Source organism: Micrasema longulum, unplaced genomic scaffold (genome assembly GCF_059751315.1).
Source record: "Micrasema longulum isolate JH-2025_06_02 unplaced genomic scaffold, ASM5975131v1 h1tg001291l, whole genome shotgun sequence".
NCBI lineage: Eukaryota > Metazoa > Arthropoda > Insecta > Trichoptera > Brachycentridae > Micrasema > Micrasema longulum.
This window is the reverse complement of record NW_028278478.1, coordinates 258,041-330,129: the sequence shown is the minus strand read 5'-3', so window position 1 is coordinate 330,129 and position 72,089 is coordinate 258,041. Positions and strand designations below refer to the sequence as shown.

The following is a 72,089-nucleotide window of genomic DNA, read 5'->3' as shown; positions in this document are numbered from 1 at the left end:
TGCTGCTCATTTTACTAATAACACTAAACCAAGAGGAAGATTTCGTAAAGCCAACTATGATGTAATCAATGAGCAGTTAACAAATATAAACAGGGCTTAATTTCTTGCTGGTTTAACTATAGAATATACAGTTACTAGATTTTATGATTTGCTTAGTAAAGTAATAAAGACGCATATTCCTCTTGATACAAGAATCCAAAAGCAATTCTATCCCATTTGGTTCAGTGATGATCTTTTGAAATTAATCAAGGAAAAGAATAAGGCTCACTCGAAATGGAAAAAATATGCTAATCCGCTTGATTATGATGAATTTGGATTGTTGCGTAAATGACAAAAATTATTACAAGAAGATTGCTTCCAAAAGTACATTAGATCGTTACAAGACAATGTAAAAAAGAATCCAAAACAGCTGTGGTCCTTTATAAAAGCTCGTCCTGGTATTTCTACTTGCCCCAAATATTTTGAATATGAAGATATAAATGTGAGGAAAGTCAGTCAGTTTGTTTTGGATTTAATGACTTTTTCAGTTCTGTTTTTAGCAAACCTGCTGACATATATCCCGTAACCAATCTCGACCCACCATACTGCAACGATGATGGAGTAATGAACAATATCCAAACTACGGAAAGTGAGGTCTGTAAACTTTTGTCCATGTTAGATGCTAACGGGGGTGCTAGTAGTGATGGAGTGCCTCCATATTTTATTGTAAAATGCGCGAAATCACTATGTTCCCCTCTAAATCTGATATTTGATATTTCTCTCAAGCAGGGATATTTCCCTCTCAAATGGAAAGAGGCTCATATTTTACCTATTCATAAAAAAGGTTCTAAAATTAAAATTATTAACTACAGGGGTATTTCCATTTTTAATACGTTTAGTAAGGTATTCGAAAAAAATGTTTATAAAAGCATTTATCCCATTATAGTTAAAGGCATTCCTCCACATCAGCACGGTTTTCTCGAAGGCAAATCAACCGCGTCTAACTTAATTGAGTTTACGAACTTTGTACTTCGTTGTATGGATAAATGTGAACAGGTGGATGTGATCTACACTGATTTTGAAAAAGCATTCGATCGTGTGGATCATATCATCTTTCTGAGAAAAGTTTTAAACCTTAGAATACGAGGTGACGTATATCGATGGATATCATCCTACGTAAGCAACAGGAGCCAAGCTGTCGTATTCGGAGGTTTTCGATCCAATTTTATAGATATTACACCGGGAGCTCCTCAAGGGTCACACTTAGGCCCTTTGCTCTATAATGCGTACCTTTATGATATATATTCAGTCACCCATAATTCAAATTTCTTGATATATGCTGACGATAATTTTTTTTAATGATATTGGTAGTATCAAATTAATTTATTTCGCTTACGTTCGCAGTCTCCTTGAATATGCCTTCTCTGTTTGGTCTTCTCAGTATTCTATACACAAGATAAGGCTTGAAAATATTCAGAAAACATTTTTGAGACATCTCAATTGGAGATCCAGATTTACGGACCTTAACTATAAAACTTCTCGTCATAAACATAATATACTTAGTCTTGAGGATCAACGTTTGGAATTAGATATGGGGATTTTACATGATATTCTTAATGGACGTCTTGATAGTCCTGTTCTGGTTTCTGAGTTGGTCCTTAATGTACCTGGCTACCGTACCCGTCACACGAATCTATCTCTTTTCCATGTACCTGCAGTTCGCACCAACTATGCACAGAACACTCCTCTGATTCGCTTGACGCGTAATTATAATGTATTTTTCAATAACATAGACATATTTAACTGCAGTAAACTAACTTTTAAAACCAAAATTAAACAACTATTAAATGAAAAAAATTATGTTTCCATATAAAAAAATTAAATATTTTTACATTATAAATTTTAGTTGTTTCTATTCACTTATATCAAACACACACTCACCCTGTCCATAAACCTACCCTCACACCCATATACAATCACGCATATTCACATACCTACCAAAACCACACTCCACTTTTTTACACACGCATCCTCACACAAAAAAAACTCGCACACATGCACTTCTATGAATTATATCTAACTGAACTGGATTTTTATAATTGTATTTATGTGGAAAACTGATTTGGCTTTATTTTATGTTTTTTTTATAATGTTGTGTATATTTTTTTGTATTGCTGTTGTTTTTCTGAATAAACAAAATTAAAAATTAAAATTAAAAAAATATATAAATACTCGTCTAAACATTTATCAATGGCATATTTCATTTTATTTTATTTTATTGCAATTAAACTTTTTTATGACTATTGTCAATTTGTGCGTGGTGTTAAATATATTTATTTTTTTATTCATTCAAAATTACATTTGTTTAAATATAAATGAACGTATAAAAGCTTTTCAGGCTGTGCCCGTGTCAAGTCATAATAATTAACAATAAAAAATACACACTAAAATTAATTACATTAAATTATAATGACATGTGATTCAAAAGAGTAACAATCCAGAAATACAAGGTATATATTATTTTTTTATATTTTTAATTTTTTAATAGTATAATTATACATTTTTACAATTGAAAAAATAAAATAAATTCACTTGTTATATTTTTACTAAAACTAAAACCCCACCAACCCACTTTTTGTATCTTGTTATTTACAATTTTCTTTTTAATTCAATCACTTTTCTTATGTCCATATTTTTTTTCCTTATTACCATTTAAAGTTTCACTTTTTATTTTGAATATCAGTATGATTTTATTGTTTCTACTTGTATACAAAAAAGCGTGTTTTTTTAAAGAAAATATTACTTACTATGTTTTTACTTACCTGTATATTTTTTGTAAATGCCCCTTGGGAGAATTGTAAAATTAAATAAATTAATATTTACTCTAATAACTCAATTTTATCATATTAAGAGTTACCGTACGCCTCGAAAACAGACTTTTAAACCTGTATAAAAAACATTTAATCATAAAATACTTTATAAAATCTTATTTAAATTAATTCAAGCACGAAATTATTATATAAATACGTGTATTTGCTAGGGAAATATTGCAAGCATAATTAATTTATGTGCGGGAAAGATTTATCGAATTGATACAGGAATAATGTATGTATTGTAATTTCATTGCCTAATTAGGACGGTGTTATACTAATGGATAGTGGAGTTATATTATTTGTGCTGTAGATACATAGTAATATACTGTTAAATATATTGAATTTGGTTACATGCTTTATGTAAATTGGTCCATTTAAAATGTGTTGTACTAAAGTGTAGACATCAAAATCAATGCATATATTGTATAATGGGATGGGTGATTGTTTTCAAGCGATCTATAAACCGCCCATGATAACCCAAAGAACAACACTGAAAATAATATAAATAACATTCCAATATTTGAGTTTGTCCAAATGTTCATATACAAAAGACTGGATTTCCCCCCCTCGGGGGTCATTAAGACAAACTCAAATATTGTAATGAAACCAACTGGTCCAAGAAGAAGTTTAAAAATTTAAAAATTGTTTTCAGGCGTTGCCTAGTAAGTGAAATAATTCAGTCGTTTTTGTCATATGAACTTGTTTTACGGAGGGGAAACACATGTTTAGAATTTTGCCAGTTATCGGCAATAAATACGTTTGTTGTTCTTTCGAATTGTTTGAAGAGACTTAAGTAGAAATATTTTTGAAACGCAATATTTGTTCTTGACCAGAGTCAGAGCGCCGCTCCGCTCAGATAGAAAGTGCCGGAGCGCCGCTCCGGTGCTTTCCGGCCCGACAATTTCTACACCACTGCTCACTTCCCCTTTCAAATACCATCACTTTCGACATACTTTCTTTTATCATCAATTCGCTCTTTAAAAAAAAAAGTGTTTATTTACCAATAATTTGTAGCGTGTTGCAGTCGCTAGTAGGCATATTCCGTATTGTTTTTGTAATGTGTAGTGCCGGGCCTGGTTAACGCGTGCTGAAATTAAACTTAAAATTGCTGATGATAAAATATATTTAAGACTATATTTATTTTATTTTATTCACATAAACGCCCGGAGCGCGTTGTATAAAATATATAAAGTAAGTAATAAAATATAGCATTTGGTACACTGAAAAACATATTCCTATATTAATAATATTTTATTCCGATACTAACAGGTGCATATATTAATAAGAAAAAAAAATGGATTTTTAAAGTTTTTATGTATCGTATTATTAGCGCTATAATTTTTACATTTGTATTTTTGAAATTACTCCGCGTGTGCAGTCTCGAATTCTCTTCCTCTTCTTCTCGATAAGTTCTGCTCTATATTTTACATTGAAAAGAAAGCCCCTCCAAATTTCAACAGCAGTAAGTATTTTAGTAAAAAAAAAAAATTCAAGTACATTTAAAGACACCTGTCATAAGTTCCAACATGAAACGATTTTATTTCTAGCATGTGGTAAATTTATTGTAAAAATCTGTGCTGAATATAAAATTTTTTAAATCAGCTCGTATGCCTAAAATCAGTCAAATTAATTGAATATTTAAAAACTGTATTAGGAAAACATGATAACGTGTACACAGGTATTTACATACTTGAAAGCCTTTCTCTATCTTTGTAGTATTTCGAAATAGGTAAACTAGCGATACGTTCGAATATTTGGTTACGCCATCGAGGATAAGGTTTACTTAGTAGCTAAAGGGTGTTTGATCTCCTCAGGAATTCTGCTCTCCGGGTAAATATATTAATTAATTAATTACGGCTAGAGCAATATGTTGTATATGTTAACCATTATTATTATTACTGTAATAGTTGGTTGGTTGTAACATGATACGTTTCATCTAATTTTGATATCGTGAAATCCTATCAAATGATAGAATTTTAAATAAACAGACATCTGAACAAACTGAAAACATTCGAATATCAGTGTATGTATTTTACCGGTTGTTTACAAAACATACCACTTTGAAACATAAACAACATTCACTTGTAACACATTTGAATATAATATATTAGTTACCTATACTTTTAATGCAAAAGACTTTTTTGTAAATATAAATCATCAAACCCTAATCCACACCTGTTGATGCATAGGGCGCTGCATTAGAAAAGTGTTTGCAGTATAACTCGATCATGTGATTGTGCTTCCGGTGGCAATCCAGGTACAATGAAATACGTAAAAGCACTTTTTAAAATAATGTTTTATGTTGACCCTCCGAATCAAACCCAGAATCTCAGGCATGGTAGGCGAACACGCTTACCACTACCTTACGAGGCGGATTTTTACCTGCGAGTAACCACCGAGTCAAACGCACTCGTCCAGGATTCTGGTTATATTTCTCACACATAACTGTATTCTTCGTCCTCCCGGATACAGATATTGTAAGTAGGGGCTAGATTTCCAACCATCTATGCACTCTGTAGCTGCAAGACGTGTTGTAATCTAGCTCATTTTTATGATTAAAATTTAATATGTTTGCAAACGGGAAACAAGAACTCCCACCGCCTTTGCGCTGAGAGGCTGCAAAACGCGTTGGGATATTTATTATATTGCGCCCATGAGGTAATAATGAAAAAATGGCTGTTTATTAATTGAACAGAGTTAATAATGACATATATTTAAAATTTCACCCCCTTACTGGCAAAACGAAAAAATTAAAAAAAAAACCCCTTATGAAATATTTCGCATTATTTAAAATATTATTGAATAAAATAAATGTAAAACAATTTTGTTTCCAACCATTTTTTTTCTGACTGGTTTTAAGACTACACAAGCTTCTATATAAAAGGAAACATAACAAATCAGTTAAGTCTACCTTGATAAAAAAGCTTGCGTAGCTTTGAAACCGGTAGGTAGAAAAAAAAAAAAATAAGTGTTATAAAACACAATTGATTTATTTTATTTTAATGAATAACCCCAAAGTTAGTGCTATTAATCAAAATTGTTTTAGGAAATATTTAATATTTTGAAGCACTACCATAAAAGATTCAAAAAACGCAGATCTTTCAGTAGTTATAAACGATCTGTGCTTTCCGAAACTCATTCGAGTTTAATTCAAGTGGTCTTATTTCATTTTTTACAATTTAATATGTTTATTCATCTTATTCCACAAGTTTTTCACCACATAGACCATGTCAACTCCAATAAATATTTAGGCACTGAAATTACTAATGATACCAATTATAGTACCGAAATTTGAGCTTGGCTATCGGCAGTAAACATGTGGCTTTTTTTAAACATCTGGGATCCAAATTGCTCTCTAGAAAAACTATGACCATTATTTTCAAAACTCTCCTCAGACCGGTAATTGCATACGGTGCGAAATGCTGGGTTAAGACAAAAAGATAAGAAAAAATGGTCTTGGTTTTTGAATAAAACATGTAAAGGAAGATATTTGGTGATGTCAACCAAATTGGAGTGTGGAGGAGACGGTTTAATCATGAATTAGATGCAGGAAAGCAGAGGCAGACCAAAATTAAGATGGCTAGATACTGTGGAAAGTGACGTTAGAACAAATGACTTGACGAACTGCAGAAGAACCGCAGGGTGCAGGGAGGAAAGAAGACATATTCTGGAGGAGGTCATGGCCTACATGTATTTTGAAGTCGTTCAAGTTGTAGTTTAAAGCAAATCTGGAAATATAAAACTAGTAGTAATAATGCTTATTTCAACATTTTGAATAGTGGTTTATTCAAGAAAAGTTAAATTTTAAAATAAATTTAAAAATCACCAACAGGTTTTGTTTGAAAAGCGTACGTGTTTGATTGTTAATTAAATATAGGTGAATTTAATAGAAATAATAAAACGCTTTTCGTTTTATAATCGTTTCGGGGAAAGAATTAATGAAACGTCAAAAACAAAACTGTGTTGACAATATTTAATACATTAGAATCCTAAGCGTTGCTAAATTTTCATGAAATGGTTTGATAATCTGTCATTTAATTTCGATTATACAAATTTTCATCCCACGAATTTTTACACAACAAAAACAGTATTTTTTCATCAAATCAATTGTGAACTCGATAAAATATTTACATTTATAATTCTTCTGGACGTGTGATGTCACTGAACTCTCAAATGGCATAACCGATTTACGTGCGGTTTTCAGTGAATTGTAGATCTTTGCGCTGCGCGTGTTTGTATATATTAAAATTTTCAATCGAATCTGTAAAAAAAGTTAGGAGTATAAATCTTTTACATGAACCTACCGGGATTGCATTTGACGAGAATGCATTAACAAAAAAAATAGAAGGATTTTTTTTTTTTGTTTTTAAAATAGTTTGTTTTTGAATGTTTACAAACAACATTCGCATTTTATAGATTCCAATCAGATTCTTTCCTTACATTACTTACAATTTCCTCCCATTTATATCTTTTTACTAGATTTTTTGTTATACTAGAATAGTATTAACTGATATTAAAGACATTTCGGAAAATTGTATTAATGAATAAAGTGGACCCCTGTTGGTGAGAAGATCCGAGTTTGACATTCTTATTTTGAAAATGATTTATTTTTTGTTTTGGAATTCAACCATAAACAAGTAGCTAGGTACCTACTTAAATTTAATATTTTATTAATTTTTAGTTCCGGAATTCAATCATAAACAAGTACCTAGGTACCTACCTATATTTTTTTTTTAAATCCAATCTAATAGCAGGCAAGCTAACGTTTCGGCAGAACAACGTCTGTCGGGTCCGCTAGTATTATATAAATATTCGAATAGTGGTCTTATGGGCAGCACATTATTTTTTTTTCTTGTTTCCGTTATTTATTGCTTTGCTTATGCATACAAAGCTTTTTTTCCTGGTATGTATATTTTGTACAATAGTTATTTTTCACGGATCTATTCCTTTATTATTTTTTTAAATTATGGCCTCTAAAAAGTCTATGTTGCTTTCGGCTGTGGATTCATTTTTTATTACTTCCTTTGGGTTTTCAAAAATTTGACCATATTGTGCGCACATTTCTATGCAGTTTAACCTCTCGGCGAACTAATTTAATTCTCTCCAAACATAGGACATAGGCAGCACATTTTCCTACTATGCGACATGTTTGACTTGGAATATTTATTTGAAAATGTGTTTTTCTCCGCAATATTTCATAGTTCCTAGACTGGTAAGTACCTGAAGCGTAAATTTTAATCATCTTCCCTTCACGTTAAAAAAAAAGATCTTGACGCTGCCATTGATACTTTTACTAATGCGGTGTACTATTTACCATTAGGTACTGAAAGGGGAATGATTATGATATCGTTTTACAAAATGGTTTAGAAATTACCTATGATCAAACCACAGATTAAAACGATTGAATGATATACCCAAAGAACGAAATCTGAGTAAAACGATTATTTTTTTTAATTTCATTTTCTTTTATTCAGAAAACTACAGTACAATTACATAGTTCTATAGTTCACAAAAATAAACGTAATTCTGATGGACCAGTGAAGTTGTTCGGTATTACATTACATACTGAGGTTATACATTTGCTGTTATGAATTTTTCGAGTGCAATAATAATATAAGTGAAAAAAAGCCAACTGAAAGTATTTTAAACATTAATATCAAACTGCAAAAGTTATTTGAAAAAGTATCTCGTCAGTATTAACATCAGTGGAAATAATATTAAAAGTGATTTTTATTTTACTAAAAGTAAGAATTTGAATAAATCAGAGTAAAAAACATGCTCAAATGCAAAGACGAAACCACTTTAAATAAGGAAAATAACATATTCATTTTAGGGAATTTAAAAGAGAACAGACGAGAAGTAACAATAAAAAAAAATTAAGACAGTAAATTAAAGTGTAAAAAATGGCTCAAAAAATAATGGCATATGACCGTAAAAAAAAAATATTGTTTTTAAAAACAATTTTCGAAGTTAAAAGGAGTTAAAAAATATAAAACATGCTCAGAGTAATTAAAAGAAAAAAAAATATTTCAATATTTTTTAAAGATTTGAAATATATGTATATCTATGGATATGAAACACATTGTATTATTTAAATTACATTGTATTTTATAAACAAAGATGGAGTCCATTTAATCCAATCCTTAATGGGGTTAATTTGCAGTAGGGTGGTGCTTGTAAAATAGTTAAATTTACTCAATTTTCTCACTCGTTTGTGCGTTATAATTATAGCTAAGCGACCGTTGGGGAATTAACATAATTAGCGGTAAACGTATCCTATGGGATGTTCTTCTAGTGGCAACAATTATATTCAACTCTGTGTTTGTTGTTTTTAAACAGAGTTTTTTCCGAAATTCACTTGTGAAAATATTTTTTGTTATTTTTTCCGTTGATAGGATTATTTAGAACAGAGTGTTTCAACCTTTTCAATACGCGGATCCATTGTGCATTATTTTTTTTTTTTGAAAAAACTTAATTACATAATAGTACTCGTGTATACGTGATTATAAAGACGACGAATTTAACAGGACGAGTTTCCACGCTTAAATTTTTACCTCAATGCTTGCGTGGCATACTAGAGTAAACCAAAACAGTGGATGATTTTTGATTGCTTCGGGTATTTATTTTTCAAAAAAAGGTACTTATCACAAAATGAATTTTTCTTTTTGAGGAGAGCATTTCAGAGAATGGAATATAGAATATAGGCGAAATAGTGAATGATACACAGTGTGTAAAGTGGCCGCTCAAACCAACCAAATACAGGTCAAAAGCTCTGTAAATGCCTAGACTTCCACGTTCCATTCTCTCAAATGGTCTCCATCCCTGTTGTAATTTGTTAATCTTAATGACTCCCTGGGGTGAAATCCAGTATATTTTGTCCACAAACATTTGGACAAACTCAAAATATTGAAACAACACAAAGTTTTGATACAAATAAAAATCTAACATTACCTCCAATTCTAGGAACATGGTTAAATACAATACTCTTGTATTTAAAGACCGAAAAAAGAAAAAAAAAAACCCAGAAATAATTTGTTTCATAAAAATGAGTAGATGCTACAGCCTAATGATCCAGACATACCCATTTTCCACATGTTTTACATATTTCCTATTTTGATTACCAAATTTTTTTTTTGTTTATTTTTTTTTATTTCAAATTAAAAATTAATGCCTAGTTGAAGATCCGTGCTAAGGTTGACTAACGTATATGTTAATTTATATATGTCCATACATAATACATACTCATACACGTGTGCACACATATGAATATACATATAAACATGTATGTACATACACATACACACATACATACACATATATACATGCATACCCATACAAATATGTAAGGGTGTGTACGTGGGCTTAAAAAAAACTGTAAAATAAAAATTACTACGTGTGAAAATGACTCGAATTAGAAAATAATTCTTGTATATGCGTTTGAAAAATACAACCGCGATGTGTCGAATTCTTAAAAAAATAACAAGCGCAGCCTTTTCATTGAATTTTTCGTGTATTTGTAGTAGTGAGAACCTAAAATTCTTAATTGCAAGGTAAGAGTAAAAACTCTTACCTTGCTTTTGGCCGCGACTCTCCAAGCATGGTTTTGCGACTTCTCTGGGGGTCACGACCCGCAGGTTGAAAAACACTGTTTTAAAACAACAAAAAAATATACTATAAAAATAATAATCAATAATCAACAACAACAAATACACCTAGACATAGACGGCCCGAGAAAACTAGAAACACAGCAAAGCTAATCCATATAATAACACAAAGACACGTCAAAGACGATAACATCTCGCTCACAAGAGTACCTGGCATACACAATCACAACACAAGAAGATCACTATACTACCACATACAAAGAGCCAAACCAAGAATGGTACAATTACGACCTATGAACAATACTCAATTACAGATTAAAAAACTACTTTTACTCAAACGAAAGACATAACCCCTACAATACATCACAAACAAATAATATAATAACTAGATCCTCAACACAAAGACAAATAAACAAATACAAACTAATACCACGTTCGGACAAAGGGATTTTGAGTATTATTCGATTGAAATCTATAACCTACTTTCACTATCTATTAAAACAATTAGTAACGAGAAAATGTTTAAAAAGGCTATAAAAAATGGATAGTGGAGCTAGGTAGAAGTAAAATGGATTGTCTCATTCGCCCAAACCATATTGAATCAACTTCTCCACAAGTGTATAGCTTATGTTAGGTTTTAGTTATTTTCATTGTGCGTTTTGTAATATAAACAATATAGATGTAAATATTGAAATAGTTTTAAAACTGTGAATATTTTGTTAATTATCTCTGTTTATTAAGTTAGTCATCATTGTTTATTCTCAAAAGTAAAAACATTTCATAAAAGTATATTGTTAAGTATCCTCGGCACGGGTAACCCAAGTGAGGTCACATTATTTTTATTATTTATTATAGTTTGTAAGAAAAAAATATGAATAAATAAAAAAAATAAATGAACTAAAAATGTATAAAGACTTGCCTCACAATTTGAAAACACCGACTACACAGATATTTAAAATGAACTATAAAATATCATAAAACCCATTAAACTTACCTGATGATCTATAATTATAAATCGTACGGTTTCTTATGAAATAATAATTAAAAATAAATGATATTAAAATGTTTTTAAAAATATCGAAGTTAAAATTCACGTAAAAGTTAACACTTACGGTGAATTTATTTATTAAAAAAAAAACAACAGCCACCGTAACAAAAAAATACAATATTTACAAATAAACTAATATTATAGGTCAGTTATTGTTTTTTATACGAGTCTTTTACTAAATGCAATGCCAAAAAAAGAAAAAAAAGCGTATCTGTGTAAAGTCACTCCGGATCATTCCACAAAAATAAAATATTACAACAATAATGATATAGAACATAAGAAAAGAAAAAAAAATCGGTCTTTAAAATTTTTTTCGCCAGCGGATACGTAACCTCAGATAAGCCTTTACTCCTTTCTTTTTTTAATGAGATAAAATGAGCATAATATGAAAGTAAAAATAAAATTAGTAAAATTTGTCAAATCGGTTCTGTTAGATTAAATTATAATTATTATTTGCAATTAAGGCTTTAGCATTTTCTTCACAGTTGTTAAGAGTGTGGAAATATAGAGCGAGAGTACATCAATTTAGAAAATAAAACGTTATAATAAATGAGAATTCGGGGAAAAAAATGAATAATTATTATTATTTTTGCTTGATATAGTAACATAATATAATTGTTGCAGCTGAGTTGTACGTTGAGGGATACGAATTTAAACTTTCTCAAGCAGTAGCGGGCAATCTAAGTTGTTATTTACTATTTATTAATGTAACGCAGTGTGTAAAGTGGCCTATTAAACCAGCCGATGACAGGTTAGAAGCCTTGTAAATGCCTAGATTCCTATATTCCCTTCTTAAAAATGTTATCTTTATCTGTTGTACTACTCGTATATAAATGAGGATAACGTTATTGAATTCATTAAGTAGTAGAATTAAGAAGCACGATAAACCTGAAATAAATAAATTTGCCGCAAACGAATGAATGAATGAATTTAAATTAATTTGATCAAATTTAAGTTAATTAAGAATTCTGCATGCTTGCCTTCTTTCTAAAGGCGTGAGAAATAAGCCATCTGAGAATGGGCTACCAGGAGCTAAGGAAGAGATAGTAAAAGAAAAAATCCGAATGCAGAAAGCTAAGTGGAGATAATAAAACACGAAATTGGATTAAAGTTTAGTGCCGAAAGATAAAAGCGAGCACTTCTCCAAATGGTAGGTATAATATGAAAGGTTCCTTTATACGTATTCACTAGTTGAACTTTCTAGATAGGGGGACTTGACGTAGGTATGTTATATAAGAAGGACATTTAAGGAATAAAATATTATATTTACGCGTTTATAGCGAATAATACTTAGGTTCGAGGACGAACGAGTGATAAAATACTGGGTAGGTATTTTATTTATGTTGAATTCGATCTACGCTTTTTATTGCAATGACTACGATGTACAATAGAAGGGAGATAAATCAGTTATTTCATCTCTTAAAGATTCCTGAATATTTTTTGAGATAAGCTATCAAAGAAAAAACTAATACGGGGGGGATTCAATACAGTTAAGTATTTTTTTTGCAGTTCACAAAATAATTACTTAGCATTTTGAAAACGTTTTTCAAACATCCTCAAGACATAATTATTTTCCAAAATTGACTGTTTCTAAAACATGGAAAATGGGGTTTTATATTACAAATATATATAGTTTTGAAGACACAAAATATGATGATAGATTTAAATTTTGCCAAAACGCACTAATTTTGACTCACTAATGATATATCCAGAAAACTAACTGTTTCCCGGAAAAGTCAATTTTGTTAAAAATTTAAAAGATTTTTTTTTTCAAATAATTTTTGTTGTGTTTGGTGAAATGGCCTATTTTTTTCAGGAAATAAAAATACCTGTCTTACCTCCGTAACTGTATCCACATTTTGTCATTTTTTACTTCAAACAGTCTGTAGTAAAAAAATGACGATTCTCGAAAAAGTTCAAAGTTGGAAATAGTTTTGGATAAGAATCCTATGCCAACAGCGGCAATAATTTTTTTGAGAAGGAGATATGGATGTATAAACATTGAAGAGGTTGTGTACTTGACTGGATTATGCGATTAATTAATATCTCTCAATTATTTAAAACAAAAAATTAAAAAATAGCAAAATTCGCTACCTCAAAAACGGCCGTTTTGTAAGTTGGTATTAAATTTAGCCACATTAGTCTGCGGGTGGTGCATTAATTTTAATGTTTCTAATACTGTACGAGTACATAGAAATAAAAATATGCGTGTGCGATATAATATTGTTGCCTATACTCCTTTTATCCCCGATTTACTTTCCGCGTTCCAGAAATTGAGAGATCATAATAAAAACAGATAATATTCGGAGGTTATCTTTATTATTTTTTATATTTTTTAACATCTTCTAAATTTTTATTTTTATTTATAATGACGGAATTCACAGTAAGTAGTAAAAAAGCTTCTGGCTGCATATTTTTTGTTACTTTTAATCGCCCGACACCTCGTGCTCGTAATAACGTTCGATAAGTGACAGGACTTGAACGCCATAAATGTTTACAAACGACCGATGGAAGTAGGTAGTTTAAGCTCTATAAAAACCATAGACATTTTAGGAAACGACGCCACACAGTATCCGATGACGCTATACTTGACGACGTCACTAACGTTTTTCGCATTATTCAAATGACTAGAATTCCATTCATTAGTTCTAAACAGGTTTCAATAAGGATGACACCGATTGTATTGTGTTTTGCTTACTAATTTATTAACTAACAATAAAATCCCACCTAAATCGCCTTTTGCGCTTGAAATTTAAAATAAATATATTTAATCATATATTTTTATAAAGTTATGATCGTTTTACTTAATACGTAAAAAATGCCATCGGTAAAAACAATAAATTTCAATTTAAATTGTTTGAAATGACAATTTGCAATTGAATAAAAAACTTATATTAAGTATTTTATTTCGTTCAGAAAATGATTTCTGTAAATAGAACACAGATGGTGCCAGAACCAAGTGAAACTCTGAGATTTTATTTTAACAAACGCCCCTATAACGAACGTGCAACGTTGCACCGAACGAAAGACTCAACTTTGTCCAATTGTCGTCAGCCTTTATACCCCTACGGCCACTAAAGTGAGATATTTATTGACAAATAAAGGAATTTTGAACCGCCAAATACCTAGTTCTCAGAATGTGAGCTTTGTATGTGGGACCCTTGCATCCCTTCAACCTCAGTCACATTCTAATACCCCAGCTCCCGAGATCCCGGGAATGTGAAATTTCGTTTATCATAATAGAAAAATATGAAGAAAACACTCATTCTAGGAACATTCTAACATTATCCAGTGATAAGGTTTCAAAATAAAACGAAAATAAAAGCCTCAATATCGTTGCACCATGAAATGTTTCAGAATAGTTTCTGAGGTTTATAAAACAAATATAAAAGAATGAGAAACATTCGAGTTAGATTTTATTTTCCGGTTAATAAACTTGGGTATATAGAGTTAAAAAAATCTGCGAAGTACTGACAGAATAAGTATTTTTACAATAATATAAATAAAAACAACTGTGTTTTTAACAAGGTTTTTTTTCTACCTACCGACCGGTTTCAAATCTATATAAGCTTCTTTATCAAGATTTATATACTTAACTAATGAATTATATCTTATTTTATTTTTCAATGTTTACTAAATATTACATACGGAGCTAATAAACTAAGTATTTTTGTCTTGTAAGGATGGGAAACGTAATGTGAGATGGATACGATCTTTAAAACTAGACATGAATGAACTTACTTCATGAGTTAAGTATACCTTGATAGAAAAAACCTATAGCTTTGAAACCGGTTGGTAGGTAGAAAAAAAAATGGTTAAAACAAAGTTGTTTTTATTTATTTTAATATATTGAATAACCACAAAGTTAGTGCTTCAAATATAAAAAAAAAGTATTTTTAGAATCATGAATTTATTATTCAATAAAGCCGGTACCTACATTAAATATCAATAAACCGAATATTTTTTAAAAAGCAAGTAAGTCAACGATTGTTTATTTCATATTGTAAAATAAGATTGTACATTTTTCCTATAGGTAATGTTGTTTTTCAATTACGTTATGAAAACAAATTTAAATCAAACTAATATTAAAAAAGCAAAACGTTTTTTGTAACTTAATAGGCACGAGAGTCTGATATAGGGTCCCAGGAGCACATAACCTAAAGGAGACTGAAACCAGAATTCGGTTCTCAAAAACGAAAGATGAGACGGCGAGATTTGAAACGTTCGGCTTTCTTGCTATCCTAATCTTCAAACGAATCTTTCGTTCAGTGATCTGTTTTAATTGATTTTTTTTTCGTATAATTTAAATAAGTTGATATAATTTTTATTCCTTGATTGCATCGCGGTGGGAAGTATTAAAATTTAAAAATAGAATTTAGAATCGGGTCGTGGTCCCGTGGCTAGTGTCTCGGACTCACGGCTTAAAGGTCTGTGGTTCGAATCCCACTCTACCCCAACTTGATTCCCATTTTCTAATAGTCAGTTACATATTTACAACTCGTATGGCCCTCAAAATGAAATATTTGGGTTAATCATAAGAACGCAAGTATTTAGTTATTTTGGTAAATTTTCAGCCAAATCAGCAAACTGTCAATATTGTTCTCATAACTTATTCAAATAATCAAGGCATTTTACATAAAAAATAATTTTATTTACCAAATGATTTGATAAAATATATTGACTTTATTTTTACCTGAAATTTATATATTATTGCATTTGTTGTTGATATTTATTTTAATATCCGCGTTAATGTAATAAGTGTCCTGACGAAGAATCGGGTACGTTTCGAAGCCGGTAAACATAAAAAAAGTTGGCAAGTGTTTACATACCATTATTTACTAACATTTGATTTTATCTAAAGAAATATTTAGAAATAAATCGTTTTAAGGAGCGTTAAAAAATACATAATTCTTTTTAGTGAGATCTTGTTATTTTTTAATAAAATTTATTGAGTATTATTTTTTTAGAGAAGAAATAAAACGTTTCATATGGGTTTTAAGGAAAATCTTACCCTAATTTTTATTGGCGTTGCTTCTCCACAGTGAGTAAACAACTCAGAATTTTGATTCTTTTTCACAACAACTTCAAAGATCATTATTCCGATAATTCAGGGAATTTAACCTTGTATTATTTCATATTTTTTGTTGATACTCCTGTTTTGTAAAAACGTGTAAACATCGAACCTTTTTTTGTACGTGTTGAAATTCACACATACAAAAAAACCATACACTGAGTAATGTATCACATGTGTTACATTTTACAATATTAATTTATTTTCTTTATTTATGCTTTATTAAGTAAGTTCATAACATCTTAAGAACTTATATAAACTTTTAATAACATTACTATTATTTTATCAAAATTTCTCAATAACATTTTTTTTAAATGAATTTATATGCCCTTAACGAGTACACCGAAGTAATTTATTCCCGCTTAATATAACATTAATTTGTAACATTCAATTTGTACAATTATTTTTTTTAAATCTCATAAGTGGCTATATGTATCAGTGGCAATGTATCAAAGTTTGCAAGACTGCCTTTTTATAAGAAGAATTGTGATCTGAAAGTTTAGCCTGTATTTTGTTGAAATATAATATCCTTTTGATTTTTTTAAAAATTAAAATAAAAATTTGTATTGAGCAGAACCTAATTCTTTTGATACTATTTAAAAAAAAACCAACTTAATTTCAACTCATGCTGCGCTTTGTAACAGTTATTATACGTCAACAGTTTTTTTTCAAAAGTTCTTTTATTTAAAAAAAAACTTTTTTTTATAATTTTACTGTGTTTATAAGTTTTTTTTTTGCTTCATAAACTTTTACAGTAAAAAAATCCAAGGAGAATTATTGATACCTACTCCCCGTTGGATCTCTGCATTTCGTGATTAAAAAATTACATACATTAATCTCTTTATTGGGATATTCTTCGCGCATCGCTGATAGACCGATGTTACAGTCTGTACGAGTCTCAGTATTTTCATCCAGCATATCAATTTAATTGTCGTTGCTTTTTACGTCTATTTGGTTACTCAAATCCATTCGACACGATGACAAAGTTGCTCCAAACGTTGTACGCACTCGCTACTCGTACTGGGCGCTACACTTCCACCATCCAAATTTGAATTCTAGCATCTTCTTTCCAATTTCTTTCATTGCAACTGACGTAGCTGACAATTCTTTTCTGTAGATCGTTTACCCCTTTTTGTTCGGAGTTCCAGATATTACACCATTCTTTCCTTTATATCTTAATATTTTCTGCTTTCCAATGTTAATTTTTTATTTATTGAATTATTCACATAAATTTTACGTTTTCAGATTTATGTAAACGCTTTGATCACTAAAATTGGCTAGCTCGTTCCCGAGATACAACTGAATTGAGCGCGCGCTGTGCCCACACAAGCCCAAATTTAGACTTCCACGCAAAGCGCTATGACGTCGCCTCGCGACCCCACTCCATGTCTAGTAGTCGATAAAACGGGATATCAAGTCATAGTTAAAGATATTCTGTTATCTTTACAGATTTTGCACACGAGACCTTAAAAGTACACAAATATTGGTCGCGGCAAAACCTTATCATAAGATGTTCAATGTTCATTTGCATTTGCATCCACACCACAAAAATTCGCGCAGCATAGTGTTAACAATTGACTATCATCTACTGTTACATGCTAAGAAATTTGGAATCTGGAACATCTAGAAAATTCGCATTAACAATGTATTTATTGTTATTCGGAGCAAAAGCAGTAAAATGAAAAACATTCATCATCCTCATATTGTACCTTTTAGAACCCAGTCCTGCAAATTGCAGCGTATTTTGATCATTTGCTACATGAAAGAAAGATGATCAGTCCAAGAAAAATAAAATATTTTCTGAAAAACTATTGTGGGCATTTTTCGTCAATAATACCATGGAACCACAACCCGTTTCTCAAATTATGTGTATGGTGGACCAAACTACTGTAACTAGAACATAAAATAAAAATAACATAAATGAATGCCTTGGCACGGGTTATACCCAGTGGGGGGTGTTCACAGAGAAAAGAAAAAAACATTTTTTAAATGTGAAATAAATAAATTTATTTAACTAGCATTGCTTTTAAAACATGTACTCGTATCTCTCATAAGCAATTCTGCGTAGGTGCAATATTCAATACAAGTCTGCTTATGTCGATATATCGAGTTTAATAATCGATACTAATAATATTTTTTAATGTCAAACGTTTTTTGCAAATAAATAAATCAATGAAATATAAGAAGAATCTTGCAGCGGTTTGCATATAAATCCAATCGAATTTATGTGTTTTCTTATTTCCGATTTAAAATATTTTGATCAGGAGAACACGAGAGGGAGGGTAGCCAGTAACCAGTAACTCCGCCCAGGGCCGGCTTAGTGTGCGGGTCACGACTGCCCCGTACCGTGGCACCAGCTCCAGAAATAAAATAAAGCGGTCAGAAGAAAAGGGATCAGGGTACATGATTAGAAGTGTGCCCTGGAGAAAAGTGGACAAGGGGTGAAGAATGTTTTAACGGAGGGTGTATAGATGTCGGGGTGAATCCGACCATGTCTTGAAAAATCGTCAATTTTAAAATATAACATTTTTTAAAATAAATTTAGACGCACGGAATGCTGTGAGTGAAATAAAGCCAGACTCCTAGACGAGTATTTCGACTAGATTGTTACTCTTAGCCAAAAAGTTAGAGCGTTTGCTTACCATGCCTTAGGTTCCGAGTTCGATTCTCAGAGCGAGATGAAATATTCATTCAAAAGGCTGATTTTTTCTGTAATATTTAATATAAATAAATTAATAAAAAATGTATAAAGCCGTTGTTATTAGTGAATCCCCTTTTTTTAGTATCCTTTTAAAATTAATTTAATGTGTTATTAAACAAATATCTTTTTACAAAAATGGTACATATTTAAACAGAGTTCAAATTTTTAACAACATTTAAAAAATCGAAACAAAATACCACAACAAAAAAGCAAGATATTGTGGTTGGTGTGCAGTTGCTGTATAAACTAAAATACAATCAAATTGTAAGAAATGAATATAGAAAACAAAATTTATACAACATGGTGTCGAGTAAAGGATGATTATTTTTATTTCTGAATTGCTAACCAAAAGAATATTATAAAATTTTCTTTAAAATTATTTTTTTATTATTAATATTTAAAAAAAATACAAATAAAATAAATACTGCCAGGGATTTCGAAAATACCCGCGTACCGAGAAATCTTTACAACTCCTTGGTGCGATGTAGACTCGAGAGTGGCTCGATGATTTGGGAACCACATGAAGTACTCTCTTATGATAGAGAAAATCCAAAAAAAGTTTCTGAGTTATTTCTACATGAGAGAGTGCGGATATTATACTTGGCTCTACCCGACTGAGTTTCTCCAGGATATGCTAGGCTACAACAGTTTAGAGACTAAAAAATCGTGTATTTGACTAGGAGAATCCTACTTTGGAAAATTCCTTCGGATACATGGAACAGATCAACATCCAGAGTGATGTTGTTCAGCATAGCGGTAGCCCTTCCAACAGGCATAACCATCGGCATGTTGGGTTCGTATATCAAAATATGAAACAATCTATGCTGCCGCTATCTTAGGTAATTATCTGAAACATATACAACAAATGCTCATCATGATCTCAGGACTATCGACCATAACGCGCCGCAATCAATAAAAATGTGTGGTCAAATACACATTTCTTCTAGTCTTCTTTTTAAGCGTACCCTAGAATAAAAACGGGTCAGTTTAAGCTAAGGATAGTACTCGAACTCATGAAGAGATATCTCAGAATTTATTTTTGGATTTTCTCTATCAAAGAGATTACTTCAGTTGATGTGGCTATTAAATAATCGAGCCACTCTTGAGTCGCATCAAGGAGTTGTAAAGAGTTCTTGTTTTTTTCATTGAATAAAATGCAAAAAAATTAATGAATAAAAATAAAATCGTAGTAGGTACTGAGGTCAGCAGTTCCTTATGCATTCTCAAATCATAGGAGTATCATTTTCATCACATCACAATGCACAACCCTGTTAGAGCTTAGTTCAGCCCTGTTTTAATCCCTGTAGAGATGGGTTTTTGATAATTAAATTAAACGGAATTATCAATTTTCTGTCCGGTTTAACAAACCTTTTCCGTTTGTGCGAATATATAAAGGATTACGTTTTAAAGCGAGGATTACATGCCGCAATTTGAAAAAGCTGAAAAATCTAGAATCAAAAGGCAAAAAGACGGTAGTGACGCAACACACTGTAAAAAATTTTGAATAATTTATTTTCCATTTGATCACACTGCACATAAGAAGCCTTTAGACTGTTTCTGGATATAAATTATTTTGGGCATTGCATGTAATAGTTGATTTTGAATCTCATTTTGTCAGATTTTCAACAAAAAAAAAATATCAGTAGCGTTCGTATTGTACGAAAGATTTTAATGCGTAATTGAATATCACAAACTGTCTTTTATTCAGAGAAAATAAAAGAAACTTTATATTTTTCATATAAATATCATTATAAAGGACATTTTGTGTTCGATATGACCACAGTTATGTTGAACATATTTTTAATAATGGATTAAATAATATTTTTTATATCTACAACTTTACTGCATATTGCTACATAATTATCTATATGGTAACACTATTATTTTTTTTTTTTTATTTAATATAATCATACAATGCATATACATTATACTCCCAGGAGTTATTAGAACCATTATGGTTTTTAACAGGACAATATTAGTAAAAAATTAATGAAAATAAAGTAAATTTACATTATAAACGTTTATACCTGCCTCGGAAACCGAAAAAAATCAGCCATGATAATAAATTGCTTTTCATAGTTGTTGGCAAAGAATTAAGAATAGTGCAGAAACCGCATACGCACATCAAACAGAAGGCGACTAAACTACTCATAAATGAGTAGGTTTACGTTTTGACCCATTAGTTTCTTTGTAGACGTCGCTCAGTACGCAACTCCTGATTTGAATTCAACTATGCCGTGTTTTGTCCCTTTAAAGTGAACAAATACTGCTAGGATCTTAAAGAAACAGGATGCAATCACATTTCATGAGTAATTAGCTTATGAATGTGTGTATAACAAATGCATTACTTAAAAATTAAATTATTTTTTCATCTGTCAGATTGTCGAAAAAACAAAATAGGAATTTCGTTAGTGTTGCCAGGGTAGTAATTTTTTTTACCCTACTTTGCTCATCTATTGAGAGAACTAATGAAAATTGAAGCTCGAATTAAATAACTCTGTGGTGGACGTTTGACCGATATTATCTTTAGAACATCAAATATTTTTTGACATTATATAAAAATATCCATTTCATGTCAAATAAAATTTGTTTTATATTTCCAGTTCAAAGTTCATAAATTCAATTACTCTTATTAAATGACCTTTTACTTATCTACTCTGGTGTGTCAAGCTTAAAACCCAATTGTTCTCTAAATCATTTAAATAAATTCTTAGCATGTGGTGACAAAGTTAATTATTTCTCTTAAATTAAAAAGTTAAAATTAAATTTATATCTTTATATAATCACTTTGGAAAGCGCCCTTGAGGTATTATATTACGAAAATGGCGTTATATAAGTTATCCATAAAAATAATAATTATTTTCATTATAATCAATATTTCCGCGTGCACAATAAAATTTTAGAGAAATTTACAGATTGCTTTTTTTTTTTTACCTTACATTTGTGCTATAATTATATTTTTTCACATCGTGCAACATAACGCGGGGGCATCACGAATGCGCGCGGCAAAAGTGAGGCATAGTAAGGGAATTATTGGACACAGTCCGATGTATTCAAATTCTCTCAAATATTCTAAATTCTATGGTTGTTGGTATATAAACATTATTGATGTAAGTTTATTGTAATATATTATAGAATTAAAAGACGAGTCATACTAGGAGTAGTCTCGGGGATGTCGCAAAAGCGATAAAATCGATCACCGATTATTCGAAATTTGTGGATTTAAGTATCACTCTTCTTGGTTGTTTTACGTAAGTATCCAATGCTCCATCGCCATTCGACCATGGTTTGAAATCAAAAAGCAATCAAAATTGCACATCTCTTTAGTATCAGGATTGAGAATAAGACATTGTCTTGTTGCTTCGCACTTAATAAATGTCTTTACTTCGGCAATGTGTCTTTGTGAACATTATGATGAGACATGAGATCATCTGTTCTTTGACTGCCCCCTCTACTACAGAAGCGAAGTCCTTCAAAATATGTTTGAACACAATACGTTCCCTCTTACGTAAATTTTTTCTCGCCCAGAATGATTTGGATACTTATTTACTTTTTACTAAATTTTCAAGGAAAACCTAAAAACATTTGAATTTGTTTAATATTATTTGCCAAATCAAAATATTAAGACTAACTGAAAGTCTCTCTTTAAGCCCACAATTTTATGCGATGTTTACGTTTAATTTAGACAGCAAAAATATTTTATTATCACCTTATTCTTCAATACTGATTCTAAACCTCTTACATTAAATATTTTTTCCGGAGTAGGTCTTTTTTGCCGTTTCTTTTAAGCGTATATTCTTTAACTTTCTTATTTTTATTTTTTAGAGCCAAAATAAAGGCGTATAAAAAAATCACTCTTTTATTTATATATTTTTATAATAAAAATAATGATTGCATGGCATCAATCAATCGAATTTATAAATTCAATTTATAGCGGGAAGAATTCATCAACGTTGTTTTATTTCTCACGATTCAATATCCACATTACCAGGGCGTCATACAGCGCTTGAGGTATCGACGTCGAGTAATAAATTCAAATGATTGGTTGTCAGCTGCACTACGAAGGCTGCTCGGCTAGTTTATGATTGATTATGTGTGATTTCACCACTTGAACCGGAGCGTTAAGATTTTGTAGTCTAGTAACCAGGAGAACATAGCCAGAAACAAGATCGTACTATACTCGTAACATACACATCTCATATTCGAAGGCGTAATGAGATTCTGCGGTTTGATGTGGCTTTTCTAAACTGTTCAATTTTCGATCAAAGCTGTTTAGAAATGATATATTACATGTTCACCTTATAACAAATAGAGTTCAGGCTTGGATTATTGATCGATAGAAAGATCATATAAGCTAATGCGATAAAATGTACGTTGATACAGGGTGAGTGTGATTCCGTTCTCTAAAAACAATGATTTGAAATGTATATTTACATTTGAAATAATAAAAAGCGCACATAAGCTCTGAATGTATAAAAACAAAAAACATTTTACCACTTGAAACATGAACTTTTGATAAAATATTTCAACAAATGTAGAATTTCCACTTATTTTCTCTTATAGTGCCCTGTTAGGTATCCCCAACGTTGGCAATCACTCTGATAAAAGTATCTCTGTCCTGTGCTGCCCGAAAATCTGCTCCACAGTCCTGAAGCCAGTCCAGTCTCGTATATTACGCAGCCAGGACATTTGTCATCTTCCAGCCCCTCGGTGACCCTCAATCCTGCCCTTCAAAATTAAATGAAGCTAACGGTACTTTTCTCCACGCATAATATGCCCCAAATACGAAATTTAACGATTTTTAATGGTGGTTATGAGTTCTCTGTTCGTTCTAGCTAACCACATCTGAAAAGTTTCAAGCATGTTCATGATGTTCACCTTCAGAGTCCAAGTTTCACAACCATACAACAATACAGACCACACATAACACTTCACCAATCTTCGCCTTATTTTCATGTTTAGATTAGCATTGCAAAAGAGGGATTTTATTTTATTAAAAACAGCTCTTGCTGTCTCAATTCTGCATTAAATTTTTATATCTGTGTCGAAAGTCTCTATGAAAATGTTGTTTAGGTACTTTAACTTGTCCATCTTTTCAATGTCACGACCCTTTATTTGAAAGAAAATGCGGAGTAATCAAGTCGGCCAAATGTCATACATTTTGTTTTACCAACATTAATTGTTAAACCCAGTTGTTTGCCAAATGCATCCACACTATTTAACAGCTCCTGAAGATCGGTAATGATATCTGGCAGCAAAACAGTGTCATCGGCATACCTGGTATTGTTGATTACAACTCCATTGGTCTTCAGGCCTCTTTCATCGTTGTTCAACGTTTTCCTAAAACTAATTATAATAAAAAAATAATAAGATAATAAAATACAACAGTCTGTTTCTTAATTCTATTTATTTATCTAACAATGAAAAAATAGATGGCACATGAAAAATAAACCCCCGCCCGCTTTTAAATTTAAACCAATGCAAGTTAATAAAAAAATCTAAAGGAGTTTCGTACTTTAGCAATAAATTTAAGCGTATTTAATTGCAAACCGCTAAAATACGTATAATTAATTATAAAGTTTCCTCAACAAAATCGTACAGATAAACTTTTCTACTATAAACAAAGGCACGTATTTCCCAGGATATCATAAGTAATGGTTATGTCTTAAGCGTAGCTAAGCTTGGCGTTTAATTTATATTCTTGGTGAAAAATTAAAGTACTTTCACAATTAGATGTGTTCGTGGTTATGTAGTGTCGGTTACGTGGAAAATTCACGGAAATATTGTTGCACAGAACTTATTTTTCTTCTCACGTCCATAAGCCACGAGAGGAATATATACAAACTACTTTGTGCCACCTATTTGCAATGATTGAGGAGGTAAATATTAAACTCTCAGAAGACCATTTCTCTTCGACTTCATGGAATCCTAATACATCACAAATCAATGTACACACTATCTTGGTATCTTGCTATTGAAACCTGGCTCTCGACAAACCTGACATTAAAAACTAACTTGTTTGACAATAATATTTTTAGTTTGTCCAAATTTTTGTAGATAGAACCTCCCTGGGGAGCTGTTAATATTAACATATTACAACAGAGATGAATAACATTTTAGAGAAGCTAATAAAGAAGTCTAGGCATCTACAGGGCTTATGACCTGTCATTGGCTGGTTTGTAGATGCCTAGACTTCTATACTACATTCTCTAAAATGTTCTTCATCTCTGTTGTAATATATTAAACTTGTTTGAGTTTGTTTAAATGTTTGTAGACATAAAACTATATTTCACCTTCAAAGGAGTCATTAAGATTGATATTACAGCAGAGATAAATAACAGTGTACAGAAGGGAATATGAAAGTATAGGCATTTGTAGGGCTTATGACTTGTCTTTGGCTGGTTTAAGCTGCTACTTTATACAATGTGTAATATTCAGTATTTTGCCTACGTTTGAACGTCCATATTCCATAATATTTTTTTTTTCATCATAATTTATCTATCCACTCCGAATGATACATAGGGCACTGCAAAGGTATATCGACCATATCGATATTTTTTTGTGTTACATGTAAATAAGAGGATCAGTCATATGTTTCGGGTTCCAATCCAGGGTATATGAAATATTTTAGTTTAAAAACTAGTGATGAAACGGATAGTGGTTTGACCAGATACTGGATATTCGGCAAGCCCCTAAGCCGGATAGTCGGATATCAGTCTCAATGTCATATAAAACAATAAAAATACTCCGGTACTCAAATTTCGGTAGTAATTATTTTTAAAAAATAATGCTGATAAAATAAAATGCAGTTAAAATATTTTCATAATATTTTTAATGATCACTTATCACCATCAATGAGTTGCATATCAATATGGTTTATAAGATTTTCAATGAAATAATTGGCGGCCTCCGTGGTGTAGTGGTTAAGACGCTTGACTCAAGCACGGAAGGTTCTGGGTTCAATTCCCGGTGAGAACACAAAAATTTTAATTCGATTTTTCTCAAGCCTGGGTGTTCTGTGATGAAATTCACCACTGTAATTAGGCCTCCTGGCCTGTTGTGGTGCAAAAAAAGAATGTAATGTAATTGTTTTAGGTAGTTTCACACCTTGCGCTTGATTTTTTCAAAAAATAAAGTTTGATAGTTTTTTTTGGTAAAATTATTTTTATATGTTGAATTCTGAACACTGCCAATCGTTTTTATTTTAAAAAGTAAGTTTTTAAAGTGGTGAGGGTTACTTCCTTTTTTTCAAACACGGTCGATATCCATAAACCAATCTAATGGCGTTGATTTAATGAATTTTTTATAGTAAAATAAATTTTAGGTATCCGCCGGGTATTAAGCGTCTATCTGGTACCCGGCCGGATAGTAGCTCAATATCCGGCCGGATATAGTGCTAATATTTAGTATCTACTACTGCTAATATCGTAAGGCCAAAAATTGGATAGTTTTCGAACCCGAGACATCTGGAATGGCAGGCAAACGCGCTGACCATTGGACTACGAGTTTTTAGAGAATTTTAATCCGGGTATTTTCTATCCATTCTCCAGTTACACAATATTTCTACAAGTGGAATAAAATACGAAATAAAATGTTTTAAAATCCACCATGACTTTGATTATGTACTTTATCTTTCTTTATATTTACCCAAAAAATGTCAGGACGAAAATTGGTTTCATACGACTATACGATGGCCTATTTTATTTTATATTAAGGAACGAACAAAAGAGTAAGGCCTTCTGAACAGAATTATTTCAAACAGTCCCAAGTTTTATCAGACAAGTTCATACATTCGACCCAAAACATCAGAATATGCAAATGACATGTCGCCACTACGTTATATGGCAGTTGTAGTCTAAGTAATGCTAACTCGCTGACTTTTTTTAAGGGGGACTTGTCAAAATGCTGTTACATATATTTTGACGCCTATTGTATCAAAACTGAATTTTTATAATTTTTAGATAGTTGAAGTAACGCTTCTAATACCAACATATGTCAATTATTTATTTAAATGTACAAAACATGTAAAAAAATGCACGATAGATCATTAGGGTACAACACACAGTTCCATAAAAACTGTAAAAAACAAACATATTACAACAGAGATGAAGAACATTTTAAAGAAAGCAATATAACGCAATGCTAAAGAGACGTATTAAATTGAAACAATTAAAAAAGAATTATAATATTACATGTTCATATTTTTGAAAATATTTTTTTATATAAGTGGCTGGATAAGTAACATCCAAAGATAAAATGTAGGTGCCTCATATCGAGGGGTATCCGAATCATTCCCATGTATTTTCCGCAATTTTGCGTTGTTTTCGATTTATGATTATTTAATGGTTTTTTTTAATTTCCGACCAGATCGGTTTTTTTTTTATTCGTGGAAGGTTTTTTAGGGATTTATTTTGTTCCTCGTTTTTTTATAAATTGAACGTAGTTATGCAGAAAGAAGCCAGCCATAGAAAATTGGAACTGAGATAATAACACTTTTGTAAATAATCAAATCTACACAACAGTTTGAATGTTTTTGACTTTAACACATAATAAACGATTAATGAATACATAAAAACAATAAAAACAAATAATAATCTTATTATGTATTTGACCAATTTTAAGGCTTTTTAAAGTTCCATAAGATTTTTCTAGTGCAGTGGGTGTTTTCTGCAAATTGAGAAATGCCGTTTTTGTGATCGCCACCATTTTCAGAAGGTAATTAATGCCTTTTACAACAGAGATGAAGAACACTTTGGAGTAGGTAATATAGAAGTCTAGGCATCTACAGGGCTTATGACTTGTCATTGGCTGGTTTAAGTGGCCACTTTACACAATGTGTAACATTCACCATTCTGCCCATATTTGAACATCCATATTACTTTATTCTTTTATCTGTTAATGTTTGTGAAGTTAAGGAGCTGAAACCTTTATTTATGCGAGTGAGATTCATCTAATCGAATTATTTCACCTACATAATAGGCAACGCCTTCTGCCTTCTTTAAAAATTCGTCATCTCTGTTGTAATATGTTAATGAAAACAGCTCTCCAAGGAGTTGAATCCAGTCCTTGTCTACAAACATTTGGACAAACTCAAAACGTTGTTGTAATAAACTTATTCAAGTTTGTAAGTGAAAATTCATGATCGAAGATCATTGTAATTTACTATATAAATAAAAGACGAGTGATACTTTAATCCACAAATTTGGAATATCCAGTGACCGGTTTCATTGCTTTCGCGACATCTTCGAGACTGATATCTTTATTAAAGAGTTCAATGTATTTATACAGAACAATAATAATAATAATTATGGATAACTTATATAGCGCCATTTTCGTGATATAATACCTCAAGGGCGCTTTACATAGTGATTTTATAGATAAATAAATTTTATTAAAGCTCTTAAATTTGTTATTTAATTAAAACAATTTATTTTGCCATCACATGCTAAAATTTATTTCAAATGATTTAGAGAACAAGTGGGTTTTAAGTTTTTTCTGAAACATCACTTTAATTTCACAGCCTCGCAACTCTGCTGGGAGAGCATTCCATGCCATAGGGCCAGCGATCGCAAATGCTCGTTCACTTAATTTAGTTCGCTGTTTGCGTATAGTTATAATAACTTTTTCTCTCGCCGCAGACGTAGCTGATCTAACCGTAAGACGCCTGTCAGCTAGTTCATCTGGAATGCATAGTTCCCTTAGATATTCCGGAGCAGATTTGTACAGTGATTTATACATAAGCCAACAGAGTTTGTATTCCACCCTCTGTGGAAAACGTAGCCAGTGTAATTCCCCAAGCAGTGGAGTGATATGACTGAACTTAGAGATTCCATAAATAAGTCTCGCTGTAGCATTTCATACAGATTGTAGGCGAGTTATTTTGTTAATTGGTAGACCTGCATAGATACCATTACACATATCGGCTCTAGACACTATAAACGCATTTATTATTTGACGGATGGCATCAACCGGCAAATTTTTGCGTATGCATTTAATTTGTTTTAGCTGGTAGAAGCATGAACTTATCGTTCTACTAATTTGAGCTTCAAGAGAAAGGTCATTTCAGGTATTCTCTTTTTTTTCTTTCTTTTTTTATTATTAATAAAACATGTAATACAAAAAGTACATAATATACTCGCAGGAGTTATTAAAGAAACTCATATGGAACGGTGCATAGAAAAAAATTGACAATACATATTATCATACATGTTAATACATCCGAAACAGAAGGAAAACACTACTGTACAAGAAACAAAAAACACAATACTTTACACCATCTATATAAATTCCATTAATAATTATCACTTTCAAAAAGATTTAAGAAATGTTTTGTAATTGTGACACTTCTGGATTTTTTGTTAAATTTTTCGTGTTTTAGCTCATCGGGCAGTTTACTATATTCGGAATGGCCAATATTTTTCAAAGACCTACTGCCGAACTTTGTTGAGCGAAACTTAGACACATGAAGATTTCCTGAGTAACGCGTATTGTAATTGTGAATATCATGACCAAATGTGTATTTTAAATTTGAGTGAGCAGAAAAGTTTATGATATTTAAAATAGTATTGGTTATGTCATGCAGTGGCATTACCTGGAAAGGAAGTGGCTTTGTTTGTCGGTAGATATCCTTGACATGGGAATCCCATTTAGTGTAAAGAACTTTTTAAGAAGTGATATGTAGTCTTGTTAACAGTCACTAGGACGTACTTAAAACATTGTTAACAATCGTTACCATACCGAAATAGTTTTTTTTTTTTTTTTTTCTATTCTCTACTCCGCTTATATGACAAAGGTGATGAATTTATACATTTCAAGGACGAGCCGTATAGCCAGGACCTTTTTTTTGGTTATGGCGCCCACCCAGCCAACGAGAAATTAAGATACTGGCAATACTTATCCATATTCGGCAAGCCCCTAAGCCGGATAGTCGGATATCAGTCTCAATGTCTTACTCCGTTGCCGGTACTCAAATTTCGGTAGTAATTATTTAAAAAAAAGTAATGCTGATAAAATAAAATGCAGTTAAAATATTTTCATAATATTATAATATACATTCATAATATTATAGTTGTTAGTTAATGATCACTTATCATCATCAATGAGTTGCATATTAATATGGTTTATAAGATTTTCAATGAAATAATTGTAATTGTTTTAGGTAGTTTCACCCCTTGTGCTTGATTTTTTCAAAAAATAAAGTTTGATAGTTTAAGGTGATGAATTTATACATTTCAAGGACGAGCCGCATAACCAGGACCTTTTTTTTTCGGTTATGGCGCCCACCCAGCCAACGAGAAATTATTATTGTCAGTGCGAAAGGTCCGTTTTATGAATATAATAAAAGTGTCGCTATTGGTGTCCTCGTTATTGTTATCTTTGTGTCCTTTGAGGGGATCCTTGTACCCCGTACCTCGTACCTCCCCCGGCCTACATTGTCCTTGTAACGGCGTATTCTCACTATATCCCCGACTTAAATTACCCAATAAGTTGACCCCGAGCGAGGATATTGTGATACTGGCAATACTTATCCATGTCGCACGTGTAATTAACACAGAACAAGAATTATTACCCAACAGGATATACAGAAAGCTCAATGGACATTTCTTAGACATCTTAACTGGAGACGCAGGAATACCGATCTCTATTATATGTCTTCATTGAGGGGAGATCCTTAAGCCCACCATCCACCCGCAGCTTTTATAGAGTCCTGGGAGATTCTCTGTCAGCTGCACAAAGAGGTAAGTTATTATAAATATTCCTAAGGAATACAAACTCTATGCAGATTATGTCGTCCCTACTCCGTAGGATCTCCTCAATGCCTCTGTTTTTTTTATTCATGAAATATGGATTTACAAAAACAATTAACATAAATAAACGTATTCAAATATTTTATTTTATTTTTATTTTATTGAAATAAACGGCACTTAGTGCCTTTTACATATTAGTAACAAATACAATTAAATATACAAAAACAATTTCTTAAAACTATAGTAGCACAAAAAACATAACTTACACAACAAACATAAGTAAAAACACGGATACTGGCAATGAGAGAACGGTTTTGAATAAACAAGGACTCCTTGGGTGGTCAGAGACAGAGGATCCGAATACCACCCCCGTAAGAGGAGGACCAAACAAAAGACCGTGTGCGTTCCGCTCGGAAGGAAGCACAGTCCCAACTGAATGAGCATCCCACTGGAACAGTTGCCTGTTCCACCATATTTTACCCACCTAGGCGTGCGTGCACCTGAAGAGCTCCCAACGCAATACCCAAGTCCGGACAAACTGACGGAAAAGCGCAAAATTCGTACTGTTGGCCATCAAATCCACATTCCACGCTGGTCGCATGACCCCTGTCAGACCATTCGGCATCTCATCTCTGGCATCATCCAATAGCTCACAGTGCCACAGGACGTGTTCGGCCGATTAATGTCTTAAATGTCTTCCTGCAAAAAGCACCACTTGCTTAGTTAAGAAGATCGCCGTCTACTATTAGACATGGGGTCCTACATGACATACTTAGTGAACGCCTTGATAGTCCGGCTCTTATGTAGGAGTTTTCATTAAATGTCCCTGGCTACCGCACCCGTCACGCGTCGAGCTCTCTATTTTATGTGCCAGCAGTTCGTACAAACTATATCCAGAACTCTCCACTTATACGTTTAGCTTGTAAATATAATTTGATATTTCTCCCCATTGATCCGTTTGATTGTCACAAATTAACATTTAAAACGCGCATTTTAAAATATATTTTTTTGACTTATACTTAGTTTCTATAAAAACACCTATTTTATCTCTTATTCTTAATATTTTATATATTTTTATATTTTCGACACTTGTGCAATAATATTAACACACATGTTCACCATCATTCCATTATAACACACACTCACCCACCCTCTCACACTCTTACAGTAACATAAACACACAAGTATTTATTGTACGAGTATTTCATGTATTTCTGTGGATATCTGTCATTGGTTTTGTTCTCTGTATTATTTTATTTGTTATATATTTTTTTCAAATATTACTGTTGATGTCCCTAGTAAAAAAAATAAAATTTAAAGTAAAATTATTTCAAAATGCGTAATAAAATAAAATATTATCAAATATAAAAAAATCGACTCCGTGTGGCAAAATAATGAAATAATGAGGGAAATATCAGATTCTACAAATACCAATAAAAATATATAAAATGAATTAAGAATAATTGATTGCATTTTCAAAACCAATATGGATATTGTGGAGCAATGTTTTCACATATAATTTTAAAAAAGAAAACGTAAAAAAATATGTCACTAGAAAAATGCAACATGTTTGCCATTGATAGTTGAGACGTCAAGATTTATGACGATATTCTATATTTTTTTTAATGGTTTGGAGCAAAGTTAAAAATGAACATGAATCGTGACGTTATAGGGGCGTGGCCAATGCAATGACAGTTTTTGCGGGAATCCTAAATTATAAATTGAAAAATATTTTTTGTGCCATTAATAAGTATAAAAACAAACATTTTTTACTCGAAACTGTCATTATCAACAGTAAACATACTTTACTTCACAGATTTATCTCCTAAATTGAGAAAAAATAGTATCTGAAGTAAATACGTTGATATAAGGGAAGTTTTTAAGCAACATAACACACGTGTCGGGACAATAAATGCCAAAAATCAATGTAAATCATGGGAAAATATTCGAAATCATCATACTGCGATTCACCATAGTCGATTTTTATTTATTGTAATGTAAGTATCTAAGTTATTTACAAACAAAGCCAAGCACAGCTACAAAAGCATCCGATCGAATTGTTATGCCTATGTTGTCAAGCTAAACAAAATGGCCACCAATTTGTTGCTAATCAACAAACCAACATGGCTTGCGTTCTATGAAACATAGTAATAGGGCTTCTCTATAGGTTCACGCATTATTACTCTGAGGTTATTTCCCTATTCGTTAGTCGTAATGCATAAGGGACAATCCGCTATTTTTACAGTTTTTTAGTTTTATCATCTTCATTCCCTTTCCTCATCTAATAGTTCAAAGGGTACTGAATTGGTATACCAATTGTTGTTACATTAAGGTAAGATGATCAATCTTACGCTTCAGGTACCAATCCAGGGAATATGAAATATTCTGGGGTGAAAACACCCTTTCAAATAAATATTTCTTATCAACCATGTCGGGAATCGAACCCGAGACCTCTTGCAAGGTAAGCATACGCGCTGACCATAACACCACGAGGTTGACATGTGACGTCACAGCCACGCAATAGTAAACAGTTAAATAAATAATCACCATCATCACATCCTAATCCGCACTTGATAAAGCATTGGGCACTGATTTGTAAAATTACATGCAGATTATCTCGTTTATGTGTGTTACACGGAGATACAGTGATCAGGTTTACGTTTCAGGTGCTAGTCCAGAGACACTGTTATAAAGCAGTGTAAGTTTACCTTATAAACAAATATATGAACGTAATTATGCAGAAAGCAGTTAGTCCACAATTTTGCAAAAATTAGAAATTGGGTTACCGGGTGCAGAAAAGTCTTTTTTTTTTGTTCTGCTAAAAACAGCCAGGCCACTTTTAGACAAAAAACTAATAATTACCTTCTGAAAAAAGTGCACATAGCAAATAAAAATCGGTAAAACTGGTTAAATGTATGATTTTATTCTTGTTTGTAATAAAAAACGAATGAATTCATAGTTTATCATTTGTCAAAGATAAAAACATTGCAACTGTGGGGTAGATTGGATTATTCACTTTTTTCACGAAGGTGCTATTATCTCAGTTTCACTTATCTATGACCTCTGCTTTCTAAATAACTAAGTTTATATCATGTTGACCATTCTTGGAATCAAACCCGGAAACACATGGAAGCATGGTTGGTGAACATGCCAACCTTTACACCTCGAGGTGGGCTAAAAAATATTTAATCATTAAAAAAGGAATGGCCCGCGCTCAGACGCTGTAGTCTTTGTGGGCATTTTTTCCAATTCATGTTATAGCTTAATTTTAAGATGTATTTTTCTAAATTTTGTTTTGTAATTATATTTCGATGTTAATAATATATGTATGGAAAAATAAACAAATGAAAACAATGAACAAACTGCACTTAATTACCTTATTCAGGATTTTACTTAACAATCGCCATCGAGTCGAAAACACTCATCCAGAATTCTGGTTCTACGAGTATTTCAAACACAAAACTGTATTCGTTATCCGTCTGGTAACAGATAAAAAAATCAAAATGCAAATACACATTTGTTTTATTCATTTATAATAAAACATACAAAGTCGTTTCGAGCGTATAAATTCTTGAAATGAAATTAATACAAAATTCGCTTGTATTTGTTATTTTAATTAATGTTTATAGGTCTTCTCACGAAGTAAAATATTACAGCCTTTATAATGATTATCATTTGGTTTTCTTTTCAAATACTTTTAAGGCTTCCCAGGATGCAGGAGTAGGGTTCAAATATCAAATAACAAATGAAAATTATACTTCGAGAACTACAACTGATAACTGAAGTTCCGTCGTACAATCTCTTACTAAATGAATCTGTTAGTTGAAAAAGCTACAAAGTAAACGTTTTGGCAAAATTTATAAAACTCAACAGAAAATATATGCATACTTGAAAAAAATCATGTTAAAATAATCTGCGAGCGTCCAAAAATATTATTCATTTATGGACCGATTAAATCATCAACTTAAGGGTGTCAATATTGAGAGAGTGAAACAGTTCAGGTACTTAGGCCAGTGGTGTAGTCGGGCCGGAGCGGACCAGAGCGGCGCTCCGGCACTTTTTATCTGAGCGGAGCGGCACTCCGGCTCTGGTCAGGAACAAATATTACGTTTCAACAAAACGAAGAAAAGACGACAACAAAAAAAGAAAGAACAACAAACGTATTTGTTGTCGATAACTGGCAAAATTCTAAACATGTGTTCCCCCTCTCCGCCACCCTCCCACTTCACTATGGTGGTGGCGGTGCGCTCCGGTACTTTTTTATTCAGAACTACACCACTGCTTAGGCAGTATCATCACTGAGAATTGAGACCCCGCCACTGAGATGAAATGCAGAATAGGCGACCCGAACAGCATTTAACAAAATAAAAAATCTTTTTTGAGAAGGATTTATGAAAGTCTAGACATTTACAGGGCTTATGACTTGTCATTGGCTGATTTAAGTGGCCACTTTACACACTGTGTAACATTTACCATTTTGCCTATGTTTTAACATCCATATTTCTTTGATTCTTCCATCTGTTGATGAGTAGGCAAAATGGTGAATGTTACACCTTGTGTCAAGTGGCCACTTAAACCTGCTAATGACAGATCATAAGCCCTGTAAATACCTACACTTCCATATTTCCTTCTCTAAAATGTTCTCCATTTATGTTGTTATTTGTTAATTTTATTGAAATAATTTAAAAGTCACTTAAAAATATCCAAAATGGATGGATGGCCCGATCTTTTCCATCCTGAACATTAATGTTCTCAAAACAGTCATAAAATCTCAATCAAGTATCTTTGCAGATGACACCAAACTGTTTGCAAACCTCCTTCTCTACTTTGGACAACGACTCTAGCATTTCGACCACATCAATGAATTGGACCAAAACTGGCTAGTTTCGCTCAACGCTGAAAAATATACCGGTCTTTACATTGGCAAAAACAATCTAATACATTATATTTTGGGTGGTGTCCAACTCAAACCCGTAGAGCATCAAAAAGATCCGGACATAATCATATCAGTTGATTTAAAATGGGAAGCCCAAATCGCATATATTGCCAAGAAAGCCAAGTCAATAATATCCTTAATTGAAAAGGCATTCAAGCCTAGTTGTCTATTCCATTTTGATCAACCAGTTTAACAACCGTTTAGATACTTTTTTAAAGGAAGAAGAACGCAGACAAAAGGCAGTACAAGAGATATAAGCGCATCAGCAAAGGCTGGCTGGCCATAACGAATAATAATAATAATCTTGTCTGTGGCCTGTTATTATTAAACACGTTCATAAAAATCCACATAATATCCGTGACTTGGATCAATAAGGCCAAATGACGGGTTTAATTTTTTTCTTACCAAGATTTTGTAGACGATTAATGTCAATTGAAAACATATATATTTCAGTATTTTATATAAACATATTTAAAGGTAATAATTTTATTAACTCTTGTGTGGCTGTGATTTAACACTAGTCGACATAGGACACAAGACTTGATCTATATCTCTTATTTTTTTAAATTATGAATTCGTGTTTTTTGTAATCTTAAAATGGACATTTTTACACCCGATTTGAAAAGAAAAATATGTATAACTACGCTAAATGTTGATACTAAAAATATTTATCCTTGCTACGCGAATGAATGAATGTCCGCTAATTTAGCAACACGTCTATACAGATACCTTATACAAGAGAGAGCACGAAGAAATAAGTCATAACAAGAAAGACAGATTCAGTTTTCAGTCGGTTGATAACAGTAATGGGGAATGCACGCGCGTAACATGAGCGACATATTTGTGATTTTTAATTTATTTTGCTATAACAGGGCAAAATTTTATGATTATTCGCATAAATCATGAAAACGAAATTATTAAACAGTATGACACCATTTTAATGTCTGAACTTGAAAATATTCCATCGTTTACTAGTGGTAACACGATGTTACATCACCGCACGGAAAATAATTATTTACCACAGTCTTTTAAGAGTCAATATTCGTTATCAAATATGTCCAACAGTTTATTGTAGCGCCACAAAATGACTGAAAATTACTCTCCTGTGCTAATGCGATTTACGATATTGGCCCTTATGGATCAAAGCCACGGATATATTTATGTACATGAAATTTTTCATACGGCAAACTCGATTTAATTTTTTTATTCACGTATTACAAAGATACATAACTCTGTAATTTTTATTGTTATACATGTCTTGTTGCATTCATCAACGTAACGATTAATTACCACTTTTTGGTGTTCAGCATTTTGTGTTTACGGCAAAATTTGTTGTGCTTGACTCATGGGGTTTTGTAATAACCAATTCAAATGAGGATTCGTCGAAAGGGATAAATTAGTTTGTGTTTTAATAGTATAAGTACAGAGAATATGCTACTAAGTCAACAACAGCTAATCTCTACATGAACATGATAAAATAATAATTATGTGTATTGAAGTACTGCGAATCTATTTGTATCCTTAAATTGGATCTAGTTAACGTATCTAATCGGCGGTTTTGTGAATAGATATTGAATGTCCAGTATGTTCCGAAAATATGGAGTTTTACGTTTGATCATGAAATGGGCTTTATCAAAGCAATTAATTTATTAGGCTAAGATAGTATTATAAATACTAGTTAGAGTAAAGTTATTGATGATAAATTAGACACTTGAATTATGAAATTTGATATGTTTAGTTGAAAATAAATATGATATTTTATAAATTTACAACAAAAGAAATAAACTATTTTTCAAACGATTTTTTAATCAAGTTTTAACAACTTTTCATTTATGTCTAGAATTAGTGATCATTTTAGTTTTTAGACCAAAATATTTTAAAAAATACTAAAATTAGTGCAAACTGTTTAATGATGACGATAATCAAGTACATGCATCACTCTGGATATTGATCTGTTCCATGTATTGATCATCACTCATTAAATAGGTACACTTTTAATAAAATATAAATAAAACAACCAATAAGTTAGTGCTTCTATTATAAAATTTATAATTCAACTCATATAACTCATCTCATAAGAAGGAGTGTGTATTTGACTACACATTTTTATCGATTGTTGCGCGGTATTGTCGATAATTCTGAGATTATGATGAGCATTGGTTTGTATGTTCCTGATAATTACCTAAGACAGCGTCAGCATAAATTGTTTCATATTCCGATATACAGGACTAACCTTCCGATGTTTATGCCTGTTGGAAGGGCTACCGCTATGCTGAACAACATCGCTCTGGATATTGATCTGTCTTATGTATCCGAAGGGGTTTTCCGGAGCAAGATTCTCCTACTACTTTGACATGAATCTCTTTCATGTATTTTTTTATTTTTTATAATATGTACGTATTAAATGTATGTTTGTAATGTATATTTTATATTTAATGAAATTAATTGAATTGAATTAAATTGAATACATACCTATGCAGGTATATGTAAATACACGTATTTATTTCTACGGATTTTTTTTTGTCCTAGATTGATTTTCTTTAGTTGTATTATATTTAAATTCAATTGTTCCTCTATGTATTACAAGGAAATGTATTTGCCATTATTGAATGGACTAAACAACTCTCTAAACAAATAAATAATACTACGTTAATTTTGAAACATCTCTTGAGATTTTGAAATAGAATACAAATATAAGGCTATAATCAAATACTGCTTATAATACTTGAGGCCACGCGGACCATATTTTGATTTTTTATATGGTAAAGGCATTTTAAAAATGCATTACACATGCACTCCTCACGAGCAAATTCCAAATTTTGCAGTTATCAGGTTATGCCCAAATACCGTTTTTTATTTACTTCGCATAGAATCAAACGAGTTTGAAGGAAAAAAACTTTAAAATCGTTCGTCATAAATTTTATTTTTTCAAATAGCGATTCATTCAACATACTTTAGTCAACAAAAGGCAAAATAAAATGGCATTTACAATTATTTACATTATGTGGGATTTGTGCTCGTTAGCATTTGATTGCGGTAAAATTAGTATTTTGTTGGCATAATGGATGTAGTATGCATTGCCCCTCGCTGTTTATCCACCATATATGAACTAGTAGTTGTTCGCGGCGGCTACCAGGGGAACGAAGCCAGAAGGAGGTATGCGTGTAGGCATACAGAGAGCAAAATTGAAATTGCGCTATTAACATGACAAAGGGAGCGGCGCGCCGACGACCCTGACATAGCCTGTGTTGGATCAGTGGTTCTCTAACTCGGGCCGCGTGTCAGATTAGAGGTTCTCAAAGTTTACTCGGGTGATAATATCGCGGGCAAGATGTGTCGGATCGTGGTTGCTGAACTATCCACTCACACATCTGCGGCCCTAATATGAACACGAATCGAGAGTTACAAATCGTAAGTTTGTAAAGTAAAGGATGGCGTTAATTTGAAAAACGCTAAGTAGACACATCATGTCTAAAGGAAAGATAGACAACGTAATTGAGGAAAGCTGTCCGTCGAGTTGACAGGCAGAATAGATTAAAATCTTAATTAAGCTTCAGAAAACTTGACAGATATCGGAGATCTGCAAAAATTTGATTAGAAAAATACTCCGAGGCGGAGATGATGAGACGGAAATGGAAAAGCGTTCTAAGAAAGGAAAATGTTTTTGTGTTACGCGAAAAGGGATAAGAAAAATCGGGACGCATTCGGGAACCCCTCTTAGTTCTTTTGATCGTTAGCAAAAATGGTTATGTCAACACAGAATTCTAAAGAATCTCGCTTTAGAATGTTCGTTTCATTTTTAACAAGTGGCTCTATTAACTTTCCCTTTAGGCGGATTTCGCTTTAAGAGAGACGCGAGTAAAGAGGCGACCAAATGAACGGTGAAAATAATATTTAAATTTGACGACTTCTTCAAAACCAATTTGGATTCAAAAGATATGACTCAATTTCTGTACCTGGTGGAGAAATTTAGATTTCAAAGAGTAGAGAATTATGTTTCTGCGCTCCAAAATATAGCCCGGCAGAGATAGCACGCAGTTCACAATATCCATTTAAGGTTTCTAAGCGCCATCAAGAGAAAATCACATCTTCCTACAACACGAAAGCTCGAAGGAAAAAATAAGTTTAAATATTTTTATGATGCTTTTAACAATATTTAATTTCGATTCTTAAATAAAAGCAACATACCTAATTCATTTTTCTTTTAATGTCAAATTATCACTACGTAAATCGATATATAAATAAAACATTAAACGAAATAAAACGATCATTTTTCATTTTTCAATCATTTTTTTTTACGGGTGATCGGGTTTTGTCGTGACCGACATTGTCAGACTGGTGACGATATACAATTAAAAATATTAAGTGAAAGTCTCTTATTTGACATTATGGTATATATTTTTTATATAATTGTATCTTATAAATTTATAAATGACTGTTGGCTTTCCAATGAAATAAAATAAATATTTAAATAATATACAGAAGGAATAATAGTTGTAAATGTATTGTTTGCTTCATTCTTAAGTTTTAAATCTTATCACTAGATTTTTATATTAAATGAATTATAAACTAATTCCTTGAGGAGAGATCCTTAAGCCCACTATCCACTCGCATCCGTTATAAAGTCTTGTGGGACTTTGTGTCAGCTGCACTAAGAAAAGTTATTATAAATATTCCTAAGAAATAAAAACTCTGTGAACATTAAGGAAGGAGAAGGAGAATGTATGAATAGAGGCTAACACGTTGTCCCTACCCCTCAAAATCTCTACAACGTCTCTGTTTTTTTCATTAAAAATATGTATTTATATAAACAGTTTACATAAATAAATGTATACGTATATACAAAAACAATGATTCAATACTATAGTATCACAGCAATCAGTTATGTTTAATTATGTTTCTTATGTTAGTTATAACACAAGAAACATAATTAAAAACAGGGACATTTACAATAGAAAAACAGCCTTGAATAAAGAAGGACTGCCAAGGTGGTCGGAGGCAGAGAATCCAAATACCACCCCCGTAAGGGGAGGACAAAAGAAAAGAAAGTGTGCGTTATGCTCGGAAAGACGCACAGCTCCGACTTAATCATCATCCCAATAAAATACTTCAGTTTAAAACGACATTTGAAAACAAATATTTAATGCCAACCTTCTTTGGACCTGACCCGAGAACCCAAACATGGCAAATGCGCCAACCACTTCATCTGAGGCAGACGTTTTTCCAATATATTTCCCTTTTCAGGATTTTGACTTGAGAGCAATAATCGAGTCAAAAACATAATTCGTCCAGGATTCTAGTTTTATTTCACAAACAAAAATGTATTCTTTTTCGTAAGTAAATTTGGAATTCACCTTTGGTCAATAACATAAACATAGTTAAAAGTACATAAATTATTTATAAATTAAAAACATCAAATTTGAAAGTGTTTCAAAAAGTTTTATTTGAAGTCATAAAATTTACTTTATATGATAAATTAATGGCGATAAATTCGATGAAATAGGATTACAAAATTAAGATTATGTTATAAGCGTATAAGCAAACATTTTGATTACACGTTAAATTAGGTTAACTCTTAGTAAGAATTACATTGAAAATTAGGGTAATTGAATATTCCCAATCAAACGTAGCAAGATGGGCGCTTCCTAAGTTTGAGATTGGAAACCAATGGAAGTCATTAATCCTTAACATATTCCTCCATTATTGGAGACATTTAGGAAACTATCCCAGATGTATTCCTCTCTACTTCGAATCACCTCCTCCAGTCTTCTGCGCTCCTGGGATCGGCATGAATTACTAAAGATCGACGCACGTTATTTAACCCAACCCGAGTTAAGTGTCATAATTTGCGGCGAATTAGGGTAGACGCCTTAATTATTTATTTATTAATTTATTTATTTCATTTTATTTGTTTATGTCATAGCTGTAAAAAGCTATGACATAAACAAAATAATTAAAAAAATCTTAACAATACTAAAGCCAATTAAAAAAATCCACTGTAAATATAATGACACATAATATATAAGAAAAGAAGTTTAGTAATTGTATTTGTGTGACGTTTGTATTCATGTGTATGTGAATGTGTGTATGCGTGAATGAATGAGGGAGAGGATACATGTGCGTGTGGGAATGAAAGAGGGAGAGGGTGCGTTTTTATGGGTGCGTAAGTATGAAAATAATGGAGAAATTATTGTTGGATTTTTTATTTCATATTATCGAATCGCGTTTTGATTCCTTATAATTAAAACTATAAAACGTAATTTACTTTCTCCTTCTTCTTTACTTCCCACCCCCCTCCTATCATCATAGTGTAGTGTAGATTTAAAAAATATTTTTGACAAAATTTTGTACAAAATTTTCTCAAAATAAACGGTTTGGTAGGAATGAAGAATTTGCCCTAAAGCAATATGCCCACCCATATATGTATATAAATGTATGTGTACACAAAGTGCTAAATAAATAAATAATTTGACATTGGTTTTCGGATGCATTTTAGGTATTTAGAATGGATAAAAATCATTACATCTGTGTACCGACTAGGTGACCGACCATCCTGTGTTTAACAGAATGTCCCGTATTTAAGCAATGATTTTGGCAGTATTTTATTATTTTAATAATTAAAATATAGGACCATAAGTACATGTAATTGAATAATTTCACGTGTCATATTTTGACACGAGTGTCTTTGGTCTTTCATAAATCACAGTGTTCGTCATAATTTGTACTTTTAAGCGTGAATAAGATCGAAATATTCATCAAATTCACGTAGGTACCTTAAAATGGCGAAATCTACCGATCTACCGAATTTGATCGAAATTCTACCGATTTTTAATTTTTTCCTTTTTTCTACCTATTTATTATTATTTTTTACTACCTATTTATTCGTCCTCAGTATAGGCAATTTCCTTATAAATAAATAAACCAAATACTCTCTTTTATTTGTTGGTTCAGAAAGTTACTTTTCTGCCATCTGTTTTTTTCATAGAAACTATTTATCCTTCGTTCGTAAATAATATATACGTTAAGTGGCTAGTATTGGTAAATGGTAATTTCCAGTTAAGTCCAAAGTCGGTAAATTAAAGTTGTGTCATTTTTTCTCATAATTTCACCCTTTCTATTTTATCAAATGGAATGTCAGCGGATCGCTAGTTTTAACAATAAATAAACGTTTTTTTCATCCGTTACTATTTTCTGATCAAATTTAGTTACCTTTGTCAGCGATAAGTAAATATTATTTATTTTATTACTAAGCAAAAAATTACGATAAAAGCGCCGTGAATTTTTTAATTTTTGAAAACGTGAACATTTAATTAAATCATTGTGATCTCACCGGAAGTCAAATTTGGAACCCTCCGTGTGTCAGGCAAGCGTCTTAGCCATTAGTTCATGGGAGCCGCTATTGGTTTGATCAAAAAAAGTTCCACTTGCACGTTTAACGAAATTTTGTGATGGAAAAAGTTGAGAAATATTAATAACCCTTTCCCTTCCTCATCTACTAAATCCCGCCCATAGGACAATGAATCTATAGAAATCTACCGATTTATTTATCTTTATCTACCGATTTTAGCTTGATGGAAGTTGGCAACGCTGTGTTTGGGTCAGAGCGTTCTTTACAATTTTAAAATGATTGATATGGCGGTTGATGTGTTTTCTAGTGAACGTTAAAAAAAAAGATAATCATTGATCATCACTCATTAAATAGGTACACTTTTAATAAAATATAAATAAAACAACCAATAAGTTAGTGCTTCTATTATAAAATTTATAATTCAACTCATATAACTCATCTCATAAGAAGGAGTGTGTATTTGACTACACATTTTTATCGATTGTTGCGCGGTATTGTCGATAATTCTGAGATTATGATGAGCATTGGTTTGTATGTTCCTGATAATTACCTAAGACAGCGTCAGCATAAATTGTTTCATATTCCGATATACAGGACTAACCTTCCGATGTTTATGCCTGTTGGAAGGGCTACCGCTATGCTGAACAACATCGCTCTGGATATTGATCTGTTCCATGTATCCGAAGGGGTTTTCCGGAGCAAGATTCTCCCACTACTTTGACATGAATCTCTTTCATGTATTTTTTTTATTTTTTATAATATGTACGTTTTAAATTATTTTTTGTAATGAATATGTTATATTTAAATAAATGAATCGAATATTCTCTACAAATTGTCACATACATAGTCAAAAATAAATATTTATATATTTAATTTATTGAATGCATTTATTTAATACAAAAAATACACAATTTTATCATAGAGCACAGTTTTAATTTTTTTATGTCCCGACTTACTATTGAATAAACATAACAAAGAACTATCCTTTATTTAAAAAAAAAACGCAATTATAAAACATAACCAAACCTTAACATAAAAATATCATAATACAACCGGCCCCCAACTTAAGCACATTCTACTTTCGCACAATTTGCTATTTGGCACATGTAACAGACGCGGCGGATCACTGCTTCGTCCGTAGCAATCGCGCCCGTCACAAGAACTGTATTTCTATAGGCGCTGGTGTCAAACGCAGAGTGGCCGGGCGTAGGCGGGCCTCGGCCGACGAACGATAAGCTCCGGGGGAGGTATCGTCGCCTAGAGATCCCTTGCGGGGTCGCTAGCGAGTAGCGCTGGCGGCCGCAATCCTGAGTCAGGCAACCGGGTTGTAAGGCCGGTATCTCTCCGTCGGTGGGAACGGCGGGGTGTGTTCCGGGGAAGTATAATTCGCGTCCCCATCCTGAGGACGCTATCTTTATCGAGGTAGGGAGTGAGACCCAGCAGGCGGCTGTTCCGCGGGAGGCACTCCCCCCGTCTAATTGCGGCTATCTCGGCGTGGTAACTGTCTGTCTGGCTTATGAGTATCCACGCCCTCTCTGATGCCTTGAGTTCCGGGGCGATGAGTGTCGCGCTTCCTGTATTCTTTTTCCTGCAGCGGTTTATGAAGCGCAACACCCACGCTGTAGTTCTGATCAGTCTCCGCCAGGAGGAAAATCTTCTTTCGTCCGGGAGGGCTGTCATCACGATGGCACTGTTCGCACACTTTATTTCACTGCTTGTATCCGGGGTCGCCGTTATTACCTTGAGCGGCGGCCATTCACTTTTATTTTTCTTTATGAAACTCGGCCCACTGAACCACATGCCGGCCGGGGAGATGTCTGGTATCTCGCCGTCCCGCGTCCCGAGATCAGCGGGGTTCTTCTTTCCTGGTACCCACCGCCACTCTTGAGCGTTCGTTAGCTCATCTATTTCCCCTAGGCGGTGGGCTACAAATGGCGTGAAGATACGCGAATCACTCTGGACCCAGCACAGCACCGTAGTAGAATCTGTCCAGTAGTAGGTATCGCGTATATTACTTCCGCATTCTTTCTTAATTGTGGCCGCCAGTCGTGCGGCCATGAGCGCGGCTTGTAATTCCAGGCGTGGAATTGATAGCGCTCGTAGCGGGCTAACTCGGCACTTGCTAGCCATGAACGTCGCATTCCTTCCGGCGGCGTTCTCCTCCACGATGTAGGCTACGGCGCAGCTCGCTTGTTCCGAGGCATCGGAAAATACGTGCAGCTCTACTGGCTGGCCCTTGGCGCTCGATACGCGCCGCGGTATAGCGCACTCGGTATTGCGTAATATGTCCACCCAAGTGCGCCATTTCTCTGCGTGTTCTTCATTCACTTGTTCGTCCCACTCTATGTGGGAGCGCCACACATCTTGTAGCAGTATTCGCGGGCGTATTGTCAAACACCCTACGAAACCGAGCGGATCGAAAATGCTCATAACTTCACTTAACATCTGCCGTTTTGTAGGCCTCTCTGTTGGAACCTCCCGTGACACTTTAAATTTAAATTGAAACTCGTCTGTCACCGGGTCCCATTTGATGCCGAGGACCCTCTCTGTCACGGAGGTTCCGCTAATTATTTCGCGTGCGCTTTTCCCTCTCAGACTTGAAGGAATCGCTTCCATTACGGAGGGATCATTACTCGCCCAATTCGCGAGGATGAATCCGCCCCGCCGTAGTAGTTCGCTGACATCGTGGCGCAGTTGTATCGCCTCTGTTGCACTGTCTACGGCATCCATATAGCCGTCCATGTAGAATTTATTTCGCACAGCATCCCTGGCGGCGGCCATCTCTTGCCCGTGATCTTCTGCGACTTGATTTCTCACGTACTGTGCGCTGCTCGGTGAACACGCCGCGCCGAACGTCATCGACGTCATAATCATTTCCCGAATTTCTTCTTCGGGACTATCGCGCCAGAGGAACAGCTGCGCCCTCTGGTCTTCTTTTCTTATTTTAATTTGGAGAAACATCTCCCTTATATCTGCTGCCAGCGCGATCTTTCCCTCGCGAAATCGCATTATATTTCCCATAAGCGATGAGAGAAGGTCCGGGCCGTTGGCCAACATGTCGTTCAATGACTTCCCGTTGCAGCGGCTGGCGGCGTCAAATACTATCCGTATTTTATCCGGTTTATTCACGTTCGTCACTGCGAAATGCGGCAAAAACCAAAGCCCACTCGCAGTGTCTTGTCTTTCAGCCAGCGTCAGTTCCCGGGCATACTCCTTGTCTAGATATTCTTTAATATTTAACTTGTAAGCCGCGGCGAATTCACTGTTTTTACTGAACTTTTTCTCTATGCTTAAAAATCGATTCAGCGCTGTACGGCGATTATCCGGTAAACACATTCGATTGTCTTTCCACAGTAGCCCTGTCTCGTACTGTCCTTGCGGTAGGAAACGTGTCGTGGCTCTCATGGTTTCTGTGGCTCGCGCCTCCTGACGCGATATCTTGGCTGTCGAACTTATACCTAACGCGTCGACGGCGTAATTCTGTTTAACTAGATTTTCTAGTCTCTGTTCTGTACTAAGCGCCATTAGTATGCTGGCGTTAGTCTGGCGTGTCCGCCCACCGTGTATCACCTTTCCTAAGGCTGTCACTGAGGCGATGTATTCCCCGCATCTCCGTGCCTCTCTCGTCACTATGAGAGAGGCGTTATCTTGGCCGATGAGTAACTGCGGGCACACTTGTCGCATCCTGCCTTCCCCTTCAATCACGGGCTGTAGCGGCAGACTCAGCTTCTGTATTGTGTTTGCGCGGAGAGTGAATAAATCTTCCGTAACTCCGCGCACTTTAATTGTGACTTTTCTTGATGCACTATCTGTTACGCACATTCCGCCGGCACCGTGGATTTTTAATCCTCGAGTCTCTCCCGGCGCGCCGATGTCGTTTGCTATTTTTGCGTCAATCAATGTCACGGTTGATCCCTCATCCAGTAACGCGTACGCGTTCACTCGTCCTCGCGGACCACTTAACATGACGGGAATCACTTTTAGGAGGACCGGTTCCTCCCGAGCGTAGGTGCTCGTCACTATATTATTCGTCCGCGAACTGTGGCCGAAATCGTAGTTTCTTTCACTTGAACTCGCGGCGCGGGTTTCGTTCGCGGTCGGTCTGTTTCCCCCGGCGCCCGCCGCTGCAGGCGTGTCGCGGCGGGCACTATTATCTGGCGCTCGTATATCGGCGCTAGACCGAGCTTCACTGATATCGGCACCATTTCTGTCGTGTAATGTCTTGTGATGTGTTCGGCGACATCCATCGAGGCCGCACTTTTTTACATTTCTACACTTTATCGCCCGATGAGTGTTCGATAAACACGAAAAACACAAATTCTTTCGCTTCACTATGTCCCATCTTTCCGAAATACTACACTCTATGTATTCCTGGCATGTTTGTAGTAAATGTCCTCGTCCGCACAAAACACATGACGCTACACTTTTCCCGTTTCCCTCTGTTGAAATCACTGTATGCACTTGTTCTCGCTTCTGTGGCTTCTTGCGTTGTTTTCCGCTGTACACTTGCGGCTCTATTCCGCCGCCTATCATCGAAGATTCCGTTAAATCTTCCAAGAAGAGCGCGAAATCCTTCGCGGAGGGCCTCACCCGGTTTCCTCTTCTGCTGTACCACCAGAGAGACTTCATGCACAGCGGTAACTTGCTCACTAGTTCACTTAGTAGTTGTGGCGTAGACATGTAATCGCCACCGAAGCCTTCTAAGGTTGCTATCGCGTTCCGAACTGCGCTAGACAGATCTACCAATGCTTGCGTAGATCCGTCGTTCTGTATGCAGCGGAGCCTTCTCACTTTTTCCAACAAGGAAGACGCTACAATGTCCGGCTGGCCGTAGTGTAGCTCCAACGTCTTCATTATCACACTCACTTGGCTTGGATCCACTAGTAATGACGACACAGATTCTCTTGCCCGTCCTTTTAACGCACGCTGTAGACGCAGGAGGTTTTCTGGATCCGAAAGGCAGCACATCTCCGTCGACTGAGTGTACTGCGATTTGAAAGTAGCCCATTCCTGCGGCTCTCCGGCGAAGGCGGGTAGGTCCTTGGCAGTAGATTGGCGCGCTATCATGGCGCCGACTCTGCTAACGTCCTCTGGGGCTGAAGTCGGGCTTCTTCCTTGCGAAACCTCTAGTAGAATCGCCATTTTTGACAGCACCGTCATGATGCCGTCCATATCCGTAGCACGCGGCGCGGGCTCGGGTTTCGTCTCCAAGGGCACGCGTCGGTCTTGATCGCGTAGTGAAGCACGGAGCGTTCGAACCTGCGTCCTCAGCCGCTGGACTGTATCTTCGGATGTGTCCGACTCGGCTGAGTCCTGATCTGTAGCAGGGTCTTCTCTCGGTTCCGTGCCTCCTCGACCCGAGCGGAGTGAAAGGGTTCTCGTAGTCATCTCTAGGCGCTCTGCGATGAATATCCGGTTCTTCTCGAAGGACCAACTTGTAACAGACGCGGCGGATCACTGCTTCGTCCGTAGCAATCGCGCCCGTCACAAGAACTGTATTTCTATAGGCGCTGGTGTCAAACGCAGAGTGGCCGGGCGTAGGCGGGCCTCGGCCGACGAACGATAAGCTCCGGGGGAGGTATCGTCGCCTAGAGATCCCTTGCGGGGTCGCTAGCGAGTAGCGCTGGCGGCCGCAATCCTGAGTCAGGCAACCGGGTTGTAAGGCCGGTATCTCTCCATCGGTGGGAACGGCGGGGTGTGTTCCGGGGAAGTATCCAAGGGTCCAAATTATCCGGGGTCCAAAGAGTATCCGAGTTCCAAGTCCAGGGGGGTAGCGGTGTTCGAATACAGGTGGCGATGAGGTCCGGTTTGAAGCGAGGTAGGGAGACGAAGTGGAGAGTAAAAAGCCTTAGTAGTGTGACGAGATGACTGACTTTATTTTTTCCCCGGCGGGGCTATATATACAACATTTTTTGCCGTGCGGCGGCGGGCTAGGCCAATAGCGGGTGGTCCTAGGTTGACCAATCACGCGGCGAGAGAGATAGCGAGCACATTTGCCGGCTCTATCGGTCTCTCTCGCGCCACGTATAAGGTCCCCACCCTCCCGCTACCCGGCCGCAGTTCCCCGCCGACCGCGCGGCGATCAACACTCATACAGAACAACATAAAAACACATTATGGGCATACAAATATTTTCATGAATTCTAATCTATATGTGGGCTTCAGTATGGCGATGACCACCCCCGAAAGTGACAAATACTAGTCTTTATTGAGGAGGTGGTACATCGCTTACACATACTGAAGCCCCCTATGCTACATTAAAGCCCCAGGAAGGGCCGCCAAGTTGGTGTATGTGCTTTTACGTCGGCAACAGGACATATTAAAAAAAATAATTATTTAACGATTTTGATTGATACTGCAAAACATGTTTCCTTTCATGCAGTTGCGCCTACGGTTAAATAGTGATAGCTATGTTTGAACGATATCATATAAGAAAAATAATTAATCGGCCACCAAAGAAAGTGACAGGGAAGGTGCGTCTACATTAAGAGAATTTCGGAAGAGCTATAATATATGGAACGTAATAAGCAATATGAAATAATAATATCAAAGATGAAATAGTTTGCCTAATGAATGAACTAAATTTGGACGTAAATAACGAAGATGTTGATTGAATCTCACTCAATACCTCTGTCAAATGAATACTTAATTGATCGACAACTGGTAAATGAAATACACAATGAAATTGATGAAGATTGAGCTGATAAAATCATTAAGAATTTCATAATCAATAATAAGAATGAAGCTTTCATCTACCTATACATTTTTTTTACTAAAATGGAAGAATATGAACCAAATGGTTAATATCCATCCCAAGTAATTAAGGTAATTAAGAAAAATACAGCATGTTATAAATTTGTTAACCAAGAACAGAAAAAAAGTGTGGTAATCGACTAAATGTTGACGACATGAATTTTATATTTGAAGTTCTAACTTTGTGGTTATTATTTTTTTACGGAAAAAAATATAAAAAGATCACCTGAAATCACTTAAACACGCCTAATTTATTTATGTTTATTGATTATAACATATTTTCAACGTATTATTGATAAATCAATTTCAAAATAAATTTAATTTTTAATTTTTTTTACATCCCTCGACTATCGAACATTCATAATTCGCTCACATTTTCAAGAACCAATTATGTGTTAAAGTCGAATACCAACTGTAATAGTTAAAGGTGTTAGAAATAAGATTTCAATTGCAGCAAATAAAAGTCCTGTGCATAACAAGTAAGGCGAAAAATAAGCAACACCCATTAAAAACAATACATTAAAAAAACATACATTAAAAAAAAATACTTAAAAAAATACGTAAAAAAAAGTATTTTAATGTCAACAGATAAGAAGATCAAGTCATGAAATGTCAATTTTCAGTTATGAATATTGAAAAGTATTTCACAAATTAATTTTTTGTCTTGTCATTCATACTTACGTGAAATTTTATTTGCGAGGGAAATAATATACTTGACTTATATATTTTTTCCGATTTCCGAAGCTAGGTCTTAGGTATTTGGAAGCTAAACCAATGGTGTCGTTCTTGGAAATGGATTCAAAGGATGTGTAGTAGATCAGACTTATTTTTAAAATAAAGAACAATACTTTCTTTATCGAATATCCGTTTACATATATTTTTAAAGAAATAACCCGCTAAACCTTGTCTTGTCAGCAGATTTTAAATTTAAAGACTGTCAGCAGGTGGGAAAGAGAAGAAATGGAAGGGATTATTTATAAAAAAACAATAAAATTGTATTGATTAAAATGAAAACACAACAAACAGATGTTTTCATGTTAACATCGTTTTGATGTGAGGTTAAAATAGGCAAGTTGAATGGTGAATATAAAAAAGTGTCCATTAACATCAAATTGATAACTCAGGGGTGAACCAATTCAATGCAAAATCTGTCCATCAAGGTATATTGGGAGAACGACACGTATCTTTAATATTCGCATCAAAAAACACATAAGATTTGTAAATAATAATTTTTCAGAGCTTGCCAATCATCTCATAAATTCAAATTAAGAATTTAATAAGGATAAAGGAGTTAAAATTTTACATTTAAATACTAAAAATAGACTTAAATGAAACAACATGGAGATTTTTCCCTTTTAAAAAATCCTTGAAAAATAATATTCCCCTAATAAATAATCAAATATCTTTTTAATATAGCCCCCGTTTTGATTTAAAAATAAACAATCGAATAACTTTCGACCCTTAAGACCCTCCCCTTCCCAATCCACACCCTTACACATTCTGTAACATATCCCTAAATATTATAAACCTAATTTTAGCGCATGTTCGGACATTATGGTGTTTGTATCCCTTTAAGCTCTGCGTGTAATTTATAATTTTTTTTGTAAATTATTTGTAAACTATGGTGATGGTAAAGGTGAAAGTGTATTTTAGTTTTTACATATTAGTGTAGTGAATGTCTTGACAAAGAAACGGGTACGTCTTGAAACTGGTAAACACAAAAAGGACAGTAAGTGGTATTATACTAATATTTTATAACATTGGGTAAAAAATATAGGGTGTATACTGTTTCGAATAATTTGAATTTAATTTCATGAATATTAAATTATTACATAAAATTATAGCCACATATTATTATATATCTTATCTTCTTCTTTCAAGTCGGTCCCTCAATGTTGAAGATCGTGGTCACCATGAGCACTTCTGATTAGTCTGTTCCACTCCAGTCTGTCCTCAGCCCCCCTTTATTTGGTCAGTCCATCTATATGGGATTCTAACCCGGCTTCTCCTTCCTTGTATTACGGGTATAATAAGCGATACTCTTACCGTTCTTATGAATGAAAAAAATACGTTTGCTTATTAAAGATATAAATTTAATTTATCTTTTCCAGACTACTGAATTAAGCGATCTCATTCATTTTAAGTTTTTTATATTTGAAATGTTATTTATAAACCCTTACGAATTACATATATTTAACCAAATATTTTTTTCGACTTTTAAATTCACATTCTTCTGTTAATGATAATGTTTTTAACATATTTTGTCAAGGATGTCTGCGTCTTTTGTTTAGTTTTGTCTGGTAGTTAATTGTATAATTTCAGTCCCTGGTTTATTAGTCTCAACTGTATTTGTCTCATTTTAGAAAGTTGAATACGATATGTATTTATTAATTTACACGCCCTACGGGCTTTTACATATATTAGAAATTACATTCAAGTGCAGCAGTGAAACATAAGTATGTAAATTTAGTTAAAATTATTTAGTTAAATTGTTCTGATATTTTCGTATTGTGTCCATGTTTACTACGATTCTTTTCAAATTTATATTCTTCGTCTACAATACACCAGTGGCTAATTTATGAATAAATTTAAAAGATTGTAGCTGAAAGAGTTCAGTTACATTCAATTATTTAGTTTTTTTTGAAAAGTTCTTTTGTTGCTAAAGGAGATAAAGGAGATCATAATATACTAATTTTATTATTTTATTTTGCTGTCTTTGTTGTCTGTTTAAAACATTTTGTTTTTTTGTTCCCTATAGTAGTTAACAAATTTTAGTATTTACATAGACATCATACATTATAAAATTTTCCGTTTTTGGAACAAAGTTTTAGGTTTTTAAGAAGAGACTCGATAACGTCACCACTTTGCTAATAAATTGTTGATATGAATATTTTAATAGTTTGATAATAATATTTTATCGTACCTACAAAGGAAATAAAAATAAATATTATATGATCTTTTACAAATTAAATTTGATTGCGCAATTGAGCGTTTAATTGTATTTTTTAAATAAATATTAAAAATAAACCTTGGGTTAATATTTTTGCTGCTTATTCTAAAGGAAAATTAGAAATAAAGGTGGGATTCCGAAACGACAGGACGTGTTTATTTTTTACATTGAAATTTATGTTGGCATACGACTGTATTTTTTTGCTGTTTATTCAAATGTTTTTCTTTCAAATCTGTTCAGCGTACGCCACAGTTACCTCGCGTCAAAACCTGTTACAAAAATCTTTTTCATGAGATTAAATCAGAGTTTGCCCTTTTACGGTTTGTTTAAAAGGATTCGATTGATCAAACCATTAACTTTTTGTGAAAAATGTTTTTGCGGAAAAATAAATTAATCTCAGAGATTGATTATTTTTAAATGAGAAGAAAGTACTTTGTAAATTAAAAAAATATATACGTTTTGAAAGTAGCGGATGAACTTGCTTCGTGTATCAAATAGTTCCGCTATCAAATAAGACGTGTGTGGCTTATATCTTCCATAATAGAGCGCTGCGGTGGACACGATCGAGAAATGTGTTCCTGTTAACTTGGACGTCATCGATTTGATATAGATTGAAGATTAACTCCGTAATACGATGCATTCCTGATACAATGCAGTGATTTTTAGAAATTCAATGGGGAAGTTTAATGTTTTTATTTATATTTTTCAATAAGACTATTAAATTTAGCCGAAAAAAAAATGTTTTCCTTTTTATATATCGTGTTATCAGCTCTATGGATTTTTACCGGGCCCGAAAAATATTTTTTTGGTTCCAATTTCCAGCAGGGCCTAAGTTCCTCATTCAAAAAGATTTCTTACAATGAAATAAATAGAATAACACATTACAACAAGGATGGAGAACTCATAAGAGAAGGGAATATCGAAGTTTGGGCATTTATAGGGCTTATAACCTGTATTTGGCAGGTTTAAGTGGCCACTTTACACACTGTGTAGCATTCATTATTTTACTTTTATTTGAACATTTATATTTCTTCAATTCTTTAAGAGCGCTTAAATGCGTTTTAACTCTAAAACTTCACTTAAATCAACAGATGGAAGAATTAAAGTAAACGCTGGCGATTTTGATCTAGATTAACAGCTATTTTCGATTTTTAAAGTAAAAAAGTAACAGTGGACTTCTACTGAGAAGTAATATTTCATTTTTTTATTTTATTTTATTAGGGATTTTTACAGCTTTTACATAAAAAAATAAGTAAAGAGAAAATAATAATACTAGAGCAAATTAAAAAAAACCCACTGTTAATCTAATAATACATAATATTAAACAAAAGAGTTAACGTAATTGTATGTGTGTGACGTTTGTATTCATGTGTATGTGAATGTGTGTATCTGTGAATGAATGAGGGAGAGGGTGTATGTGGGTTGTGAATGAATAAAGGAGAGGGTGCGTGTGTGTGGGTGCGTAAGTATAAAAAAAATGAATTTAAAACTTGTAATAATATTGAAAAGTGTACAGAAAAAAGCTTGGTTAGAAGTTTGATTGTAAAAAATTAAAAAATAATAATTTATACCTACTTTTGAAACCTTTTTGTAAATATTTAAGTCAAGAAATGTTATAAATTATTTTTTTCTAAGTGTGGGAAATTTTTAAACCTTATTCTAAAAAAAAGCATTTTATTTTAAAATTTAATTGGTACACACTGAATGAATAATGTGCAACGAGTCCCATACAAAACGGTAGGTAACCACAAAATGCAGTGAATATGATGTAATGTCAACAATTTAACATGGTAGGTATGACAATACGCGTACGTTGATTCAAAACGAACATACAAATACATATTATAATATGCACCTACATAATATATAGATAAGAATAACATATATGTTTGATGGAAATGAACTAACAAATGCATGGACTAAATTTACACATGCACATGCAATGCACATTGTATGAATTTACACATGTATGGACACTTAAGAATGAACTTTTATATAATTCTCACGATTAACGTCACTTATTATTAGTTTGAAACTTAACTGGTCTGTCTTTCAACAATATCTTAAATACACTAAATTGTTTTCTACTGACATTTCTTGTTGGAACTGCATTTTTATAATAAAAAAAAACTGTTTTTCACAGTTCAATTTTCAGTTAGCTGCTTTTGTCTACTTAATAAATTAATTTTGACTTTTTGGTTCCTTCAAAGAATTATTTTAACTCTTGTGTGGCTGTGATGTCACACTAGTCGACATAGGACACAAGACTTGATATATCTCTCTTACTTTTTTAAATGATGAACTCGTATTTTTTTAAATCTTCCAATTAACATTTTCACACCGGATTTGGAAAGTAAAATTTGTATAATTATGCTGGATGTTAAAACAAAAAACAACCCTGCTACGCGAATAATAAATTCCCGCTAATTCAGCAACACATCTGTGTAAGAGAGAGCACGAAGATAAAACTCATAACAAGGAGGACAGAGACGCTGTTCTGTGAAAGGTGTTATCTAGAACAGATTCAGTCTTCAGTCGGTTGATGACAGTGGTGGGGGACACACGCGCGTAATATAAGCGGCGTATTTATAAATTTTAATTTATTTTCCTATAACATGTGTAAATTATATGTTGATTAGCACAAATGATGGAAAAATAATTATAAAACAGTAATTTTTTATTTTTTTTAAATGTCTGAATTTGAGAATATTTTGTCTTTTTAGTGGTAACACGATGTTACATCACCGCACACAAAAGGATTATTTACTACAATATTTAAATAGTTTAAAAAATCATTAAGGGGTTTTTCTCTATTGAGTTTTCTTGCGTTTATATTTGTGATGTAACAGTAACAAATAATGTTTTCATTTAATACTTCCGTTTACTACGTATTCAGTAAACAAAGTAAATTGCGTCATTTATATCATACAGTAAAATTTGTACGAAAACACGAACAAAAGAATTAGCAACCATATTGAATTTCAATGTTTTCCAGATATTTCTTTGATGGTCATTTTTCCACCCCTGAAGAATAATGAAATTGGAAATCAGATCCCCCCCTGTAACACAAAACCTGGTAAAGCTTGAAAAGTCACGTAATATATGTACTTGCGGTAAAACAAACTGGTATTGCATTTTAATTACATTTGTCAGGTTTTATAACTCGGTGGTCTGTGTAATTTACTGCTGCATTTGGACATTACCCATTATTACATAAGTGGTTCCGTACAACGGAATGTCAACACTCATGCCGAGCGTTTTCCATGTAATGAGAGCTTTATTGCCACTGTTCTTGGAATAGAAGAGCTTTCAAACTTTATGAGCTCCTGGTAGTAGGAAATAAATAAATTTTCAAATTACTAGAATTTCTTTGAAGATTTGTAAAGATTCTTCTTTCGCTATTTGGCATGATCAATTTTCAAAACGTCATATGGCGAAAACTCATGAAATAAATGTATTTAATATGAGGACAACGTTGTCTTGAAAATAAACATACATGCCTGGTCAAACTTTATTGCTGTGCGTTTTTAAAAAAAATACCTTTTCACCCCTATTACGGTTCACCTGACATTGTATTAGTATATGTATAAATTTAAGGTAAAAATAAAGCGTAAATGAAAGTGTTAAAAGTAAACTTAGAAATCTCCACTGAAGGAGTTACCGACATTTTTGCGAAAAACTTTAAAAAAAGAATTAAGAGATTTCTAATTATGCTTCACTAACTCAATGAAGAATGCCAAGTTTAAATTTGATGCAACAGACAGGGATGACATTTTTAAGAAGGGAATTTTGGAGTCTACGCATTTGCAGGGCTTATGAACTGTCGTTTGCTGGTTTAAGTGACTACTTTAAACACTGTAACATTCACCATTCTGCCTTAATTTGAACATCCACATTTCCGCGACTCTTCCATCTGTTGATTTTTGTGAAGTGAAACCTTTATCATGCGGGTGAGATTCATCCGGCTGAACCAATTCACCTACTAGGCAACGCCTGAAAACATTTTTTTAATTTTCTATACTTCTTATTTTACCAGGCAGTTAATGTTTTCCCTCTCTGTTGCAACCAATTCAAATATGAACAACAACCTAGGGAGAAAATCCAGCCAATCTGCAAGTCTTTAGATATATACTCAAAACATTGTTGAGAATGCTAAGTTTGCCAAGGTGTATAATTGATTTGTGACGTAGTTATGTTAACGTAGTTATGCAGAAGACAGCCAGTCCAAAATTGTGAAAAAATGAGATATTGATGTTATCAGATGCAGTAAGGTCAATTATATGTTTTGCTTAAACAGCCAGACCGTTTTCATACAAAAAATTGTTTCAATCACCTTCTGAAAATGGTGTCCACAAAAATGGCATTTCACAATTTGCAAAAAACGCCCACAGCACTAGAAAATATTAACGAATTTAAAAAATCATTAAATCTGGTCAAATACAAACTTTAATTATTGTTTGTAATGTAAAAAAAAGAACAATTTAGTCCTTGTTTATCATTTGTTAAAGTCAAAAACATTCCAACTGTTGTGTAAATTTGTTTATTCATTCTTTTCACAAAGATGCTAATATCTCAGTTTCATTTTTTATGGCTGGCTGCTTTCTGTATAACGACGTTCAATTGAAATCCGATTTTTTAAGATTTAAAGATGGTTTTGAATTACGCTGTTGATTAGGTAGATAAGTTGTTTTGGATAGTTTATTTTGGCATCAATAATTAATTTTTCGTTTTTGGTGGAAATTTTAAAACTTTGCTTCAACTAACAAATAATATTAAAATAAAAGAGTTCGTATAATTTTTTGTTAACATGAAAATTTAAATATTTTCCATTATATTTGTATGAAAACTTCAACATAATTCATTTTACGATAACGCTGAGGATTGATGTATTTTATTTTTCCTCCCCCGCAGAAAGAAGATAAAAGTTTTTAATTAAAAACAATATATAATTTTGTCACTTCGCTACCAGAGCGTAAGAAAACGGGAGGAGGTATATGAAACTTTGTTCTGATTCCTCGAGGGATATAAAATGCCTTTCATAATTTGGGTAATACTCTTTGAATGACGTATGCGCGCGTGATTTATGATTACGCCATTTTGTGTTAGTTCACACGTGATCCGAATAAAAATACCGCCACAGGAAGGCAAATGCTGAATTTTAGTATATGTACGAATACGTACATTGAGGTTTTAATGTTGACTGTGGGATTGTGGCATGTTCATTTACTGCAGGCTTTGTATGAAGCCCAACTTTTAAATACATATTAACATTCCCGAAATTCCAATTCACGAAATAACTTTACTAAAATAAATGCTTGTTAGTGAGAATAAAGAACTTTTAAATACTCAATGGAACTACTCAATATTCTGTTTTCAAACTTTTATGAATAATTCTGCACAATGAAAATATAAAAAAATGCATGAGGTACATCTTTGGTCTTAGAAAATATGACCACATTCCTGATTATCGTAGGCAACTGAAATGGCTCAAGATTAGACAGCGGAGAAACTATCACTCCCTCTCACTTCTGTTCAATGTACGAGTACTTTATAATCCTAACGCTCCTATATATCTGCGTGAAAAAATTCAAAGCGTGTCAGTTCATGGTTTACTTCTTCGTTCTAATTCTCAAAGCACTTTCTTGCAATCCAATATTTCTCTTTCTTCTCTAACTCATATAGTGTCCATGCGGCTTGATTGTGGAATCATCTCCCATCCACCATCAAAGAAGTTACTGCATTATTTTACATGGTGTTTGTGATATCATGCATAGGTATTACTTGAAAAGAAGATATTTTTGTTTGACTGTAAATAACTTTTACATGTGTATCCCTAGGCAGACCAAGAATGTTCCTCAAACTTCTCTTTTGAAGAACCTGAAAAGTACAATAATGTAAGATATTGTTCATCAGTTATACGTGAACACAACATGCGCAAATAAGTTTAAAAAAAAATTGTATACACAATTTCTTCTTAAAATTGCCAAGCTTAATTAAATTATATGAATATTATGAAAGTTATGAAACTAAATTATACTAACCGTTTATTACAATTATTATACCTAACTTACATGAGGGACTATTTGGTTTAATTTATTGCATTACAGTTCTCCAATAATTATTAAATGAATCGTTAAAAAATATTTATATCACCATTACTTTCTACATAATTATATTATCTTAACATACGTGATAATGCATTAAAGTAAGCTATATTATTATTGAAAGTTGAAAAATAAAATGTAGTGTGTGATCTCAATCTCCGACTTGGAATGTTTAAAAGTATCTTCTCTAAATAAAATGCAGAATCAAAAAAACAATGAATTAATTTATAAAGATACAACAAGTCTAAAATTCGTCTTCTAAATTCCAACTTATCTTGACCAAAATGTTCTAGGCGCTGATCATAAGACTGAAGGGTTCTGCCCAGGTTACATTTAAATGTAAGGATATGAAGAATTTATTTTTGCACAGATTAAATAAAATCAATGTGAGTTATGTAATGTGGTGACCAGACTACACATTCAAATTCCAAATTACTACGAACTGATGAATTGTACTTAACAAAATGTCGATGATACATATTTAAAAGGTTTATATATTCCGTATATGAATTTTAACATCTGTAGGGCTTTTTCTTTAATAAAATGTATGTGATTTAAAATTCTTGTATTTTTTTTCAAAATCATGAAACCTAAATTTGGCTAAGGCCAATTTCATGTTCAATTTATTATCTTTAAATTGTTACAACAAATTTTAGTTTAATACTTAGTCTTATTGAGATCCCAGATACCTAAGTTTAGTCTAAATTTGAAATGACGTAATCTTCCGGTCTAAAAGTAATTCTATTTTATTAAAATAAACTTTCTAAGTATATTTTTAGACAAAAATACCTTTAAAAAATATTGTTTTCATCTAATTTATGTTTTTTTATTTTTTTATTATTGCGCGATTAAAAAATAACATTCTTTTTAACATGGCAAAATCGTATGATTTCCTAATTTTGCGTTCGTTTTACCAGACTATAGCCTTAAATAAATATTGCGCTTTCGTCAAAAATCACAAAATGAATCGTATGCAATAAAAAATATAAGACAAATTGTTTTGATGAAACCGCAGAAATGATTATTTAATTTTAAACTTTTTTCTTGGTGTGGAACTGGCAATAAGGAGCACAATATTTTTAATTAACTAATTCTTGATTGACAACTGAATTCCATTCAAGTCTATATTAATTTAGGACCCAGGTTAAAACACTGTACATATACATAATAATCTATTGTGTAATATAAAGCGTTTCTCTTTGGTTTGGTTGGACAATACGCCTTTATTTATTTTACCCGCAAACAGCATTACTTGTATGCTAAATGCAGCAACATTAACTCGGGCGCTTTGTGTCCAAGTTCTGACTGAATAGAAATTTGACTAGGTAAAAGTTTTATTTACCTTCATACGTTGGTTGTTTGACATCGTTGACTCGATGTGTCACACAAATTGAATGAAGGCGTTTGTATATTTAATTCTTTGTTATATTTCTTTGTTATATAATCTTTTTTTAAGAAATAGTTCTAGAAAGATATTTTTGTGTAGATAGATAGATATCTTTTCCTTTTTTTAAAATAATTTATCACAATAATGATTTATATGTATTACACCATGCGTCTGAAAACGACAGATAAAATCGGGCGTTTCTTTGGGTTTTTGGATGGTCTTAGCTCCCATAAAAAACAATTGATCCAAAAAACAAAACAATAGAGACACGCCAATGATAAATGTCTGTAGTTTGTTTACAAATTATTGCTCGATTGATAAACCCAAGGAGAAAATTTGAAAATACGTTTCCATGGACAAAAAGGATCACGTTTTACCAAAAACACTATTTGTAATTCAGTATTATATTTTAATTAAATTTATTTACTGAGTCTATTTTAAACACACTAGTATATTACAATATTTGAGTTGGTCCAAATGTTCATAGACAAAAGACTGGACCCCCTCGGGAATCATTAAGATTAACAAATTACAACAAGGATGGAAAATACCTGAAATAAGGAAATATGGAAGTCTACGCATTTACAGGGCTTATGATCTGTCATTGGCTGGTTAAAAGGGCCACTTTACACACTGTGTAACATTCACCATTTAGCCTATGCTTGAACATCCATATTTCTTCAATTCTTCCATTTGTTGATTGAAGTGGAGTTAAAGAGCTGAATCTTTTATTGTTGTGAAGATTTTCATTTCACTGAATTATTTCACATGCAAGGCAACGCCTGAAAACAATTTTTCAATTTTTAACTTTTTTATTGACAAGTAGGTTTTATTACAATATTAAAGTGTGTCTACAAACATTTGGACAAACTGAAATATTGTAATAAGTTTTTCAATTTGGTTGGATAGAGTGATGTATTTTTTATAACTTTCTGCCATATTTTTTCTTTCTTACCCACTTTATTTTTTTAAAATTTTATTTTTATTTTATTAACATAAACGGCAAATTTGCCTTTAACAAAAATTTATAATACTAACATATTTAGCTTAATATATATATATTTTTAAAATGTAAATTTCCTTATACCCAAGATTTATAAAAAAAAATAAACCTAAAAATGATACAAGATTTATATTTAAAAAAATAACCTAAAAATTAGACAGCATATTCAGTAGAAAGTTTAAACAATTCTAGAATAAATGTTAAAAACAAAATTAAATAATAAAATATTTTAAAGTAATATAACAAGAAAATGATAAGTATTGTTTCATACAGTTGGGCAAAGTGAACAAAAAACTGTATATATTATGAAATGCATGAATAAATAAATAAAATTAACATTCACCATTTTTAAAATAGTTCAAAAGATTTGTTCTATAGGAACAATATTTTAGCCTTTAAAATAGAGACTAAGCGAGTTTTTAAATAAATTAAAAATCCTGGAACAATGAATTGTTTTGAAAAACTTGATTTTCGTAGACAAGTCTAATCATAATAGATATATTATGTGCTTGGAAACCACAATTAGTCTTATGATGACTTGTTTAGGTCTAAGTGAAGAAAAATGACAATTTTTTTAGAGAACAGGCGCAGTAATAATCAAATCATTAAACCTTAAATACATCGTGATGGAAGATTCCATCATACCAAACATTTAGGTTAACTTATTAAAAATCATGAAGAGTGTAGTATTTTTTAAGTCTGGTAATAATTTAGGAAGTTTATTAATGGATTTAAATGAAAAAAAAAGAAAATCCATCATGTCAGTTGAAAATTTTGACCACGCGTGTTTGTAATTTCTAGAGTTTTACAAAGTTTTATATTAAAATTCCTCAGTTATTTATAATCTTTTCAAATGATTTTTTTAAAACATTTACGTTAGTATTCATATAAATGTATTTGTCTTATGTTCAAAAAAATCTAATTCAATAAAGTAATTGTAAATTATAGTGTTATTTAAATTGACGTGTTATTTTTTTGTGTATTATACTTTTAATTCATTAGGGGTTTTAAAATTATTTTCCCCGAAACTACAACATAAAACATTTTTTGATGCTTTATAAAAAAAACGCTTTAAAGGGTTCAGAATTTTAAAAATGCTTATTGAATTTGTATTAAATCGACTTTTAGGAGGACGAGAAAAATATCCATAGTAGTAGAGTTAAAGTTATCTCTTCTGATTCCGAATTTGTAAACAATTTTTCTTTTAAATGTATCCTAGACACATTCGATACAATTTATCGTCAAAAATAAATTACTTATTGAAAACTGTTTGAGACCACAAACACAAAAATTTGTTACCATTTTTTTCTTGATTAGTTTAACTTTAAACCAGTATTTTCATTCATATAACTCTCTCTTATCCCAGGGTGAATACAAATGATAGCTTCATCGGTATGTATCGAGACGGTACACTTATCTTTTCGACTATTTCTATCAATCTTCGAATTTAAAAATTGGCTCTGCCGACATGTGTTTAAGAGTTTTCTGAAAAGTATGGCCATCGATGAAAATAAAAATAAAATGGAAACATTTATTCCGAAGGTTGCCATTACAATTTGTGACGCATTGTGTCATTTTAAACGTCAAATGATCTGACCCATGCGCTGTAACTACCCAAAATTTTCAAATCTTAACCACTGAATAAAACTGAATTAACTTTTAAACTTTTCTCAGCGCCCCATGGTAAATAAAAATGTAATTATTTCTCTTTATTATTTTAAATAGGTTTTTGCGATAAAAATTAGCCACCTCAAGTGGATTAAAATTTAAGTCACTTCCGGTACGTATCTAGATATGTGTACCGCAGGGGCCATGGGTGGCATATTTGTAAATACCCAAATGTCTCCTGTTTGGGATGTTTTGTAATCTTTAAGACACTCTTTCTGAATTCATTATCATCACCGTTCAATATCGTAAAGCTATACAATCACCCCTGAGTAGCGCTTACTGACGTAACTCGACATAAAACTCTCGTTTTCATTGTAGTATCTCGGTTACGCATTAAATATGCCCAACAAAATAATTGGTATGTTTTGGTTATTACTAGGATTGATATAGCGTCCGATATCTAAAGCTAATACGTCTGCTTTTTATTTATTTTAAAAAAAAATATTAGGGTTTTTATTATTTATTTTGGTGACCATTTTCAACGAGTTGTTAATAACTCACTATTAGAAAACTGAAATCAAGTTGGGGTAGAGTGGGGTTTGAACCACGGACCTCTGATCCGTGAGATCTATTTCATATCATTTATTTATTTTTAGTTACATTGAGAACATTTCAGAGTATCCAATCAATTCTCAACATATTACAAAATATACAAATCGGATTTATTAAATAGAAAAGAAAAAAAAGTCATGTAAAGTTGAAATACCTACAAATTACAATTTGGAAATTGCTCTCCTAAGAGTAATCCCACTGTCATGAACTATATCGACATCCGAGGCGATACGATTGAATAACACGATTTTTCTACCTACCGGCATAACCATTATCAAGTTGGTTCTGCATCGTGGTAGGTAGAACAACCTGTGTTGCTATTGTCGAAGATAATTACCAGGGAAAAATAGACCGATTTCATTCAGAATATCAGAATTATGTATGCGACCACCAATGAGTTTGAAAAAGGGATCACCCAAATGAATATTCCTTCTCCTCAATAATTCCCCACAATGATTGGTAGCCCAGCATTCCTAGTAAGAAGTCAGTAGAAAAAAGCCACGGGTAAAATCCATACTCCCTGAGATACAGATAACGCAGAATGTTTTTCTGTACCCTCTCTATCATTAAGGAATACGTGGTTTCATTTGGCGGCCAAATAATGGAACTAAATTCCAAGTGACTTGTACCAAGGAATTATACAATGTTTTCAGAACACGAATATTTGAAAAAAAATTGGCATTTCTAAGAACAAATCCAACCATTTTAAGGGAGTTACTACATAATGATATTATATGTAGATTAAATAATAACTTAGCACCAAACAGCACCCCGAGATCCCTAGACGTCGACGCTCGTTCAAGCTTTACTCCATCCATGATATAGCGGAAATAAATTGTTTTGGACGCTCTTGTGTGCGACAAGACAAAACATTTAGAGACATTGAAGAACAGCTTGTTTCATTTAAGCCATCGTATAATATTTTGAATGTCGTACTGAAGTTTCAAACAGTCCAAAGAAGTTTGTATTTCACAGAAAATTTTCAAGTCATCCGCAAATAATAAAAATTTAGAAAATTTTATTTTATTGCTAATGTCATTTACAAATATTGAGAACAACATTGGTCCTAAATTAGACCCCTGGGGCACTCTCGAAGAGGTGTGAAAAACTGCAGATTGATAGAGTCCATATGACACCTACTGCTTTCGATCTATAAGATAGCTTGAGAAAAATCAAAATAATGTCATTGAAGCCAATCTTATGACGTTTCTGAAGCAAAATGAAACCACTTCGGATATATTCTGAAACATCCCAAACAGATAACTTGTCGAGTATTTTCAAATGTGCGTACGGGATAGATCTATGTACTTACGTAAAAACTCGAAGATACAGGGTCGATAGTGTATCTTCGTAATCGCTTGGGAGAATTTATCTTCAACTATAACGTCATGGTCCGGGTATGGCTTCCGTATCTTTCGATTATAATCGCCCCCTCGGTCACGGATGAGTAGAGATCGGATGAGTGCGGTCCGTTCCAACCAATCGCAGTTTAGTAGCGAAAGTCGGGAGATATTCTTGAGGGAAGATTTGCCCCGTGAAAGGTCAAAGTTGAACACTTACAGTACTTAGTTTGCCACCTGGAAGATATCTTGTAGTACTATGAACTAACTGCCTCAAAAGTGTTCCGTTTAACGATTTATATGAAGCACGATCACTTAAATTATTAAATCTTATTTTAATTTATTTTATTTTTAGTTACCTTGTATGTACATTTATTGGGAATAAATAATGTTTATAGTGACATAATCAAGAAGATCCATGCCTGTGAACTTGCTCCAACTTGCTTAAAAATTCGTGTTGAGTCAGGGCACTTACAATGTATTCATAAACATAAATACACATATATACATATATATTCACACATAAATATTATAATTTATGTATTTAAGTTTTTATTTTTTATTTGTTTTTATTTCCATACATATATTTACACAGATATTTCATTACAAAAATACACTTTAAAAAATACATCATAAAATTAAGCTATACCGTAATTTGGAAAAAATGCCCACAAAGACTAAGCGAAGAAAGAGTCTGAAGAGTCGAAGAAAGATAACATTTTTAATGTTTTATAAGTTTATAGTATATAAATATGGTATGACATAACCACGAAAAGAAAAACCAAATTGACATATGATGCTATTTTTTATTTTATTTAAAAGAAACAAACAGTCGACAATGATTTAGTAACATTAAAAAGAATACAGTTTAAAGACAAACCAGCAAAGTTTCTGAATAAGAATCATACATATTATTAAATTGTTTTACCACAAAAGGGTGTGTTTATTTGTATGAGAGTAAGCGTAGATGTGTATTTATGTGTATTAGTGTAGGAGTAAGTGTTCAGGTGTGTGTAAGTATGAGCATCATTAAATAGTAAGTGGGATCGTATCGCAGCCAGAAATAAGGAGTCTTAATTATTATTTTTTTTATAAGGGTTATGTAAAATATATCTATAGATGAAAAAAAGCATTATAGTTAGAGCAAGAACGATAAAGAAAAGAGCGTGGTGAATAGTTAGTGCTACAGACTGGCAGATGGAACAAATACTTATTTCTTGTCAAGCGAAAGGGGACATTGAGATTAATTTTAGAGAGTAGGTTAAAATAGTATATAAAAAACTTTATAAATTAGTCTACTTTATTATTTAATAATTTATGTAAATAGCATAATTTGGATACAGTGCGTCTATTTTTAAGAGTAAAAAATCCATTTTGTTTGGGAAATTGGCTGTAAGTACACAGCGTTTTTTTGTTTTTGTAATCTTGGTATTTAAAAAATTTTCGTTGAACATTTCCAATCCTTTTTACGTTTGTTATGCTATTACAAAAATAGGATTTATTTGCAGTATATATATATTAATTTTATACAAACTATGCTAAATATCATTTATATATCGTATTGTATTACCTATTATAATTTATAAATTTATTTAAACCACGTATTTATTCCTCAAATTACACTACATCGAAATTGCTAATTTTAAAATATACTAGCTGAACCCGGCCACGCTTCTTTGTGGCTTAGTCTGATGGTAATTATAAGGGGAGACAATAAACATAGTCTAGCAACTCTACATTGCTTAATTTAATATCTTAATTTGCGTTGATGTAACTATGATGTAGAATATAAGGAAAGAAAATGGTAACTTTGGCTAAAATTGATAAAATGGCAGCACTGTGTAGAACTGGCATTCAGTACTTGTTAACTGTGACAAATTATGAGTCAATAAAACGTATGAAATGTTCATTTTCCGTTGGAACTTCGACTCAAAAGTACACTCGTATAAAATAATACTTATCGCAATGTTCTGTAAAAGAAATGAGTTAATCCATCCATTACTTTTCGAGATTTGAACAAACATACGAAATCTAAATTGGTATATATATAGATTATAATGAAGTGAGTTCTTATGTTTGTAAACAAGGCTAAATTCTGCCTCCTGAGAAGTTTTCAAGATTGACATTATTTGTTATGTTAAAAAAGTTTTCAGCTCTTCAACAGGCCAGGAGGCCCAATAACAGTGGTGAATTATTGCATAAAACATCCAAGCTTGAGTGTAATTACAAACTAATTACAAACTACAAAACATCTGTAGATGGAAGAATCTGTGCTTTCCAAAACTAGTAATGCTTCAAAATTAACTCAAATGGTCTTAAAATAAAATCCTATTCTATTATCGTGTTATTCTATTCCGTTATTGCTGATTCAATAAATAATAATATTTGAGTGATTTTACACAAACTTAATACGCATTTATATATATGTGTGTGTGGGACTTCAAGATAAATCATACATTTCCTGTATGCAAATAATAGATTGTCAAAACATTAAAATAACTAATAATGAATGGCCGATAAGAACGGATGTAAAATCACTGAGAAACACGGATTTACTACATGACCTTAAAATCCCACTGAGAAGTAAAACGAACACTGGACAATAACTACATATAAGTGGCAGCATCTTGAGTTAGTCAGTTTTTATAGTCAGTTCCATAATTTAGTCAGATAGTTTAGCACTTACACCGTTGCTAACGAAAACATTAGGTAGTTACTCTTTCCGTTTCTCTTTTTATACGACATGTAACAAACACGCTACAAACCATACCATTTTTTTTTTCTGTCAAGCCCAAGGTAGAAGCTCTCATGTTTTTCACAAGCATCAAATGTATTTTGGAAGCTTGTCACCAGATAAAAAAGTGAGGATATGGAAAGAATTTATGAAAAAATACACCACAACACCCAGACCAATTGAGACAAAGTATTTTTAGATTTTTTTTCTTAAAACTGGCTGTAATCGATTATGTGATACTAGTTACACAGTTAGCCGTCTTACCAACTGCGTCACAGTTTTCAAGCCATAAAGATATACATATATGCGTACTTAATAATATATATAATATACATGTTGTGCATTTTAGAAGTAGGCTATACGTGTTTAATAAGTGTATTTTAGAAATAAGCAATTGTACGAATTTATCTTGCTTCCGTTTCTGGGTATAAATACTACTGGATCTCTTGTAAAATGTCAAGATAAGAATATATTGGCTTAGCATGTAAAGATACCGGGGGTAGATAATGTATTGAGGGTTAAAACGTTTATCACATTACTCGTGTGTATAGATTTCACACAAAGGGTCGGAGCGATTTTGATTATTTGATAAATAAGGTTTATAGTACAAATTATTACGTTAATTTTGTAAGACGTTAAAGGTTGAGGTTTGACCATGAAATCCCAGATATAATTTCCGCCTAGGTATCAAATACCTCTATTTTAAGCAGCTATTTGAAATTAATTGTGATATTTAAGAAGTTCATTTTTATAATTGAAATGTATACTTGATATTCAGACAAATTTCAAATTCACGAAAAGTTGTGTTATAGGGATATATCACGTTTTATTCAAAAATATTTTTAAAGTAATAAGGGTCAATGAAATACTGTTCAGTGAAAAAAAAAAATTTTGCTACTTATGAGTAGCATAATATTTTTAAAAAAATGTAATTTTGAATTCCCACAAAAATGGTCATTGCATTGGCCACACCTCTTTGTATCTTTGTACGAAACCATTTCAATTTTTATGGAACATCGTCACGAATCTTGACGTCACAACTATCTACAACATGTCACGTTTTTCTAGTGACATATTTTTTAATATTTTATTTTTAAAGTTATATGTGAAAACATTTCTCCTAAATTGCCATATTGATTTTGAAAATACAATTCATTATTCCAAATCCATGTCACATATTTTTATCTGTTTTTTGTAGTTTTAAAAAAAAAGGAATAACCCGCTAAACCTCTATTTTGAGGCTTGTCAGCAGATGGGATAGAGAGGATATGGAAGGGGGTAATGAAAAATACACCACAAAACCCGTATTCGTAGTACGTAAATATATATATGTTCAAATATAGGCAGAATGGTGAATGTTACACATTGTGTAGAGTGACCTCTTAAACCAGCCAGTGACAGGTCATTAGCTCTGTGGATGGCTTGACTTCTACATTCCCTTATCTCAAAAGTTCTTCATCTCTCTTGTAATGTGTTGATATTAACAGCTCCCCAGGGGATTAAATTCAGTCCATGTCTACAAAAATTTGGACGGACTTAGAACATTGTTTTTAATTTATTTTATTTAGTTCTTTGATAAACATAGTCTAATACAATATTTACAACACAATATATACATCTACTAGCGAACCCGACAGACGTTGTCCTGCCCGAGCGTTAGCTTGCCTGCTATTAGCTTAGAATAAGACTTTTAATTTATAAGTAGGTACTTGTTTGTGATTAAATTCCAAAACTAAAAGTTGTTAATATTGAATTTAAGTAGGTACCTAGGTACTTGTTTGTGGTTGAATTCCAAAACATAAAATAATTTTTTTTTCAAATATGGCATTCTTTTTGCAAACGTCAAGCTCCGGTGTTCTCACCAACAGAGGGGTGTACTTATCTAGGAATACGATTTTAAAAAATGTATTGAATTTAATTTTATTTTCGTATGACTAAACATCCAGTAAAAATAAATAAATGGGAAGAAATTATAAGGAATTTAAAAAAAGAATCTGATTGGAATCCATAAAAATCAAATGTTGTTTATAAACATTCAAAAAGAAACTTTTATTTCACACAAGAAAACAACATCTTTCCATTTTTTCGTAAATGCATTCTCCTCGAATGCAACCCTGGTAGATCTATGAATAAAATATTTACGCTCCTAACTTATTTTTTACACATTAGATTGGAGATGTTGATATTTACGAACACGCACAGCGCAAAGATCTATATTTATCTGAAAACCGCACGTAAATCGGTTAAGCCACTAAGGAGGAATTCGGTGACATCACACGTACAGAGGAATTATATATATAAAGATATTTGTTTAAAACTATTGTAAACTTACTATCCTTATTTAAAATATCAAAATCTAGGTAATGAATCTGCAGAACATCTTGATATCTGGAACGAGTCACTTCCTAAGTAGAAGGAAACGATGGTTGTAATATTTCTAGATAATGTTTAATATCTTGTACACCCTTATTTTGATATGTTAGGTATATGTTTGTGTGTGTTTATGTATGTATGTGGATGAATATGTGCATGTATGTATGTTTGTATATGTGTGTATATATATTTATAAATATATATATATGTGTGTGGGTGTGTGTGTCATGCTCATTCGGTTGCGCATAGGAAGTGGGTACTACTGACTTTGCAACAATAACTGATGAACCAGAGATTCAGTCTATTTGTATAATATACTCATATACATGTCTATTAATTTTTATTTTCGCTGAATTTTTTGCCTAATAATGTGTGCCTATGTAAAATTTACAAATCTTAAATGCATCTCTTATTTATTTTTTTTCTTCTATACTTTACTGTTTTACTGTAAATATTTTATTTATTTTACTAACTATACATGACCAGTGGGCCACATGGCGACGGTATTTGTACATTTACATTTTTTTACATTTTTTTTTTTTTTGCACCACAACAGGCCAGGAGGCCTAATTACAGTGGTGAATTACATCACAGAGCACCCAGGCTTGAGAAAAATCACATTTTAATTTTTGTGTTCTCACCGGGAATCGAACCCGGAACCTTCCGTGTGTGAGTCAAGCGTCTTGACCACTACACCACGGAGGCCGCTTCTCTTCGGACATCTATCTCCCTTTGTTAACCATGGAGTTTAAACAGTGCTTTATTTATTTAGTTTTTTATTGCTTACTTCTTGGCATGAACACTTGACAAATTTACTACTATGCTCTATGTTTACGTTTATTTTTTTGTAAATTTAATGATATTATTTTAACTTTGCTAGAATTCTACTCGTCCAAATGCTTTATAGCTGCACGATGATTGGTTATCTAGCTTTCATATATAAAAAAAAACATGGATACAATGAATTTTTTAGTCAATTTTATTTGTTTTTACGTCTATTTTGATAATCAAACCAACGCACTAAATAATAACGGGCAAATATATCTCTTTTTTTTTCTGCTGTACCTATGTTTAATATATTTTCTGTTTATTTAAATTAATTACGGTTTAAAGGAATCCCGTAGAATAAATTTTGTTTTCGAAAATTTATGGAAACTTTTAAAAAACTGTGAATAAAATTAATATCGTCTGGAGTTTATCAAATTGAAAATTTAAGTGCTCTCTCAAAAGGCAATGAATATTTAATTATTATATTTACTAACGTAGAAACATAAATATGTTGTTACATTCATAAATAAATTTGAATTATAAGTTAACGTTTTAATATTCTTTTCGCCAAGTATAAAAAATGATCGCAGTTTTCGTTATTTATTTTCGAAAAGCCTCCGAACGTAAAAAAACTGGATCTCATTTCCTTTAACGACAAATTTAGTATTATGTGTCTGAAAATGGCGACATTGTTACTTTGCGAATTTCAGCACTTGGGGCAAGATAATATAAGACGCTATTCAAACTTGATGATGCTTCGAAATAGGTAGGCGAAACCGGCAGCGCTACGTAAATACTGGGGCTAAGTAAACTAACTCCATCGAAAGTTGCGCGTTGGAAGCTTACTTTAGTAGACGCTACCAGGAGAGAATGGTGAATGAGGAGGTGGTCTGGGGTTGGCTTAAGGTCAGTCCACAATGCCCGGCGCAACAGTAAAACAAATCGGTAATTTGATTTAGTGTGTTCGGGAAATTCGGAAGAGGAAAACAAATCCGGCACCGGTTGTGGTTACGAAGTGGAAATAAAAGCAAAACCCACCACACACAAACAAATAACTTTAAATCAAATTTTGAAAAGTGCATTCAATAAAACACATTTATATTTGAAACTCTTTGTGGGTATTGATAATATGATTAAATAATATAATGAA

At 32.8% G+C, this 72,089-nt stretch overlaps 1 protein-coding gene across 1 annotated transcript; it reads right to left on the bottom strand.

Moving 5' to 3' along the window:
* Positions 1 to 35,028: 35,028 nt before the first annotated feature.
* Positions 35,029 to 48,695, bottom strand: LOC148276064 (uncharacterized). The gene is made up of 4 exons (XM_088234816.1): positions 47,769 to 48,695; positions 46,475 to 47,582; positions 44,698 to 45,649; positions 35,029 to 35,110 (listed from the first exon to the last, which is right to left on the bottom strand). The coding sequence occupies exons 1-4, from the start codon at positions 48,693 to 48,695 to the stop codon at positions 35,029 to 35,031; spliced, it is 3,069 nt and encodes a 1,022-aa protein (XP_088090942.1).
* Between the last annotated feature and the right edge of the window lie 23,394 nt (positions 48,696 to 72,089).

Excerpts from the sequence above, each read along its gene's own strand:
- LOC148276064 (XM_088234816.1), bottom strand. The coding sequence starts at position 48,695 with ATGACTACGAGAACCCTTTCACTCCGCTCGGGTCGAGGAGGCACGGAA. Across the intron at positions 47,583-47,768 it reads AGCCACAGAAGCGAGAACAA|TGTAGAAATGTAAAAAAGTG; the intron begins GTGCATACAGTG and ends CGGGCGATAAAG. Across the intron at positions 45,650-46,474 it reads TGAAAGACAAGACACTGCGA|AGTGGGACGAACAAGTGAAT; the intron begins GTGGGCTTTGGT and ends GCTCCCACATAG.